At 40.9% G+C, this 70511-nt stretch overlaps 4 protein-coding genes across 5 annotated transcripts; 1 reads left to right on the top strand and 3 right to left on the bottom strand.

Annotated features, from left to right (window-relative positions):
- The first annotated feature begins 21563 nt into the window (after positions 1 to 21563).
- insb (preproinsulin b) lies at positions 21564 to 23599 on the top strand. The gene is made up of 2 exons (XM_015004320.2): positions 21564 to 21969; positions 23273 to 23599. Exons 1-2 carry the CDS (start codon positions 21780 to 21782, stop codon positions 23416 to 23418), a joined length of 336 nt encoding a protein of 111 aa, XP_014859806.1. The 5' UTR covers positions 21564 to 21779; the 3' UTR covers positions 23419 to 23599.
- Positions 23600 to 23713: 114 nt separating this feature from the next.
- hmmr (hyaluronan-mediated motility receptor (RHAMM)) lies at positions 23714 to 31724 on the bottom strand. The gene is made up of 20 exons (XM_015004317.2): positions 31117 to 31724; positions 30793 to 30891; positions 30613 to 30698; positions 30438 to 30515; positions 30104 to 30292; positions 29925 to 30011; positions 29697 to 29808; positions 29221 to 29286; positions 28992 to 29065; positions 28839 to 28909; positions 27997 to 28364; positions 27758 to 27906; positions 27436 to 27671; positions 26772 to 26885; positions 26442 to 26642; positions 25350 to 26054; positions 25185 to 25257; positions 24809 to 24985; positions 24069 to 24231; positions 23714 to 23982 (listed from the first exon to the last, which is right to left on the bottom strand). Exons 1-20 carry the CDS (start codon positions 31160 to 31162, stop codon positions 23966 to 23968), a joined length of 3111 nt encoding a protein of 1036 aa, XP_014859803.2. The 5' UTR covers positions 31163 to 31724; the 3' UTR covers positions 23714 to 23965.
- A 133-nt stretch (positions 31725 to 31857) lies between these two features.
- Positions 31858 to 58894, bottom strand: cyfip2 (cytoplasmic FMR1 interacting protein 2). Of its 2 annotated transcripts, none has more exons than XM_015004314.2 (30): positions 58177 to 58894; positions 51435 to 51584; positions 51260 to 51349; positions 49886 to 49963; positions 49295 to 49396; positions 48334 to 48515; positions 48108 to 48204; positions 46260 to 46388; positions 45562 to 45666; positions 45347 to 45435; positions 44950 to 45187; positions 44600 to 44752; positions 43750 to 43889; positions 43485 to 43632; positions 43070 to 43223; positions 42786 to 42942; positions 42602 to 42698; positions 42443 to 42519; positions 42257 to 42365; positions 42062 to 42181; positions 41783 to 41982; positions 41612 to 41699; positions 41370 to 41513; positions 41119 to 41209; positions 38586 to 38716; positions 36477 to 36549; positions 36262 to 36356; positions 35877 to 36115; positions 34495 to 34642; positions 31858 to 33587 (listed from the first exon to the last, which is right to left on the bottom strand). In XM_015004314.2, the coding sequence occupies exons 2-30, from the start codon at positions 51549 to 51551 to the stop codon at positions 33420 to 33422; spliced, it is 3759 nt and encodes a 1252-aa protein (XP_014859800.1). In that variant the 5' UTR covers positions 51552 to 51584; positions 58177 to 58894; the 3' UTR covers positions 31858 to 33419. The 2 variants fall into 2 exon arrangements, with proteins under 2 accessions (XP_014859800.1, XP_087865867.1); XM_088009741.1 differs by lacking the exon at positions 58177 to 58894 and adding an exon at positions 53127 to 54233.
- Positions 58895 to 59982: 1088 nt separating this feature from the next.
- Positions 59983 to 70096, bottom strand: itk (IL2 inducible T cell kinase). The gene is made up of 17 exons (XM_015004321.2): positions 69809 to 70096; positions 69557 to 69661; positions 69365 to 69446; positions 69119 to 69244; positions 67167 to 67204; positions 66556 to 66707; positions 66375 to 66440; positions 66203 to 66257; positions 65663 to 65742; positions 64994 to 65136; positions 64760 to 64834; positions 63129 to 63297; positions 62726 to 62942; positions 62570 to 62634; positions 62344 to 62462; positions 60355 to 60512; positions 59983 to 60267 (listed from the first exon to the last, which is right to left on the bottom strand). The coding sequence occupies exons 1-17, from the start codon at positions 69944 to 69946 to the stop codon at positions 60202 to 60204; spliced, it is 1854 nt and encodes a 617-aa protein (XP_014859807.2). The 5' UTR covers positions 69947 to 70096; the 3' UTR covers positions 59983 to 60201.
- Positions 70097 to 70511: the final 415 nt, after the last annotated feature.

Genomic DNA, 70511 nt, shown 5'->3' with positions numbered 1-70511 from the left:
ATTCAGTCATCCTAAATTCAAACTGATTGGCTTTTTTTTCTCCGTGAACAAGGTCTGAAAGTGTCCCGGACTTCGTTTTCATTGTGGCTCATTTCAAAGAACGGTCCGGGACTCGGAGCAGAAGGCCTTCTCTGTGTTGGAGAGATCGAAAGGTCCATTATAATTTGGGTCGATAGACTGCTGACCTTCTGTCGTCTCGAGTTTGAAAGACCTCAGACGTCTCGATCTGCAGAAAGGACATAAAGTGTAATGGCAGACGGATGAACAGACGGACAGATGGATTTGTGTCTAAAATATATCTACGCCTGTAAGTTTTGTTTTAGAAATTGCACGTTTTTATTAACTCTCCCCGCCAACACACACACACTCACACACACACACACACACACACACACACACACACACACACACACACACACACACACACACACACACACTCACACACACACGCACCCACACACACACACACACACATACAAAATAGTAGAAGCAAACCATGAACATTCAGTGTAGTCTGCGTTTGCTTATGTCTTGTTGCATGTCAGCTTGCATGTTACAAGCCTGTGAACTACAAACTAAGCCAGCTGAGTCATAAATTAAACTCAGGATTTGCCCAGTTACCACAACCTGCTGCTGTTTGTGTGTCTGAGTTTGTTTGTATGTTATTATCAGGACCACAAGCTGACAGGAAACTAACTTTTGAGGACCTCCTGTGCTTGTGTTGCCGTTATAGAAAAAAGTGTGTATGTGCTTCTCTGTTTTCCTCTTGTGCACTGAGGTGTAATGAATTGGATTCTGTTTTGAGACAGTCTGTTTATGAGTTTCTGGGCTGACACTGGGGAAATGTGGGAACTTATTTATTTATTTAAAGTCGGTTTATTTCAAACATTATTAAATAACGCAAAAGGACTATGGCCATACAAAAACATAATGAAATTAAAATGATAATGCGGAAAGCGTCAAAAAGTAATTCGCGGCGAGCAGGATCGACTCAGAACAGACCAGGATGATTTATTTTTCCTTTTTTTTTTCTTTCCCTACATTAAGTGATTAAAGTCTTACAGCACAATAATTGTAATAACATCAGAGCACAGGAAGAGCACCTGCACAATTTTATTTATGCGATTTGTTTTCATATCATTTTGCTTCATTCCTTTGTCGGTTCTGTTTCATGCATTGATTCCAGAGACAGAAATGAACCTAAGTTTGGTTCAAGCATGATGATGTTTCAGTTTCATCTCCTCTCTCCCTCTCATCCCTACATTATCCCTCTTTCTTTCTGTGAAAAGTCATTCAACATTTACAGCCACATTTGCTTTATTTGCTCTATGCATAATTAGTTCTGTCCTAAATTTGATTAAGTATATTCTGTTTCAATTTCAATGTTTGTAGTTTTAAGAATAGGCTTTTAAAGTTTTGTTCTGCAGCACATTAAGTTGGACATGGTTGGAGAAAAGTTTTTTTTTTTTTTAGAAATGGGATGTTATGATATAAATAACAAATGACGAGACGTAGGCCAGAAACTGGGATGTGATTTTGAAGGTACAACAAACTCACATGCGAATACATCGGCACTCGAAGCACCAGGAGATTCCTCAGTTTGTTAGTTTCCTTTATTTAGAATCACTTACAACCAAGGTTATCCAACAGGTAGTTTGGTTCAATGCAGTGTTTTCTATAAATGCTGTGTGCAATCGCACATTTTCAACTTTTTTATATTCTGCACCACATACAAACATTAGTGTTTTCTATTCGGAAGCCATGCAATATACTGAGGAAAAGTAGTGAAAAACCTCAATCAATGCTTTTACCATGGTAGTTTGTGCTTTAAGTGATGGGAAATTCTGCCTGGTTTTTGAATTTGTTTACATTTTTACAAAGATTCAAAATCTTAAAATGTCTTTTCTCTTTGTTTATATCCATTTTCTTTTTTCGCTGCAATCGCAGTTTGTTGCACGTGTTTCGGGGCACGTCATTTTAAGTTCAAAACAGAATCTGAGACATTTATTTATTTATTTTTTCATTCGTTTGTACAGTAAAGCTTTAGCTCAGATTGAACAAAGAGCATCCACGGACATTATAGTTTAAGCTTTGCCATAGATTCTCAATTGTCTCTAGTTTTGAATTTTGGTCAAATTGGTTTTAGTTAAGCTGGCATCCTACCAACTGAGGTAATGTCAGTAAGTAAATAGTAAATAATGACACTTTTAGTGCAAAGTTGACACTTTTATGCACTTTTAATGGAAGTTTAATACAACTTTGCATTAAAAGTGTTATTTACCGAATGACTCTCCACGACAACAGTCATAAACATTCATGAAGACCCCTTCATGTTCATAACTGGTGTTATGACTTGTTTATGATAGTATTATGCCAGTCTCATGCACACCTCCTTCAAATAAAGTGTTAATTAATTCAAACAAATCTCAAAAAGAAAAGTTTTTTTGAATAACACCAAATTTTAGTCACTTATATATTTCCTCAAATCTTGTGAAAGCATTCCAAATGTGATTCTCTCTATGACAAAGAAAATGTCAGTAAATATTTTCATACTTATCCTCATTTGCATCTGCTTTGGGTGTTTTTCTTTGTGATTCTTCTGCTTCTTCTTCTTCTTCTTTTCCTCTCCCAGCTGCCACGCTTAAAATTCCAAGCAGGTATTTTTCTTTTATAATTCATGCCCGCTGGATGTGAAAAGCCAAAAACAGCAAACAGAGATCAAGTTCCCCTGTGATTTATCGTTGACACACACCTTTATTTTACAATTGTAAGGAGACAATCAGATTTTACACCTTTTGCTCCCCCTTAACCGGCTCTGCATGATGATATATAAACGCAAGACCCTGATCCTCAGCTTGACGCAACCTGAGCAGGTTCTTGGCGTGTCTTTAACCCTTCGACGCGTTCTCGAGGTCTATAACTCAAATTGGTTCTCACTCAGGCAGGGGAGGGCAAAAAAACAATGTCATCTGAAACAGCAAGTGCCTCTTCATTGAATCATTGCTTTCAGACGGATAAACTCGCCGGGTTTCTGCCCTCCCCCCCCCACCACCCGCTGAGCGAGGTCAACGCTCTCGCAGTCTCCTCTTGGTGGCACACGTCTTTAATCAGAATAAATATTTCAAAGCTCTTGTCTGTGAATATTTTATTTCGTGGTAAATTCAGAGGGAAAGGCTCTTCATTAAGTATATATGTTTTGTCAAAACTGTCAGTCATTCTTTTAATTGCTTTTCATACTTTATGCTCAAACTGTTCGAGGCCCACATGCAGCGCCGCCCGCGGCGAAACGCTCATGCTGACAAAATGTCCCGAAACATCTGCTTCATGTTATGTTTGTCAGATCGCTGCGTTGATGGGGAAAAAAGTATTCTTACACAAAAACCATTCACCTTACGTTTATGATGTCTTACACACACACACACACACACACACAGAGGTTGTCACAGTTAAAACAATGGGAGTTAATGCTGGGTTTAATCTGGAGTTTGCTCCATTTGTCTTCCCGTCAACTGACAGGCTTCCTGTTTCCTGCTGGAGAAAAAAACATCCACAGTCTGATGCTGCCACCGCCATATTTAAATGTGAAGTGATCCCTGGAGATCATCGTGCAGAGGGGAAATTGCTTCAAAAGCTAAAGTCTGGTGAAAAGCTTTTTTTTTTTTTCGTATTTTCTTGATTATTAATACTTCTGCGCATGCTTTCTGTCAAATGAATTAAATAAACTAGAACTAGTTTTCTGCCGCATATCGTGTTTTGCATGTAAAGTTTTTTTTTTTCTTTATCGAGTTTTGATTGTAAGATCCTTTTTGCAACCTTCCAAGGAAGTTACAGAAGTCAGATCAACTTCTTCCTGGCGAAAAGCGAAAGGTTTCCACCTTGAACACCATGGGACATTTTTTGAAAAATTTCAACTATAATCATCCGTTTCCGTCTGAACTCGCGCTCGCTCCTCTTGATATGTTCATCATAAAAACCTGATGTATATTCATATGTTACATAAACATTTTATTAGCAGCCTCAAGCTGTGCGGAAAGATGTTAGGAGGCAGAAAAGACGACATATAGCGCGAGTGTGAATATCATTAAAAAAAGAGAAAACGGTATGAACTCTTCAGCATGCGGGTCAAAAGAAATGGAAAGACGAGGAGAGGAGCGAAATTTCGCCGGGATGACAGTGACAGATGAGAGCCAGAGCTGACAGAGCGCTCAGTGATGGTGCTTTATAAGCATCTGGTCTGCGGGGTCGGCCTCAGCTTCTGGCTTCCTTTTCTTTAACTGTCTCCATCTTACTGCCTCCCATATCTCCTGACCCCACTTCCTCTCTATTCCGCCCACTGTCAGAAAGTGACAGCTCTGACAGAGAACCAGAATGTGCTGAAAATGCCCTTCCCGTTTTCTTCCTTTTCATTCTCCCACGCAGTGTGGATTTGTTTTGACAAATCCACACTGCGACCCGTAGTTTGAATTAGAGTTCAAAACAACGAAAAGTTTTTCTCCTTTGAGTGACATTACATCAGCGCCAAAGACTTTGCGTAGATGTCATCAGAAAAGTGTTTGGAGTCTGATGTAACTACATACAGCCAAGTGCAGTTCGTACTTTTTACACAACGTCCTTCGTTCTGCTAGCCTTTGTGCTACGTTTTGCTCCATGTAGAGATGAGAATTGAGCAGAACTGCGTAGGAACACAATGGTCAGACTATCATTCAGAAATTCATTTTTGATGCAAAAATGAATTTTCTAGCTTCTTTGATGATTTTCTCTATAATTTGACTCACTTGGTCATTACGCTGTGCCTTTGGGAGGGGATTTTTTTTTTTTCCCTTTTCAAGAAGTCTGACTGCTGAATTAGTCTTTTTTTTTTCACTACAATTAAATCTCTGGACAAATATGAACTTGGTCACATACCTTTGGCGTATGTTCTCACTCCAAGTTTTTCTTTTACGGCAATCTTGATCTGAAATCGGACAGAAGCTAAATCCCATTTCCAGATATCTGAGAGAGGAATTTCTCTAGAGCCTCCCGAGTCTTCAGACCCGCCTTGTGCTCCTTTCTCGTTAGCTCTACTCCACGCGTTTTCCACAGGACTCAGATCTGAGAACTGTAACCACAGACGATCATTTTTTCTGGTCAACCAATTACGTGTTAACTTGGCAAAATGCTTCAGCTCAGTATCCTGCCAAAAGATTAAGCAACGACCGTTTATGTTCTGATGTTTTAAAGAGCTTATGATGCCATGCTTTCCAAAAAAAAAAGAAAAAACATTCAAATATTCATTCTTTTGGTTTTGTGCCAAACACATCTGACATCTTAGATCTGTTAGACCAAAGCACATGGCTCAGGTTAAAGTCAAAGTAGTTAGCAAACTCCACGTGTGTAAATTATGAAGGGACATGATAGCATATAATAGTTGTTTTCGGAAACTTGGTGACCCCCAAAGATGTTTCTGTGTGCTGCAGTTCAGTGAGCCGCAGTGACAAGATAAATACTGTTACTCTTCTGGCCTAATGGCCGGTAGATAAATACAAATGGGGGGATGTTACACTTGTGCACTCGTGTGCTCTGTTATGTGCAACACTTTATGAAATTCTACATCGTCCATAGAGTCATTCATGTAGCGTCAGTTCATGCTTTGTTACTCGTCTTTAAGATCCAGAGGATTTCAGTCAGTCCAGAACAGGAATCAAGAGAAAACCCTGATAGTTTAGAAATCATGAACTACTTATCTTTAAACATAGAGTTATACTTTTTTCTTTTCTTTTTTTCTTCTTTTGCTCTTTCGTTTGGTTTGTCGTTTTGTTGTATTCCCTTCTAATTCATGTGAAGCACTTTGAACTGCCTTGTTGCTGAAAATGTGCTACATAGATAAAATTACCTGACGTTACCTTAAGACTGCTGATTCTTAAGTATTTTTCTAATCGGTTTTAGCAACTACATTTGTACCCTAATATGTATAAATTTATAATTGGTGAACTATGAAAATAGTTTTTAAGGGGATATTCGGATACTTTGATATCCTCTATCAAGATGTTTGGGAGTTCCTGCTGCTGCACCGACTCCACAGCAAAGTCCTGATCCTACAGCCAGGCTTACAAATGGTTTGTCTGTAGGAGAGTTTCAGTCGGTACAGGCCTGGCTACAGCCTTAATTTGTTTGCATAGTTTTCGACTCCGCTCTTCACACCGCCTGCCTCAGCGTCACCCTTACCAGCCGCACTTATGCAACTCTGTGCTGTGTGAGCTCTGCTGCGCAGAAACTGACACTGAAACGCAGTTCCTGCAGAACCTTTGCCATTTGAACACTGGGTGTGTCGCACGGCGCTTGCAATATTGATGGGAGCCTGCTTAATTTGGCACTTTAATGTAGGATCCATTATATATTTAATTCCCCCCCCCCCCCCGCGTCATGTGTAGCCAACTCGGCCTGGACTTCGCTCACAGCCGTCGAGGACACAGCTAGTCACCGATACAGACACAGAAATGCCCCCAGCAGCCAGACAGCCATCAATAACCTCAACAATAGATCAACCAAAGACTGCATTGCTTTGGCCACCAACATATTTAACACGCCAGTCTCGATGTGCGAGGTTAGAGGGCGCGGGGAGGGATTGGTGGAAATAACTTCTCGCTGATTAAATGCGATCTGTTAAGGTAAGTTACAACTTTGCTGCAAAAGGAGAGGGAGAAGTCAGGGTTCACGCCGCATGTGTTCGACATCTTAATTGCGCCAGTGATTATTCCTCCACGTTGCGCTTTTCCGGCTCATATTTATCGTTGTGTCCGATTTTCATTATGTCCTTCATTAAGTAGCATAAATAACCTGTAGTAAATGTGGCGGCGCACCACAACACATCCCGTAACGCTGCCAAGACATATCCATCTTGTCCCCCAGGGGATTCTCCGATGCTACCTGGCTGAGTTATGTCTGTTAGCTTCAGGTTGGCCCCTCCTCCTCCATCAGGACAGCAGTCTGCAGACGGCAGCATTACCTTTTAAGCCTTTATGGCATCTTCTTTAACCAACACATACCATTAATCCACTTAATGGCCACCATGACCCCTTTCATCGTGTTTCATAAAATAAAAATATGAATAAAGCCCATTAAAATCGCTATTGTAGAGAGTCTCGGTGATAAATTAGAGTGGCTCTATTAGAAGAATTGCCTCTGTCACAAATCAGGTAAGCCGTGGTAAATCATCAGTGGTGTTTGCTACATAAAAGCTCCTTTTTTTAATGTTTGATGTGCGATATTGGAAAAGTTTCGCTTTCCACATGTTGAGAATCATTGGAGTTTTGTGATTTCAGTGTTTGTGTGCCGACATCTAACTAACAGATAACCTGGTCTTCAGGTTTTATTTGATTTATTCTGAGGATCTTTTCAAATAAAACACTTTAGCAGCAGAAGGATTTTTTCCAGTGTTCATGAAAATTAACTTTCCTCGTGCTCCCTTTCCCAAAGAATGCTCCCAAAAACAAAGATATGTGGCGTCACATGTAGCAAGGGGATGAAAATCAACACCCGGACGGCAACTTTCAAAAGCATTACATCTCTACCTTCCTATAAGAAAAAGAATAGATGATTTTCCAAAAATATATTATGCAAATATAAATATGGAAATCATGAAACATGATGGTATTGGTATCATGTGTGGTAATTCAGGGAAGATGATCAGAGTTGACGGTGAGATAAAATGGCCTAAAATCGGGACAATCACAGAAAAAAAAAAAGTTAAAAGCTGCAAAAAAACCCAAAAAACTTAAGTCTAAAGCAGAACAAGAACCTAATGTACTGATAACCTTTCAGCCTTGTTTTGTTTTTTTCCTTTGTATATGAAATACCATACCTACCGCACCGCATCATGCACCGATGCAATCGCAACCAAAGTGTACTTAAATCGAAAAATATTTTTGTTAAATTATTTCACCCCCGTTCCTTGCTCCAGCATTTTTGTTTGGGCAAGAAAACAGGCCAGTCTTTGCCGTAGTTTTTCATGTAGGGAGTTTTTCCCGTCAGCTGTCAATCAGAGCAACAGTGTGAAACCACCGACTGCGTCTTTATCGCTCTACACCCATATGTGAGGTAACAATATCCTGTATGCGAGTTTGAGACAAATTAAACATGAACTCATTCCAAAAGTACATGCCTCTCTTTACATAGGAGCAAGGTTTTGTTCTATTGTTTGCTCAAAAAGGAAAGTAAATGACATGACAATCTTTTTTTTTCTTTGGAAGCCAGTCCGAACTGTTTTATCTCTACAAAACTGTGAACTGTATGTTGCCTTGTTACCCAGAGACCCATCAACTGCGAGATAAAGGAGTAAAGGAAGCCCTTTTAACCTCATCGAGAGGCGAAAGTGCCAGACTGTATTAGCCGTCTCCACACTTTGTTACGTTTTCATGTTAAATAAAGATCAAGATGCACAATCGGCATTCAAGGCGCTTCACGTCTCGAGGCAGCTATCTTCCAAGCGGGGGCAAAGGCCAAGAACACAGTATCCAAGGTGATTGAGCATGTGCGCTTGTGTGTATAGGAGAGAAGTCGTGCGGAAGAGAAGCTCGGGTCCAGATACTGCTGAATTATGGAGCAACCCTTTGCCGGGAAAGAAAAATTACGTATTCCAGCACTGCTCCAACAAAAACCTCGGAGTCTCTCTGTTTTCACCTTCATCTTTTATCCCAAACTTCTGCTCCCCGAATTTCGTCTTTGTGGCCACTCAGAGGGAAATCTCTTCAAAGAATAGCGTGTCTCTAAGTTTCCACTCTGCCGTTCGTGACGTCCGATCGAGCATCATGCACGATTTGTTGTGAGCGGAAGGTAAACCGGTTTGTGAGAGAACAAAATAGTGAAATTTGGAGTTACGCACAACAAGAACAGCATTAAGCAGCTCCACTGCAAAAGACTTTCAATAAAGTCCCAACTACAAAAATACACCACTGCTTTTGAATATTAACGAGAAAGGAATTCATTTCTCTTACCAATTACAGTGACTTCCATAAATACTCATAACCCGTTAACTTTTTATCACAATGCTGCCACTCATTTTAACGTGGTTTATTGTGATTTTTGTTACATACTATGATGAAGTGGTGCGGTATTCAGAAAGGAAAAAAAAAAACTGAAAAAAGTGATTCTGACCCGACCTGCGATCTTGTCTTAATGACAAGCTGTGTCCCAAACTGAGACCAGTTTCCACATTCCAGTTTATTGAATGAAAAGTGAAACTGCATCACAGTAAGTCTGAACACAACAATTAACTGTTTAATGACAAACCAAAACAACAATCCCTAATCTCTACAATTAGCTGCCGTGTCCGACGTTCAATCAAGACGGTTCAACTACCTACAAGTAGTTTGAAAAGAAGTAAAGAAAGTTTGCTTACTTGGTGTGAGACCATGGATGCCATATTGCTTTGGAGGGCGTTATTTCACAAAATATGAAAAGACAACCTTCTGGTTGTTTTTACTTTCTTTTTTTATCGTTTTGCCCAAGAAAAAGGCCGTAAACCCACTGAAAATGGCTCTGGGACCCAGTTTTGGGTTCTGATCCCACCTGTCATGAAGAACTTGCTTAAATCAAATTATAAGACGGTGACATTTGCTCTCAAACCGGTCAGTTACGGAGATTTAGCTTTTTTTTTTTTGTAATGAACAGTAGGAAATTGATCTGGATGTGTAAAGACGGTAGACATATCAGCTAAAATACTGTTACAGCATCTTATGGTGGTTCCACAAAAGTTGACGATGTTTATTCGATTATGTACAACTTAGTGTTAATCTGAAATACTAATAAAAACTGTGGTTGTAATATGATAAAAATGCAACAAAACTGAATGGCACTAATGGAAACTTCGAAACTTTACAACGCTGCTGTTGGGGGGGAAAAGAAAAGTGCACAAAATGCACGTATTTTTGTGAGAACACCTGAAAGGTTCTCATCAACGCGTCAGAACTAATACTTCCTTGTTCAACATGCTTTCAGTGAACCAGGCGGCTTCCAGTTCAGGCGACATGCAGCCCGTTTCTGCAGCCACACGCTGAAGAAACACACTGGCACTCTGACAGCGCCCGCAGAAAGTGGACATTTAACGATCAAGATAACTTTCAGGTGTCAGATATACAAGCACACGCACGCACACACACACACACACACACACACACACACGCACACACACACCCCCACACACACACCCCCCCCCCCACACACACACACACACACATATATTCAAACCAGAGCACATTTGGCATTCTGCTCCATGAGCACAAGCACCTCTCTCTCTCTCTCTCTCGCCTCACATAAACACCCACACTACGGAGGAAGAAATAGAGCAGAGAGGAGAGAAATGAACAACTCTGGCTCAGTAACATCAACTCAGAGCTCTCTGAAAGCATATAGATACTCTAGCAAAATAGCTCCTCTCCAGCCTTAGACCCTTGTCAACATGCATCTAATCCACCAGTTTGGAGACTGTTACACGGAGTCAATATGCAATTTGAGGAAGGCAGATAGATAGCAGCGGATTGATTGATTTTGACCTTTTCGTCGACAGTACCTGCTGTACACCTACTCCGCAAAATAATGAAAAGTGTTGGGAATCCTTATATCTTTAGCTTCTGCCTCTTTTCTTCTCCCAAATAAGTGCTGGTTGTTAATCCCACTCATACGTCTGGCTGTAGGTCTGCTCCTCTGTGCTTTATCTCCCGGAGCAGGGGGAGGCAGACTCAGTGAGGTGATGCCGGTCACATCGATTTGTGCAAACACACTCACACAACATATTCGGTTGCAACTAAGCTGCAGCCCTCAAGTCTGAAGCCCAGTCATCCCACACCAAAGCTACTTGTTGATTTGTTGCAAATGAGGTTTGTTATAAATACAAAATGTTTTTTTTTTGTTTGTTTGTTTTTTTTCTGATTGGTGCTCTCCTTTCCTCCAGCCTTTTCACTTTAGATGGCTGGATACGTCAAACTTTTAGGTTCCTGCTTAGGCAATTTACAGTTGCATTAAACAAATGCTACAATGAAGGAACTTAAAAGGAAAAAAAAGAAGCAATTTTTACATAAGTAGAAGCACTCAAAGAAATATTGAAGACAGAACAATAAAAATAATTATGAAACGATTTCTATTGTTAAGCTCCAACCAAAACACAAAAGGAAAACAAAGCAACAGAACTCTGTCAGTTCAAAGCAGCTAATTGTCCTCAGGTGAAGAATACGAAATCTTCCAGCGCACAACAGCTCCGCATAAAGGCTAGACATGCCTGCAGCGTTAGCACTAAATGCATTAATGCATAAGTTTCATAAGACTTCATACAGCGTTATGTAACGACAATGATGAGAGAGTCTGGTGTACATCACATTGCCTTGTTCAAGAAAAACGCGTGAAAACTTCCGAAAAGTGCTTTTTATGAGATAAACCAACACAAAGAAAGGTAAAATTGTGTAGTGGAGGGAAAATGTTCTCCAAGTTTGGAGACAAAAAAGCTGCATTTGCTGTTAACGCCTAAATAAAATGCTGTGCAACAAATTATCTTTACATCTAATGAGTTTAATCTCAGACAAAATAATAATGAACAAACAGAATGATGAAAACCAAGGAGCACATTGAAGAAAAAGTTGGGGAAACATATCAAAGCAAAGCTGGGTGATAAAATAATATCCAATCCTGCAGGGCTCTGGAAATGATTTAAAATAGAAAGCCCACTAAGACGTGGTTGTCCACCGAGGCTGTCAGGGCAGGTAAGGAGGATTGTATTAGAGAAGCAGGATATTCCAACAGGAAAAGCTAAACTTCACCATCCTTGACGTGTTGATGCTACTTCAAATCAGCAACAAACAAACCAAGTACATTTTACAATAACACTTTACAAACCCCAAAAGTTTCCTTCTCTCTCTTCCTGTGACGTCATCAGTACGCTGAAGGCCATAAAAACACAGAACGTGAGACTTCACGTCCTTCTGTTGCAAAACATAAACAAACCTGGGACATGACCTGCTTGCTCACTACAGAATGAAGATGATGTTTGGCTGAACCAAGCGCACATGAATGCTAGCCGGAAAAAAAAAAAAAAAAAAAAAAAGACTCTCGTTCACTTTGTCATAGGAGGCACTTGAAAATGTATGTCCACAGCATTTTCCACATTTTAGCTTCCATGCATGAAAGGCCCTGCTTTGTTTTACACCTGAACATTAATAATGCCACACAGCCAGGATGTCTTCTATGAATCTGCTCACCAAATATCTCGTAGTTTTCAAAACACATTAACTGGCACCATTAATTACTTAAAAAAAATTTTTTTATTGAAATGCTGCTGCCGGAGTTGTCAACTGTATGACGAGGAAAAGCTGTCACTTGTGCACTTTGAGTTTATTATGATGAAAAGGAAACTAAGGAATTAAGATTGTATTATTTTCGTGAAACATGGACAGTCTGACGACGCAAGCATCTGTTGATTAGTTAGTAGTTGACCTGTAGTTGCAAATCAAATATATAAATTGAGTGTTTCATAGTGTGAAATCCACACTGCAGAGCTCCTTGGTGGAATGATTTAGGAGCTAAACTGACCTGCAAACATCTTTTGGCATGAAACAGATTTTGCTTTCGAAACTGCAGCAAACGGTTTTCCTCGGTTGCCAAACCCGGACATGGAGTCGTAACGTAACATAAGTGTAGGAACAAAAGTTGGGGGAGCGTTCAAGATTCAATTTAATTATCAATATGCAGCCCGAGATTCAGTCAGTAATTATAGATGTGGTTCCTTTATTCTCGTCAGATGGAAGTTATATATGAATTAGTAAAAGAACAAGTGTGAAAAATAGATATGTTGTCAAGGAAAAGGGTGGAAGATGGCGTCAGTCTCACTGCCTGGGGGGGAAAAGTTGCTCTGAAGTGTGGTGGCCAAAAAGATGGGGGAACATACTCTGGAGCATCAAAGATGTTTTTTTTTTTTTGGTTCTTTTTATTTATTTATTTATTTATTTATTTATTTATTTATTTGGAAAAATTTAACTGCTTTTCATTAATTTGAATCTCGTCTTTGTCGTTAATTCACCTCCGTTCGGTTTGGCAATTCATCTGTAGTCACAGAAACCTGAAAGTGGGGCACCAACGCTGGTCACCGTGCCTATATCTTAATAAAACACTGCGATGAATTAAAACAGCATTACAGTTGTAGTAACAATAGTAAAATTCTGTTATTTTAATACAGTGACACAATTGACACATTTACATTTCAACTCATGTCTTGTTTTGGGGTTTCAGACATAAAGGCGTAAGACTGAACAGCACACAAATAAAATAAAAAAATCAATACATTAAACTCTTATTATTTTGAGCTGGGTATTGATTTGAGCATGCACCTCTCCCAGTTTTTCAAAAAAACACTTAATAGTAACAGAAATAACTTGATGTGTGGCCACTGAGTGGAGGTGCTACTTGAATTTGGTGAGTCTGCGCCACATGATGTTTTTCTTATTGACGTACACTTATTCCAGACCTCCACTGTTTCTGTTCATCCAGCTTCACACAGATCCAGACACTTTGTCTTTGGACCGATAAAGCTTAAAAAAAAAGCAGATTTTAAACGCTGTCGCGTCGTCAACAAGATAAAGGTTTCATCCCATCAGTCCCAAAGCTGGGGGGTGAGGAACGGGAGAGCTCAACCGCATTTTAAGCTCGCACTACGTCTTATTGGTACGTTCAAGGTTAACAATTGAATTTAGTTTCCCTTTTTTTTCTGTCTCTTCAGATGAGAGGTGAGAAGAAGAAGAAGGAAAAAAAAACAAATCCCTTTAGAGAGAAAGCAAGATGCTCTTGGATCAATCAATCGCGCTAAAAACTAGAGAAATGGCACTTTTAAATGAAATTCTCTTGTCTTGGCCAGAGCTCAGCTTGAAAAGGCTGGTCGCATGAGGGTTTAAATGGAAATCTATTTTCCGGGCTGAAAATCAAACTGGCTATCATTCTGTCCTTCCTCACCTCTCTCTTGGGAACGTGTCAGATATATAACACTCAGTCATTTTCTCAGCTGTCAAATAATGCTCTCACCAAGCTCCGTCCCCGTACCCATGCAGTCAGCTTCAAATCCCAATCTGCTAAGACGGCCCTGTGTGTACAGTTTCAAAAAAGAAAAAAAAGGGGGAAAAAAAGACGTGTTTGGGACTCTACAGAGATTCCTTTCGTTTTATTTATTATTAATAAGTACATGCGCGCCATAAGGGTCGGGATTGAGGTAGCATAGCAAAGTAGGTCATGACAGAGGTTAGTACTGCATTAGCGACTGTCACTGGGTGGGACAGAGGAGAGCAGACAACAGGGCAGTCCACTCCTCCTCACTCACAGTCTCACACGCACACACACACATACACACACACACATATGCAGACCAACAAATTCTGAAAGTTCAAGGCGTGCTGTCACGGATATGAGCCAGCAGGCCGTGACACACATGGAGGGCAGCGTCTGGAACAGGAGGACACGTCCAGTCTGTCTTTTTGTGCTTATGCACACAGATGCATGGCAGAGTGTTTATATATGACAAGGGCGTTTGACCTGCCAGATTTCATATTGTTTGCCCTTGCCAAAGATTAACATAAAGAAATAAATCTCCAACTTGTTTTTTTTTTTTATATACTCTTTTATGATGATTTCTCTTCTTCTTTTAGGCCCAGCAATCATTTCGCATGCATAGATTTTTCCCAGTCTAAGGAACAGACGAATCCTCTCCGAGTCTTTGTATCAGCATCTGCTTCTCGGAGTTGGCTTATGGAAATCAGTCTCATTACTTCTGCCTTCCTACAGTTCAGACTCGCATGAAAACATAATGACCCGGGCTGTTTCTGTTGTATGCACTGTCAGTCAGTGATTTCTTTTTCTTTTTTGATGTTCTAAGTCTCTTCAGTTTCTAGCCTCGGAAAGTCTTGGATAATTACAAGGGTAAAAAGGCCCTCTATCAGTGCAGATTAACACCATCTCTGCAGACTGAACTCCGCACTCTCTTTTATCTCCTTGACTGCAGTTGGAAGAGGAGTTTCGTAACTCTCACCTTAGGGACCCATCCGACTTTCCACCCAACTCCTGTCTGTCTCGGCATGACTGCAGTGGCTGCGTGCTCTGCGCCGTTTGATGTGCGTGTCTGAAACGGCCACGTGAGCCAGCCTGAAAGGATGCGCCTGTTGTTCACATTTCTCGCCGCTTTGCCCCAATTCCCTGAGAAATGTGTTTAAAAGCACAGCAAAGTTGGGATTTTTTTTCTCTTTTTTTCTTTTCTGGTTCTACATTTAACACCTTCTGAAATCAGAGTGTCAAGATGGTGGTGGTGGTTAGCTTCCTCCTTCCCACCTACTTCTTTTATTTTTTCCTCAAAGGATGCTGTGTCATTAGCTGGTTCTGAAAGACCTCCCTGCCTCCCGCTGTCGTTTACCTGCAGGATAGAGAAACCGCTTCACCCGCCTCCTGCGGTGAGCTAAAGCGTCTTTATGGAGTCCGAACTTTAACATTCTGCTTTGCGAACCCACATTCTCACTTTCAGATGAATGTTTCACTTTGCCACGAACTTAAGCACTTCTTGCAGACATAGTCACACTCCCTATAACTGAGCTGCACCCACAGGACAGCAGTGGCCAACGTAAAAGGTTTTAGAGATTATGGCTTAAGGAATGCTAGAGAGTCTTAAATGTTCAAAATGACTTTTTCATCCTAATTCGAAGTCCAGTCTATAGAGGAAGCTCTAGTTTAGCCGCATTTATTCTTTTTCTAAAAATCACCAGACTTGTGGATGATAGCCTGGCAGCAAGAAGGTCCTGGGTTCAAATACTGGCTTGGACCTTTTGCATTTTGTCTTGACGCATGCTGAGGTTTCTTCAGGTACTCCAGCCTCCTTCTCACAGTACAAAACCTAATCATTAGGTCAATGACTGTATCATGCATGAACCATGTGTCTCCCTGTTGTCCAGTGGTGAACTGGTGATTGTAATGTAATCCTTTGTTGCTTCCAGGACATTCACTCTTCAGTTTTCAACGCCCACTTTGTGCATGTAGGGTTGAGTCAGCTGCAAGGTGTTCACCCCCGGACAGCTTACTATGGTTTGTGGTTAGTTTCTTTGTGGTAATTGGAATTATAGTGTTTCATAGGGGTTTTGTGCAATGGATGTTTGGTCTAACCCTTAGTTAGCCAAAAGCACTTGAAGACCATAGCGGCAGTACCTCTGGGAGTCAGCTGAGGTACTTCAGGGCGTTTGAGTAGGATGCCTTCCAGGCAATCTGAATGCCAAACCCTGAGGATGCCCCCAGTGAAGACCTGGATTTTTTTTTTTTCTTCTAGAGTGACCCTGAGAACAGCTGGACTATAAGTGTCTGGGGAAAGAGCGAGCTCTGTTTTTCCACCAACCTCCCCCACCCCGCATTTCTCAATGGAAAAAAATAAGACCAAAAGAATGTAAGAGAGACTATTTTATCGAGAGAAAATGAGATTCAAATGTCTCAACGGGAAAAATTTGCTTGGAGCATACTTATCCAGCTGAATAATAGCACAAGCAAATTCAAGAAAATCATGCAAGTCACATTTTTAATAAAAAAAAACCCAACAAAACAAGACAGGCAGACGGGAGCAGTTAGATTTCAGTACTGAAAATACAAGACGGGGCCTGACATAATTTTCCTATCGAGTCTGACAACATTTGTGTGGACTGAAGGGAATTGTTGTCACTCACTCCAGCCACCGTCATTGCTTAATCCACCAGATGGTCCAGCAGAGACTTCAGGGTCACTGTCAGCAAACTAAGCAGAATTTTCTATGAAGGAAAATCAACTCGGCCTTTAGCATAGCCTGTTGGACTGCTTGAAAAGGCTAAAGGATATAAAAGGAGGTGTATCATTTTTAGCTGCAGTTCAGCACCCCATGCCGGTCTATATAACAACAGAAGGAGTGTAACAAGATCTCGTGGCTCAAGATTTTCCGATATTAAGCACAATTTGTCTTGGAAAAGTACAGTCTGTCTCACGAAACACCATCTCTAGTTACTGCCAGCCTTTCACTTTGTCCGATGGAGTGTGAGCTATCATGATTTCCTGACATAAAAGTGTTTGAAGACCCTGCATTTGTCTCCTATACTCATATTTTTCAGCAGTTCTTAAGTGTTCCCATTGTGTTGACAGGTTAGGCCAGTAAAGGCTTCCTGTTTGGCAGTCGGGCAACGTTTACTTTTAGCCTCTACCACTCTTTTTCTGTACTACCCATTAGCAGCTAATGAGCTAAAGTTAGACAAAAATCGATAGTTGTTTCACAGGTTTTTAATGTACCTGGATTGTCTTTATTCACCTCTAGCTCCAGATCTGAAATACGTTGAGTCTTTAAAATGCTGTTTGAGATTTATTTACTGTTTTGTTTATGAAATCATAAAACGAGAGGGCTCCTTTGTGTTTTTGTTTTATGTTTTTTTTTCCCCCATTACAACCGACTTAGAATTACACAAGCATAAAACCTAAAATATATAGACTTGTCAAACCTGGGCTGGAATATTCCAGACTGACTGCATTTTCTTTAATAATATTGTCTTTATTTAGCCAATTATGCTTCGGTATAATATAACAGGAAACTGAGTAACAAAAGGCAACATGGCTAAACTAATGGGCATAGATAAAATCAAATAAAGCTAAGAACAATAAAACTAAGTGCATACAAACGGTTATTTTGCAATGTTACAGATTTAGTTGTTTCGGAGGGATTTGAGCTGTATGCCTTAGGCCACACAGCGCATCCCTGAGACAACTTGTCCATTTGTCTAATTGATTAAGAAAGTAGTTTCCTGCCGACTCGATTTAAAAGAAAAAGAAAAAAAAATACAAACTTTTTAATACTAACTGCTTTTTTTTAATTACACAAATAAACACAATTCTGTTTCCGGAGTGCCCTCCAGCCTCCAGTTCTCAAAAAAGTTCCACTAGAAGTCAAAGGCAAAGAAATATTGGTACAATGCAGTGCTGCGGCGCCTTACCTCAGGGATTGACTCATCATTTGCAAGAAATTATACAGTATGTCAACTTTCATCTAAATCTGGCTCACCCACCAGGAGATGCGCTGAAATTATCAAGAGCAGCTGCTGCCTGGAAGCTGAGTTAAAAAGATATGCAATTAAGAACTCCATTTTTTATTTTTTTTTTTTCCTGTAGTGTCCCTTGTCGCATGTTAAATCGAGGCTCTCTGTGGTCAGTGCTCGCAGCTCTGAGCGATGCATCGAGCATTATCTGAAGGGAAAATAGCTGATTATCATATAGCACATCATTACGGCCCACACTGACAATTATGTAATGCCTTCCTCAGAGCAGCCTGTTGCGCTGAAGAAACCATTTAGTCCCCCAGGTCTCTTGAAAATGTTGTCGCGTTCTAGCTTAAAAAAAATAAAAATAAAAAAAAAATTTAAATAAATAATAATAATAATAATAATAATAATAATAATACATAAATATGTCCTACTTTCTCTGGTGCCACCCTGGAATTTCTAAAACATTTTTTTTTTTTCATGAGGGGAAGTATTGTACTAAAATTCAAGTTTATTTTCTTAATGCCCAAAATTACTTATATGAATGGTCATATGTTGGTAATGTAGAAATCCTGAAAGCATTGAAAAATAAATAAATCTAAATTTTAGATATGGATTAATTAAAAAGAAAAAAAAAGCTATTACGGGCTAGTTTTTTCTATTCAACAGAATAATGTTTAAACTTTGAATGAGATAGCACACTGGCTACCGTAATAGTGTGTAATATAATTAATTTGACAAATCCCTCGCTTTACTCCAAGTCCACCTTAGTTTGTTTGACCAGCCAGTTGTCATGGCTCCTCGCATCGTATGCTATATCAATAAAAATTTTCTTTAAAGCTAGTGAAAGATTTTTTTTTTTTCTACAACCTGGGATTTGTGTGTGTGCGTGTGCGTGTGTGTGTGTGTGTGTCATTTGGAAACTTTCTGGTTTATGGTTAAAATGTCCCTGTTAGCAGAGCTCAGAGACGGCACTGTGAGAAACGAGCACATGAAAGACCCAGTTAGTTCAGTGAGCGGGAAAACTGACCTTGTGAGCCATTTTTTTATTTTTTTCGTTCCATGCAGTGGTTCTAGTGTCAAAAGTTAAAGGACCAAAGGTGGATGGAACTTTGAATTCTTCTCCTTTCTTAAACTTATCAAATTAACGCTTGAACAGACTCGCTGTGTTAAACCCTGTAATCTCCAGAGAAGCTAATAAACTTTTAATAAACATTAGATTTTGTTTTTTTAATTAGTATTTCAAGGGTTAAATTCACTAGTCATTAATTTTCTCCTTTTTAGCCTGTGGTTATACTTCCAGGTGGCATCTCTGCTTTTATCTTGCTTTATTCAAAAAGTGTTTTTCTACATGCAAGTAACTAAACTGCACTCATTTCAGCAGTGGTCCCTTTAACATGTTAATCATGATAATAAAAATGTAATGTTTGATAAACTGTGACTGATTTTTGACAGATTATAACACCGGTGAGATTAACAATGTTGAAATTGTTCACCACAGATTTCTCACCCCTGCGAAACACAAGGAAAACAAAATAAATCGACTAATTAAACACAACGCCGCCGATCAATGATAAGCTTCAAAGTCGTCTAATCTACTCTGTGTGATCGCAGTGTGACATATGGTGTTTGTGAGCTTTTGAACGGTGCCAGTGAGGCCACTACGCAGCGGGGGATGTGAGATGGGTATCATTCTGGGTGGCTGGGTTCTCGAGTTGATCCCCGGCGCAGTTGGTCCTGCAAGTCAATTAAATGACGTGGTGCCAGAGCAGAGCAGATCAGGAGTGCTTACAGGTCAAGGTGCTAATGAGACGACCTCTGACTCTTTGCTGTGGTTAGCAAAGGCCAGGTGGAGCGTTAAAAAGGGGGAAGGTGGCCAAGTAGAGATGTTCTCTGCACCTCGCAATCCAGGCCCTTTTCATCCGTGACCACCAGCTGCTCTGCCGCCTCCTGCAACACAGGTAAGAGAGCTTTCCCTCTGTTCCCTCAAGATTTTAGCTGTCAAGATTTATACTTATAATAACCAGGATGAACATAAAAGCGGAGCATGGACGGGATCTATAATTCAACCAATCTGCTGTGCCAAGGAGAATGGCGCGCAGCCAAAAGGAATAGAGGAGTGGCGGACCTGATAGAGTGCTCCGCCAATTTTCTAATGCCTGGCACAAGTACATTGTTAAAGACACTAAAATTGATTCATTTTACATCCAATAATCTGCAGCATACTACAAGATGTCCACAAAAGGTCTATATAGTTTCCAAATGACTGCTGGATACGGTTTTCACCTTGAAAAAGGAGCCGAACTTTAAACCTGTGAGAAAAATCAATCACACGTGGCATTTAACTGAGAACTTCAATTGCGTTTCTGTGGATTTTTTTTTTTTTGACAAACCATTTCAACTAATGACCACTAAAACAGCCAGACGGCACCGAGGGTACCAACCTTGAGAAACAAATGAGACATGGAGAATTTTCACAATTGGTGATTTTTTTTTTTTTTTTTTTTAGATGTTAATAAAAGTGATCTAAGGGAATCGAATGGAAAAGAAAGAAAAAGCAAGGAAGCAAAAGAAAGAAAAAAAGATTTAATTTTTATGTGACTTTAATACAGTCTCTTTTTGGCAATTTAATACATTTTTTCTTGATGAAACAAATTCCCAATTCAAAGACATTACATGGTTCTTATGCGTTTCCAGACTCAAATTTCTTGATTTTTTTATTTTTATTTCATTTTTTGTATTTTTTGTATCAATTCGACATCTCAACACATTTTTTTGACATTTGACTTAAAAACTCTCAAAGATCTACACCATCAATATGACGGGTTATGGACATTCACAAAATTGAGATTTATATATATATATATATATATATATATATATATATATATATATGTGTGTGTGTGTGTGTGTGGGGGTGTGTGTGTGTGTGTGTGTATTTTTTCGCAGTTTCAATATCTTTAGATGAAGTTTCAACTTTCCACATCTGGAAAATATTTGTCTTGACCTCCAAATCTCAAGAGGACTTCTCTAATTCATAGTCCTCTTTAGATGACTGCCCACATTTTCCTGTCATCCAAACATTAAGTCACTCTTTAGCTAAAACGTGCTCAGATTCACTGTGATGCTGGAAAATAAAACCACCCTCAATTTAAAAGTCTGGAGCCATTTAGAATAATTTATTTTCTCCTTTTTTATATATGGAAAGTGAACATCCCCCCCCACCCCCCCCCCCCAGGTGATTTATATTTATATTGTTTCCATTTACGACAATGCTCAAAAAAAGCAGGTGTGCCTAAAATGCTGCTTTTTCTCTCTGAACTTTTGAAGATCTTCCATTAGCATGCACGATAAGATTTTTGACTAATTTGATGCAATGACTGTTCTCTAAGATCTCATTAAAACATTCCTTTGATATCAGATAACAAAAAGCTATGCTTACATTGTTTGCCTGCCTGCTTTGAAGTGTGGTATTTGCATTGGCATGCCATTCTGAGCTTGTGTGCTATTATGCTCTACTAGAAGCCTGGTTAACCTGCAAGAATGTGACAGACTATTTGCAAAATATTTGTAAGTTTTACGAGAATAAAAAAATCTAATTAGGCTTTATCAACACTTTAGTTTTCTCTTCAGTCCATGAATTATAAGTGAATATGTGGATTCACTGGTGCACTGTTGAAACCTAACTTCTATTGTTTTATATGAATTATTTCCGTTTTGTTCTCTGTCCAAGCGGTGCCCCTCTCCTATATGGCCAGGGTACCATGGACATTCTCCATGCTGTTCCTGCTTGTGCTCCACTCTCCAGGGGCCTCGTTGGCCCCAAACCAGCACCTGTGTGGCTCTCACCTGGTCGACGCCCTCTACTTCATCTGTGGGGAGCGAGGATTTTACTACAGTCCGAGCCGAGTCCACAAGCGGGACCTGGAGAATCTGCTTGGTACGGATGCATATGAGAGGTGTTTTGGTTGTAGTGAGGGTCGGTTATGTAATAGTTAGTACCAATGTCAAGTTGACGGCATGTTGCTGTAAGTTTCTGGAGAATGTACTTCATTTAATCATTTAAACGATCATTTTTACTCCAAGAGCAGCTTTTGTATTTAACTTTACAATAGGCTTTCTATTTTAAGACACAAAATGAAACGCAAACAAAGATCAGCATTTTAAAAGAATGCAATTCTTGCATGCCAAGGTGTGGCATTCAAGGTCAGTACCTTCACCATGTTTGCACAGACAGAGGCTGTAATATTTAACCAGTTGTATTTGCAAAACAGCTGCTGTCTGGTTTAATGGACAGAAACTGTGAACGTTGGTTCATAGGTCTTTACTGCAGAAAGCAAATATGATTTAGGTATGGGCTTAAACTAGGCCATTTCAAAGTAAAGATGCTTTGATCTACATCATCCATTGTAGTTCTGGTTTGTTGGGGGGGTCAATAAACCAGAGCTTGTCTTATGTAATCTTATGATGCGACATCTTTCTACGACAGGTAAGGGAACTTACCTGTTCACAGAATCTCACTTGAAAACTACCCCTCAACTCTGGGAAGTTTTTTTTGCTTTTTTAAAGTATTACTTCTGATTTGCAGAAAGTAAGTTTGTCAGCTTCCTTTCGTGGCGGGAGTTCGAAAATTAACAGCATGACTTTGCCTGACGACCCCCCCCCCCAGTCTGGCTTTGTTCACCCACACTGTTTGCACACTGTATTGAAAAGTTCAAGCTTAATAGTAAGAAAGAGCCACATCTGATGGCTTTAGGAAAGTTGTTTCTCATTTTTGAAGGCGACACTGAACTGAATGCAACCATTGGTCCAGGCCATCATTAAGTCATTCTGCGGCTTATTTTATAAAGACATGCAATTGGTTTAGGATCGCTTTAAACTTCTGTTATGTGACAAATCCATTCATCACAAATCCTGTGAAATCCCAACATTCCTCATTAAGCTATTCCCTAAACACATTATTTAGATCTTCCACCTCAAACGTTCTGCTGATGCTTTGAAGCTAACATCAGGGTGCATCAGTTATGCTATGCTTCTGCTGGTGCGTCATCATTTTTATTCTTCCCCCTCTCACTGTTGAGGCAGAAACTAACAAGGCTAAATGGATTGCTGCAATCAATATTTTTCTACATGTCGACTTTCCATGAGAGCCTTAACAGTAATGGTGTTTTCAGCTTTTTTTTTTTGGCTGGAGAGCAGTAGGATTTTAACGCAGAGGTATGGGAACTTTCTCTACTTCAAAGGGTTCCTGGCGAAAAGGGCCAGAGCGGAGGAGCGGCTGTGGAGGGTTCTGGCTGCCCGTGACGAGCCCAAGGTGAAGAGAGGCATCGTGGAGCAGTGCTGCCATAAGCCGTGCAGCATTCACCACCTGGAGGACTACTGCAACTGACCACTCCGCGGTCAGCACTACTCATAGCTTGTAAAGAGGTCCGGAAGTCAATTTCTGTCCCCGACACTCGCTGGCTATGTCTTATCAAGTGAAGGAAATAAAGCTTCATGACCCATAACCCGAGGCTCCTCTCTGCAATGATGGAATTTGTGTTCTTTGTCAGCTGGTGTCGGTGAAAAGTGGGCTGCAGCCGGCGGCTGCGGTCCTGGAGTGCCCTCTACTGGCGGAGGGGCGACACGGCAAAGATGAAGCAAACAAAAACCCCTGAAGCGAATGAATCACAAATGCATTGGTGTGAAGGAATAAAAGGAAAAAAGAAAATCTTTATTTACAAAGTACGAATTTACATCCACCATATTTAAAGAAGACCCTTTAAACTACATATTTTAAAAAGATACATTTTATGTACATGTTTTGAGCTCAGTTATCCAATTCAGACGCATCTTGCAACCACTTGAGCAGAAACTATGATTAAACTTTAAGTACATTGCAGAGACACAAAACCAGTAACTTGTCTTTCCTTTTCGCTTTCCATTCTTCAACTCCCCTATTCTTTGTGGTTTCCTAAGACGAAACAAAAAACAATTAGGATCAGAAACCAGCAGTCACAGCAAACAAAAACCAAGCGAGTAGAGAAGCTCGGAGCTCACCTTCTCCAAGAGGATCATTTGTGTCAGCCTGAATGTTTTCCTTGTTGTTCTGGAAGGCCTTGCTGGGATCAAACCTGCGACGAGGAGCGCCGGGCAGCTTTGCTCTCAGCTGCTCCAAATCGCTCTTCTGGCGGCTCACAAGGGAGCGAAGCTTAGAAACTTCCTACAAAACAGGAGAGGACTGTAGGTGCCGCTCGATGTGTCAAAATACCATTGAAAAGTTGATTCCAATCATTTCAAATCAAAAAGAGAACCCTTTCAAAGCGACTCACTAAACAGAGTTTCTCAGAAATTTATATAGACACACAATTGGTGACAGGACGTTGTCACCAATAGGAGGGTAAGCCAGATATGGCAAGATTACAAAGTGCTGTATCCAAGAATATTAATGGAAAGTTGAGTGGAAGGAAAAGCTGACACACCAGCATATCTGCAGGGACAAGACGCATTAATTCTATGGGTCACAGCTGTTGAATTCACCAAATTAACAATTCCCGATTCAAAATTTGTGGTGCCGTCCAAACCGAAACTTGAGTGTATACAAAGTATCCTCTATTAAACAAATTTACAAATCAGGATAAATAAACAGATATACCCCAGATATACCTTTGTGGAAAGAATCAATGTAACAAGAGTTTAAGCTCTGAATGTTTAATAATGCACCTCTATGCTCAAAAACAGGCCAGAGGGAATAAAAAAATGCCCTTTGTAGGAGAGGCAGCGCCGTTCTAGCGTTTTACCTGTTTCAGAGAGATATTTTCATCTTTGAGCTTCATCACATGTTTGATCTTCTGCTTCTGGTTCTGGTGCCCCAGGAGGCGAGCGTAAGCGTCGGCTAATTTGTTTAATTCTTCCTGGTTCGCTCCGTTCTCATTAAGCAGCGCATCTCGCTCCGCTGCAAATGCGTTAAGCTGCTCCTGTGGGAACGCGCCAACACAAGTATTATTTAGTTTGACAAATTAACATCTGCAGATACAAAAACTGACAAGGAGTAACCTCCGTGCCATGAAAACGGCGAGGGTTGTTTTTTTTTTTTGTTTGCATTCTTCCGGAACGGTTCTTTTTGCTATATGAAAAAATAAAATAAAATACATAATAATAATAAAATCAGCTGACCTGGAAGGGCGTGACTTTGACGAACAGTTCCTCATATTGTTTCCTCCAGCGCTCCATCTCAGAGTGCGGGGAGCTTCAAAGACAGGCGTGATTAGCTACAAAACTGCAGATTTAAAAGAAAGAAAACGAGCTCCACATCAGAGAGAAATATTCATTACCGCTCACCTCTTCTCCTGCGCTTCGGCTAATTGTCTTTGGAGTTCCTGTCGCTGCTCCTCCATTTCCCACTGCAGAGTGACCTTCTCCTGAGTCAGTGCCTCCAGCTGCTCCCTCAGAGCGCCGCCGTGCTGCTTGTCCAACTCGTGCGCCAGAGCCGCCGCTTTCTCCCGCGAGCGCTCTAATTGGGCCCGCAGGCCGGCGTTTTCTTGCTCCACGCCGTCCAGGCGAGCCTGAAACTGATCTCTGTCCCGCTCGGCGGCGCTCAGCCGATTCTCGAGCGCGTGGCTGGAGTCCTTTTTAAGTTCCACCTCCAACAGCAGACTCCTCCTTTCCTGGTCTAGCGTCTCCAGGTCAGCTTGTAGTTTAAGCACCTCCGACCTGAGCTGCTCGTGGTTGTTCCGCTCAACCTCAAACGCTAGTTTTTCCTCCTGAAGGGCCACGTGGAGTTTTAATTTCGCTTCTCTTTCCTCTTGGAGTTGCTGAGATATTTCTTCTTTTTGCCAGCTAAGGTCTTCCAACATCTTCTGGGACTTCTCCCTCTCAGAAAAACCCCGTCTCTGTTCCTCTAAAAGTCTCAGCGCGTCTTCCTTCTCGCTCATCTGCGCCTGTAGCTCCTTCTGAAGCAGGTCGAGTTGAGCTGCATGGCTCGCCTGCGCGGCCTTCACCTCCTCTTCTTTTTGAGCAAGGCAAGTTTGAACCTCATGCAGCGCCCTAAAAGATGAACAAATCAAGTTAGAACAAAACAGGGTTGGGAATAGTCGGTTTAGCAGAACCATAAGTTTAAACCAAGGTTTAGTTCGGCTGAGCTATTTGCGTCACATTTTAATAATTCCAGAAGCTTTTTTTCCCTCCTAATCTAAACAAGTTTTTTTCTTGCAATTTTAAGATTCTTTTGGCATAACTGCATCTTTATTCTGTTAATATATATTCTCAAAATTACAAATTCTTGTAGTCTGGCCCCAAGACTGAGTCGTACAAATCACAGAAGGGATGCCTGAAAGAAAAGCCACTTTTTGAAAGTATTTGTCTTTTCTAACTGAAAAAAAATCTGAGATTTTATTTTTGCACAATGTTGCCAAGCCGTGGTTTTGAGTATACCTTAAACTCTCTTCCTTTGATTTTGCTTCAGCCTGCAGTCTCTCCTGTTGCTCGTCCGTCCACCCCCTCACTCTATTGATCTCTTCCTCTTTCTGTTCAACCATTTTGTCCATCGCCTCCTTCAGCTGGCAGGTCACTCTCCCCACCTCCGCTTCCAGTTCTCTCTGTCTTCCTTTAGCTTCCTTTAGAGCCTCTCTGGTGCTGAAAAGGAAGACAAGCCTTCTGTGAAGCCGGGATGCCGGCAGAACTTAAAGTTTAAAGGCAACATAAATCAAAGTGACTTTAAAGCAAAGGAACGCCAGGAAATGCCGACACTCATGAGGAGCTCACCTTTCCAGCTCTGTGACAAAATCCTCAATCTTTCTCTGCGAGTTGTTATATGCCTCTTGGAGTTCACTCACTGCTGCAAGATGCATCGCTTTCATCGCTGCCACATCACTGCTCCTAGCAAAGGCAGAGAGGAATAGATCGTTAAAGAGTACATTTTAATCAAGCCAGAGTACAGCAAAAAACCAAGAAAGTGTGAAAATAAATCACAACCAAAATTTTCAACGGCTTCAAAGCGGCAAAGCAGATAAAAACGCACTTTTATGATAAGACTTTTTAAGGCTCATGTCTCTAAAACAGAAATGAACGCCCACATATGGACTGCATGCTGTGTTGAACATCAAAAAGGATTGATGTCTTGGCACAAAAAGTAAACACCCTAGAATGGATATATGGATGGATAGTGGCAAAACAGAAAAGGGAAGTTAAAACATTTTCTTGATAAGCTGCCCATTTTTCATATTTTGTTTGATCTTGCGACTTACTTTTGTCTCTCCACGCGACTAATGCTCTGGAAAATATGAAGATGATCAGCTGCAGTTAGAGGAAACAGCCTCAGGTACCCTTTGCTCAACCCTACTTTTGATTTTCAATCTTTTTATGTCTAACCTGTGCCACAGATTGTTGGCTTATATCGTGGCATCGTCTCTGGCTGTTGTTCACCCACCTTTCCAAAAGGGCTTCTGCTTCCCTCAGCTGATTCGCCAGCTCCTCTTTGTCCCGCTGCAGGCTCTGAAGGGCCTCCTGGCTCTTCTGGGCCACCTCCAGCCGTATCTGCTCCTGCTCCTCCATCACGGCCAGCTCCCCCAGCACCTCCTCCATTTCCTCTTTTAGCCGTCTCATTTGCTCTTCGGTCTCTTCCCTTTCCGTCTCCACAAGCACAGTCAGAGAGTCCACCAGCGCCTGCAGATGTCAACAGGAACAGACATTTACTACAGCTAGCAGTCATTCGGTGTATGATCTATATAACAGGTTAATGTGTATATAACCTTTTCTTTGGCCAGCTCCTCTGCGAGTGCCGAGTGTTCTTGCTCAAGCTGGATCTGTCTCTTCCTTTCATCTCTTTTAGCTTGCTGCAAGACGATCAGCTCGTTCTTCAGCTGCTCTACTTTCCTGAACCCTTCCTCCTGAGCCTTACCTGAAACCAAATAAGATATTCCTCTCACACAAACTACGAATCTTTACATAACCCAACGAGACATTGGGCACCAGGAGGAGATGAACGTACCTCTCTCTTCATCAGAGAGCAGACACTTCTGTTCAAGATGCGCTACCCTCTCGTCGAGTTCCCTCTCCGTCCTCCTGAGCACCTCCCTCAGCCGGGTAAGCTCGGCCTCTTGCTGATGGACGGTCGTCTGAGAGTCCTCAACTTCTTGGCGGGCTGACTTCATTTGCTTCTCCATGTCAATGACTGACCTTTGTGCAGATTGGAGCTCCAGATTTTGGTACTCCAACATCTTTTCCACGTTCCACAAAGCATCCTTGGATGTCTGCAGCTCCTGCTGGAATTTGTTAGCCTCCGCCTCTTTTTGCTTCAGCAAATCTTGCGTGGTTTGAAGCGCTCCTGTTCTCTGCTCCAGTTCCGTCTCTAGACGCCTGTGGGGGGAAAAGTGCCATGAGGAGGCTTGTCAAGAGCCCAGGAATTACTGAGACAACGGTAATGGTATCATTTTAAATTTGCATTTAACACTGGAACTGTAAACCACTTTACATAACCAAAAGAAATAAAACGACAACAATTAAAATGGATTATGAAGTCTTCTTAACCAAAATGGCATTTCAGAAAACAACCAGTCGTCTTAGTGAAAACAAGTAAAAGTGACAGGCAGTGGAAGCTAACTGCTTTATATTAGGTGTCAAATGTTTGCGGTGTTTCTCAAAAAGCTGGCTTTTCAATGACATTAAAGGGGAGCATCGCTTCAACTACTGTTGTCCAACTGGAAATTATTGCGCTTTTAATTTATCATGCGATTAAATGATTTATTCTGACAGGACTAGTGATGAGTGTGCTGTAGATATCTCACAATGTAGATTTTAAAAAAGATAGAAATGAAAGGAATTCTTAATTACTTAAGTTTCTCTCCTTTAGAACCAACGACATCATCTTCTTGTGTCCTCTCTTGTATCTGCAAACGGAGGTCCTACAAACACAGCAACGTCTTTATGCCTTTTACAACACAGGTGGGATAAAGTCAGACTTCCTTTTGTAGCTATAGATCAAACCTGAATCTGCTCATTAGCTGCATCCAAGTACTCCTGGAGTACTCTGACCTCCTCTCTCAGCTCCTGTATCTCACCTGAAAAACAAAGTTAGTGTTTGCAGAGTTTGCACAGAAAACTCTGAACAAAACGGTGCATGCAGCTTATGTTATCTTCGCACCTAAAGCGTTAATATGCATCTTAAACAGCCTCGCTTGACTTTTTTTTTCCCTCCAGATGGAGGGACGCTTACCATTTAACCTCTCATTTTCATCCTCAAGCTCCACATTCCGGCTCTTTGTCACTTCATGCAGATCCTCTATTTAAAAAAAAAAAAAAAAAAAAGAAAAGAAAAAATTTAACCGAAAAATGTTGGAAATTTCAACAACGCTTAGGGATGTGCAAAGAACCTGAATATTAGCCTTGCTAACCGAAAAGATTGCTAATGCATGACGCTCAAGCTAAGTTAAGTTGTAAACTCCATAATCATATTATTCACACCATATGTCTCTCAGACATGACGAAATTCCTAATATGAATAATTAATATATGCTCAAAGCAGGAAAGCTAGAAAAAAAACAAACACATTTTTATATATTCTCATAATACTGCACTGAAAAGGAAAATAAGAGGCAAAAATGTTCATCAGCACGTCAAAGCTTTGCAAAAACCAGATATCAGAAAGTGGCATCTGATTGGTGCATCCGTCTCCATGGTAATAGATTTTACCCAGATCTTTATTCCTGTCCTGTAGAGTAGAGACTGTAGCCCTGGCAGCTTGGAAGTCAGTTTCCAACACCTTCAGCTGGCCTTCAGTGTTAACTTGTAGAAGACTTAACTCCTGGATGAAACCAAAATTTAAAAAATGTATCAGTGCACCTATATATGCAGTCAAAAAAAGAAAAATCATTCAGCAACTTTTACAGCCATTAAAACCAGTATAGAACGTAGCAATACTTGATTTTTAACATCCAGGTTGTTCCTAGCTTCCATCAGCTCCATCGTGAGGGAATTTATTCTCTTTTTAGTAGTATCAGCAGAAACCTAAATAAAGATGAGATGACGTCTTTAATGCAGCAGCGTTTAAAAATTTCTCACAACTTGAGGAGTTACATGGGTAGAGGCAAAAACCGCACCTTGTTTTTCAGGAACTCGTTGACTTTCTTGAGCTCGGCTCGTTGTCTTTCCAGCGTGATGACGCTGGCAGAGAGCCCCGTCTTCTCTCTAACCGCAGCAAGCAGCTTGGCCTCAGACTTCTTCAGGTCATCTTCCAGGGCCAGCAAACGGCGGTCCTGCTCTCCTCGCTGCTGAACCAAGGAGCGGATCTGCAAAAGGATTTGTCACAAAGTTTTGATTTGGACAGTACTGATGGTTTGCTAGAGGCCAAAAAAAAAAAAAAAAAAAAAAAAAAAGACAAACCACTGGAACACTTTTACATTCATTTAGAAATGTTTAGTCCATAAAGTGTACCTCTTTTTCCAACAGTTTCAGCTGCTTCTTCTCAAATGTCATGCCATTCCCCTCTCTCTTGCCACTTGATCCTGTAGTCTGTGTAGCAAATAAGAAAAGAGCACGAAATTATATCCTAAAGACAGTAAAAATCCCTATCAGTTTCAGTGGAAGAAATTCGAGTAATTAAACTTACAAGTCCATCGACTGACAAAGTCCTGCGGACAGGAGAGATGAAGGCGCTTCTGGAAGGCGATGGAGGCAGTAGATCAGCTCCAGCAGCTGGACACAAATGAAGAAAATAAGCGTCACAAAATAACCGTTCAGCTTCAGATACACTACCTACGGGCACAGTGTGTGCACGAGATCAACATACCTGCCTTGGTGGCTCTAAATCTGTCAGATTTGTTAAAGGAAGCAGCTCCTTTCACATCCCCCGACTTGATATCATAGGACCCCGGTGGAGGGGCGCAACCTTCAAACAACATTACAGTTAGCTGCTGTAAGCCTTGAGTCGGAGTTTCGTTTTAATCCAAATAATTAACTTAACAAGACAGCGCGCACACCCAGGGCATTTTAATGTTTGACTAACCGCTAGCTACGCATTTCAGCTAAGCTACTTAGCATTAAACAACCCTAGTGGATAATTCCCCCACAAGCCGTGTGTGTGTGTTTGTTTTTTTTTGTTTTTTTTACTTACCTATGTGCTCGTTGAATCTCTTCAAAGGGGCTCTTGAAAAGGACATTTTTTTATTCCACTTTGTGTTAATGCTTAGAAAATTCAAACAGCTCTCGAAAAGCGCTGCAGAGCAGCTCGGACAGCGACAAAATAAACAGCAGACGCTACAGTTCCGCCGCTGAATTTTCAAACCGACGTCGGACGTAAGCCTCCGCCTGCGTGTCCAATAGGAATTAAACTACTGGATGACGCACGTTCGTCAACAGCCAATCGGTCTCAAATCTCGGAAGAGCAGAGTATTTAACTCAAAACAAACTGGCATTTTAAACATATTTAATTTATTACAGTAATAGAAAACATTATAGATTCACCGAGTGGTTTTAGTACATCTGTCTTTTTAGAACTTTATTTGAAATCAGCTTCACTATGACATAAAATATATCATAGTAACATAAATAAGTCAAAATACAATATTCTAACACAGCAGTTGACTTTTCTACTAGAAAATGGTGCAAGAATTTTCAGCTAAAAGCAAACTTGCACAATTAAAAATGTTCTGATTTGTTCCTTTTTACTTTATCTACACAGTGTTAAAAAGCCAGAATGTCCAACTGCTAAATAAAATTGTTGATATACGTCCTTTATTTTTTTAACCACAAATTAAATTTGTCTCAACATTTTTCCAAAGCAAAGACAAATGTCAGTGTCATATTTTCTGACATGTAAAGCCATACAGAATAACAAAGCACACTTAAAGATAGCTTAAGTTAAACATTTTTATTTCATGGAAATACAACATAAGTTCAAATCCTTTGCAGGACCATTGTTGTACACTTTATATTCCTTTATCAATTTTTTTTTGTTGTCGTTTTACTTCAAAACATTTTCACTTGTACAACCATATCATAAACAAAGCCTCATGTCACAAATGGAGCCACCGATGACAATAAATTACATCTGCCATGCTGAAGTTTAGACATGATACATTGGTACCTTAATTTTTAACTAGATTAACCTTTAAATGAACAATAAGTTGAATAAATAGAATAAAAAGACACTGGCTTTTACAAAAGAAACTTTCTTCTGTCAAAACGGAGCAGAATCAGATCACATGGCTGTTTGAGAAGTGGTCGTTCTGAATCATTTGTCTTATTTCCTTTATATGAAACAAAAGTGGGAATTTGCATATTTTAATAACACTGCTAAGGTAAACCAAAAGTTCAACAATAGTAAATACTGACTCTATATAGAAGACTGCCCTTTAATTCAGTTTTAGTTAAGATTTTTTTTTTCCTTTAATGTAACAGAGTATTTAATGCGTCTGCTCATCCACTCACACTTAAAACAGGTTGATTTTCATACAGCCTCGAGGTATTTATCTGGTCTTGTTTCTTCAGTAATTTTTCATTAAAAAAACACAAACCTTTTTTTTTTTTTCAGATGAATATCTCTTTTCAAAATTGCAAATAATATCACCAAGTTCATTTACAGAATATAAAAAAATCTTTCCGACTAACAAAGGAAGGGGTTAAAATAACAATTGAGGTTTCCAGTCAATAGCAGATAGGCAAGTATTATACCAAGAATGTGTCAACTAAAAATATTAATAACAGTTTTAAAACAAGGACTATTACGACACTCAACACTTCACTTTTCTTTTTCTTTTTTTTCTCCAAACAGTGAAATTTTACAGTGAAACTTGCAGCAAACAAAGCTGGATTGTTAGGAGGCAAAGGTGAATACTGCAAATCAAAGAAGGCAGGCAAAGTGTGAAAGGAGTAATGATTGGGTCGATCAGAACAATCCCGGTAGACACCGTGAGACGGACGCAGACAGATGAGCGAATGGATAAAAACCGGTTTAGTTCAGCAATCTAGTTTTAATAAGCACTGCGTTTAAATTTCATTGCAGATTTTCTTTTTGTTTCAGATTCAGTTCATTTATTTATTTTTTTACTTTAATCCATCCAATACGTCGGTGGTCCAATGCAAAACTCAGCAGCTGAAATAACAGAAGGCATGCATGAATCCGAGAGCGAGAGCCACGCAAAAAAAATGAACCTAAAATTAAATAAAAAAATTAAAAAGATGCGAATGTACAGTTCAACCTCTGCTCTGGTCCACTTCACCTCAGCACGTAAAGACAGTCGCATTTTAACTTAAACAGATGGATTTGTCAGTGGATTCTTAAAGCTGCTGCGGCGAGGCAGAGATTAGCATCACAGCTAAAGGAGGGAATGTATGCGTGTGTGTCGGTGCGTATGCGAGAGAGTATGTTTTTAGAGTATGTCTGTGTGTGCACTATCTTTTCAAGGCTCTTCCTTTTCAACAGGTGGTAGCTAGGGACTGGTGTATAGGGGGCTGGAAACAGCGAACGTGTTCCACAGTGGAGCTGTCCGTCTCCACCGCCTTCATGTACTTGTTGAGGATGGCGAATATCTCATTGTTGAGGATCTGGTACTTTCTGATGCGGTCTGCCATCTTCTTCAGTGGCTGCAGAGGAAAACAATGAAGCACAAGTGGTGGTCTTGATTAATAAAGCATTTTTATATCCCTTGGAATTTTTTTTTTGCTTTTCGTCACTAATAATGGGGGAAAATTGGAGGATTTTCAAAAACTACATATCTTTTTTTTTTACAATCCAAGTTAAATGTTTTTGAGAATTCGCTAGGTGTTTAAATATGAAGTCAGAGGAAACGCAGAGATGAAATAAGTTTTTTAAAAGTAAAACTGGATTTCCTCAGACATATCAAGCTATAAGTCAGGCTTCAAGAGGGTGAGAGAGAGAGCAATACTTTGATCAAGTAACAGGAAGGCTGTAAAAGTTGCTCTTTTTATGTTCTGAGCGGTTCAGGCTAGATTTGGAAATTCTGGCAGCCTTGGAAATAAAATTAAGGTAAGTATCTGTAGACACGTGGAGACTGACGGCGATGTAATGCCAGCAGGGCTAATCGCTAATGTAAGATGCTAAAGCTAATGTGAAGGAAGTTAAGAACATTTGCCTACGTGTTACTAAGATGCTGATCTCTTGCACGTCTTCTCTGTTGTTATTATAAAAAAGCTGAAGGTTACCAACATTAAGACAAGAAAAAAAAAAAAAACATTCTCACTGTTTTTCTTTTATAATACAGCATAATTTATAACACAGCTATTAAGTAGGAATCCCAGGCAGCTAAAATTACTCTTTGGTGGTTTAATGATTTGCAAACCCCATTACAAGGCGGGGAATTTTATTTTATGTTTGCAATTTTACGTGATACATCACAACTACGAGGAGAATAATAGTGAAGAGAATTGTAAAGGACACATGAAATAAAAAAAAATTCCAACTAATAAAATCTGAAAAGTACAGTGTGCATTTCCATGCCCCCCTCCAACGCCGTGGACGGCGCGCACTCACCACATTCTTGATGATCTCGTCTTTGCCGTCCTGCCTCTGGACTTTGAGCAGGTGGTAGCAGAAGTCGAAGAGGTCGAAGCGGCGCTGCTGTCCGAGCAGCACAATGATGGCGCAGCCCGCCCAGTTCAGCCCGTCCCCGAAGCACTGCCTGCAAGGGAAAGGCGCACGCAAAACACAAGATGAGTTTTCCGCAAACCAGTGCGACCCCGAGTGGGTGCAAACCGTGTTAACAGTATCTCGCCTCTGAGCCTGACAGTGGCCTATGAATAAAAATATTTCGCCGGCATTTCTGCATTGACCGGTCTGAACGGATTTTCGAAGGCCTGTTTGAACACATCCGCTCGCCTCGGGCTGATCCGCTCTCTGATGCGCATCAGTCAGTACTTTACTTTCTCTATCTGACAAAACAGACCAAAGAAAGCACATAACTGAAGGAAAGAAGGAGGAAAAATGCATCAAAAACAAAAGTGGCTCTAAAAACACTCATTCTCAGCACAGCCTGAGACCCGTCTTCCTAACCTGGCACGCCAGATGGTTTGTTATAGTAGTTCACCATCTGGGGAGCTGGAGCTCTTTGTACAAGGACAGACATTTTAATCGCAGTAGTTAAGGATGTCTGGTATCATTTAGATTACAGAGCAACATACCAGTGCTTAGACTATTAGTCTGAGTTAATGAGTGCCATGCAAAAAGCTTCTTCGGACCACCTCGGTTTTATAAAGCTAAGCAAAAAAGTGTTACATTCTTAATCGTATAGCAGAAGCATGTTCTCTCAACATACAGCAACACACTGCTTCACAGCTAACATAGTTGGGTTTAAAAGTTCCAGGTTAACTTATTATAAATTTAAGCTGTTTTTTTTTTTTTTTTTTTACATCTTCAAAAAAATACAAGTGTGCTTTCTTTTTTTAGAGACAAGATGTTGTTGTAACCGTCACAGGATTTGGCGGAGCAAGAAGACAGCTTGTTAAAACGAAATCCCACTTCTGGAGCAATGAAGATATCCAGCTAAAATCTAACTGAAGAATTATATCAAGACATATCATGAAAAAGAAAAACAAATGTAATTAAATGTAATTAAAAAAAAATGTAATAAAAAAAAAGTAATATAGATTTTAAACAATTTATGTAGACACTATTATCAGAGCCTTTTCTTCCAAACAGAAGATGTTGTCTGGACCTCTGCTCCTGCTTTGTGTACAAACAGCAGGCCGACTGCCATGTCAGCGTGAAAAACCAGGCCCTTACTCTTTATTGCAACAACTTCTACCGTTAAAAGTTCCTTCACATTATCACAATTAGCAGCTTGCGCTCCTGACAGCTCCCACCTGGAAGCAAAACTCTTCAAAGTGCCGCGCAGATGTCGGCCAGATGCTACTCACTCCGCTGTGAACTCGTGCGTGCCGACGGGGATGCAGTAGACGAACTGCATGGCGCTCCACAGGCGATGGAACTCCATGCACTCGTCCACGTGCATCACGCCGTTGGTGGGCGGGGGCCCGCGCCACACGGCGTCCTGCAGGAAGCTGCGAATGCGCGTCAGGATGACCTCGAACATGGAGAGGCCGCAGCAGAGGCGCTCTTTGGTCAGCAGGTCCCCCTCCCTCGCGATGGCTATTTGCTGGAGTTTAAAAAGCGAAGAACACGTTTTTTGTTTTGGGTTTTTTATTTCTAAAAAATGGATGGAAATTCACATATTTGTAGAAAAAAAAATAGATAGATAAAACTTATTTAGTTTCAGCGCAGCCATAAAGGGATTACACTGACCTGAGGAGTTCCCAGCCTCTCGATGAGAGGCACAAGGTGGAGAGGCGCGTACTTCGCTTCCAGCCTCTTCATCCTCACCTCCAGTCGCTCTCCCTCTGCGTGTCACAGAGAACCGGACAGTTACAGAACCAGCAGAGCTCCGAGTGGGCAGCCACACACTGCAGGAGTAATCTCCCAAAATTTGGAAACCGTGAGCCATCCGAAGTTCAGTCTACCTTTGATGTAGACTCTGGGAAGAATGTTCTGGAAGGGGGCGGCATGAAGCAGGTCACACACTTCCTCCTGGGACTAAGGGTCAAGCAAAATGTAACGGGAAACTTTTAAGCCACAAATTAAACTCACTTTGCTTTACTGACAGCCTTACCCTGCATCCAGACAGCCAACTTTTTTTTTAATGTATTTTAGTTTAACTAAATTATTAATATATACTACATGTGGACATTTTTTTTTCAATAACTCATGTCTCTGCAGTCAGGCTATTTGATAATGTATATGCTTTATTTTTAGAGAATTACGAGTTTGTATCTCTGTGCAGTGACCGATGTAATGCCAAAATGACTGATTATTTTCTTGAAATACTTTTTATTGAAAACACACAGACAGAATTGCAAGTCCAAATTGCTCTTCTCTAGTTTTATCTTTGTGAAAGGCCATAAGAGACTAAGGGCGTTTTCATGAGGGCAGACTCGTTTTGATTGGGGACCAACATTGAAACATTTACTATACGTTCAACTGGCGCAATTTGCTTTCGACCTCCATCTCGCCTGCGGTGGCGCTACAAGAGGAACTGCTGACAAAAATGACATGAAAACCTCTAAAGACGACATGAGCGCAACTTCCCTCTTCACAAGATGGAAACAAAAATGTGGCGGCGTCATATTTTAGAGGTATTAGGATTTCTTTACGGTCTTTAGCAAAAGACCACAGCCTATGATTCCAGCTAGCGCCAGGCTCTCGCGTTTATTTTGGTTGTATTTACCCGTAAACGCCCTGTGCTATTGTCCACTTTCTGCTTATTGTTCGTTTCCGGTTTTGGCAAAAGTAGACTCGTACACATTTGATAGCAGGGGTGCCAATATTTGTGGCACAGGTCATTTTGTAAAAAAAAATAAATAAATACTTTTTGGTGTTGTACTCAGTGTCTTGCTCAGAGGTTTTTATGTTGTTGTTTTTTGTTTGTTTTTTTTATAGTGGTTCTTGGGACAGCGCCACCACAGGCGAGAGGGTGAACAGGGTTTTTCAGTTGGTTCAGCTCATTTGACACAGTGCGGTGCGAAACCGAACCCCACCAGCTGAAAATTTAACACCCGTTGCAATTTTGTTCCTCGGTCAAACCGAGTCTATACTGAAAACACCCTAAAAAGCTGCAATTTTTAACCACTAAATGAATATAGAATGATTTATCGTGATACTCGATGTGAGGTTATGCGACAACACTAAAGTGAAGGTGATTGTTAGTGACGGCAATTAAACTAAATGCGACAAAGTGACATCTTGTAGCGGATGAGACGAGAGTCATGCAACGATGAGAATCAGACACCCACACAAACAAACCGACTCGCTCGGATGTGATCCAAAGCAACACACACACACACACACACACTGAGTCAGTGCAGTCACACAGAAATGGTGAAATCATACTGAGAAAAACATGAGTAACAAGGCATGAAAGGAGTCAAACTTAAGGTAATTCGGAAATAAAACCAAAGAATTAAAACACAAGTCTGAGTCAACAACCAACCAGAAGAATGGAGTCACCTCCTCCATGGAAGACAAAGACATTGAGATTTTAAGTTTTGTGATTATAAGCCCGTTTGCAAGGACAAACAAGGTCGTGATGCATGCCCTAAACATTTTCACTTTGTCGTAGATTATGAAAATCTCAGTCCTTTTTTTTTTCCATGGCTGATTGGAGATGGAAGTTGTATATGTGCAATAAAATGAATCAAATTAATTAATTAATATGTTAAAAAAATAATAAGTGATTAAAAAAAAAATTAAACAAAAATGGTCTCTATGTTATTTTAATATCAACAAAATCTAAATCCTTACCACCTGCAGTAGTTGCCAGCGTGTAATGAAAAATAGAGTTGTGTTTAAGACAAAAAAAAAAAACATCATCAAAGATCAAACACTAAACACACCCACAAGCCTGACAGTTTTCGATCGCATCGTTTGATTTACACGGAGACAGTCGAGGCTATAAACTGAGCAGAAACCTCCAGGCGCCCGGCGCAGGTAATCACAAGAAGGGTCGGGGAGAGAAGGCGAGGAAGTCGTTACAGCAGATTAGCTAGAGGGAGACGGCGGCGGAAAGGCCTCACCAGAGCTTGCTCGATGAGCAGGCAGAAGAGGATGGCATTCCCGACCTCCCTCAAGCTCTGGAAGACGTCCGTCTTCAGCTCGGCGTATTCAATGATGTCCTTGAGCTGGTGGTGGAAGAACTCCAGGATGCCTTGAAATGGCAGGAGAGAGAAAATAAATTCACGAAACCTTTAGGAAATCAGAATTAACAGAGGTATTACATTTCTTTTTTTTGGTTTGTTTTTTTGCCTTACTGTCACACCGACATTTTTTTTTAGATAAGTTTATCAAATATGTCAATAGACAGAAAACTGCAAAATCAAAAAAACAAAACAAAAAAACAATCTCTATACTTATTACAAACGAGCGAAAAAGAAATTACCTCAAAAACCCCCATACCCGGTCGTGCCACACTCGGCGGTAACAACTGACATGAAGGATTTGCGACACCTTAGAAAAGAGTCTTTCATATCGTTGTGAAAGATTTCTAGTCAGCTCTTTAAATTGTCTCTGATTCCATCCCACATATGGCCAGTTTGTTCATTTCTTTTTCCTAATGTCAAATCATGAACTCTGATCTGAACAGAGACATTGTTCTGGGTTCCTTCGGGACATCCTGGATGAGTTACCAGACTGAGACGGCTCTTCACTCATCTATGCTTTTGTCCAACTTGTGGCACTTTTGGTGTGTTGTACACCCAAAGCCTTACAAATCGCTTCAAAACTTCTTCCAAAATTATATATACTTCAATTACTTTGTTATTCATCTCTTGCTGAATTTTTATTTTTTATGCATCAAGTTGTAGCGAATTGATTTTCTTTTCAAGTCTTTTAACCTACTTATGTTATAGGCTGGCTCTATTTAACAGACGTGTTGATCCTGCAGATCCAAATCAAAACCTATGACTAATTAAAGATAATTTCAGGTTTTGTTTGAAAACTTTTTTTTTCTCTCTTAACTGAAATCACCACTGAAAAACTGCATTTTGAATTTGGTCCATTTATCTTTGTCTCCGTTATTTATTTTCGTCTGAAATATTGAAGTGGGACTAAAAGAGAAAAATAGAAGAAATATCTAAGGGGCAAAATATGTTTTTGGGATTTTTTTTGCAGCGCCATATATTACTCGACACTGTACGGTTTCTAATCATGATGTGTGTAATGTAACCTCACCAGCCGGCTGTTAATCAGGTATTTCTGGGTTAAATCGGGGTGATGTCAACCGGTTCGTATGGCTGTTCTGACCCACATTTAGAGAGGTAAGTTCAAGTTCAGAAGCTCAAGGTAAGGAACATCAGTAATCTACAGATTACTAAATCCTTGTACGGATAATCCCATCTGACTGACATCTGCACTATAAGTCTGGATAAAGACATGGAAGCAGGTCAGGAATAATACTGAGAGGTAACACCAGGAGATGTTGAGTAACACATTCTTAGTGAGCATATGCATATGGTTTTGTGCTGAACAAATAAGACTAAATTCATTTTTACTCCAATGGATGTTATGTTTTGTCAAAGTTGCGACCAAGTCTCACGAGAGTATCACCTGAACAGCAAATTCTGTCATACTTTGGGGCCAAATCCTTATATTTAGATTAGATCACAATCAACCTTTTCTGTCTGTAAAAGCAGGTTTCAAAGTGAATTCATCTGACACTTTGAACTTCAGAGGCAGGCCTTGGGTCTTTACAAAATCAGAGTATCACAGAGACATTGTTCTGGGTTTTGTCGGGACATCCTGGATGATGTCCGCATGTGTGGTGATGACGTATCACAATCCAGTCACTGGGAGGGGCGGCTAGCTCTCGAGACGTCAGCAGCCAAACCGTCAAGGTAGCTGTGGATGTTGGTTACGCAAAAGTAGGTGGCCGAGACAATGAGACACCATGAGTGAACAAGAGAGCGTCTGACGGCAGCAGGAGTGTTTTACCTATCATCATCTGCTATATGTGTAGCGTTAGCTGCAGTGGCGTCTAACAGCTAAACAAGTTGGAGTGAGACGACAATACAGCCTTATAGGGTTCAAGTAGCATGTGCCTTTGGAATAAACGTTTGACAACTACGCTACTACATTTATACAATTTAACTCTCAACAGTAAACCACCTTATTATATATGTAGAAAATTAAGACTTTCAGCTGCTTCCATTCACTGGCCGCACGTTTCACAAGAAAACCATGCATTAGATTTATAAAGCTTTAAAGCGTCCCGTTTTCATTGCTTATTTGAAGTTTGTTTACCTCTGACACTTGGGAATACTTGCGGGTGTGCAAAGTTGTAGTTATGCAACAAATTATTCAATTTTGCTGTGGAAAGAAACTAAGGATAAAACTTTCTTTTTCTTTTTTTTAAATTTTTGTAATTGTCCGCCGCAAACAATCTGTTTAAGAAAGTTTTCATAAAACTGAAGTTGTGTCTGTGACGACACAGAGTCCCACTCCCTGTTGACAAGCAAGCGCACACGCCTCCCCCTGATGGGGTGGTGCCCTGGACGGCGAGCCACATCGCCCTCATCAAAAACCGCCCCACTGGCTGCAGCTAATTCAGCTCACCTGGGGAGCCGTACTCATGGCGTGGCAGACGGCAGATCTTGGGCATGACTTCTATCAAAGTTTTTACATATTGCAGGATGGTGCCCTGTAACTGCAAAGTGACAAGAGGAGATTTATAGACGACGTCAGGCAAACGAATGGAGAGAGTGCACAGAAAGAAGAGAGAGTAATAAGTTTTAGAACCCAGAACATTGAGGGGGAAGAGATGTGTTTGTAAGTGTGGAGAAAAAAAAACAATTAAGATAAAATACCAGGCTTTTGACAATCTTGAGTAGCTCCTCCATCACCACAGCGATGCCTTGGTAACCAAGGAGGCGGCAGATGGTCTTAAAATGAGGCGGGCCGACAAAGTTTCTATAGGAGCTGTATATGTGGGAGTAGGCAATGTTCAGAGGCTGAGGAAAAAAGCAAAGAAAGAGAGAGACAAAAGACAATGTAAGTCTCAGCTAGTTTCTTCTAAACGCAGCCAAAACAAAACGGAACGTCAACCTACCTTGGACCCATACAGGTAATAAGGCTGCACATTGGCTGGCTTGTCTCTTTGAGGCTCCTGGGTGAAGGGAATAGCTGTGCGTACAAAGCTGAGAGGAGAGGGGGAAAAAAAGTTAAACACCGAGAGGTGGAAGCCAATAAGAAATCTGAAGAGATCTACGAGTAAACCGACCGGTTCGTGGATCCGTTGTAGCAGTAGTTCGGGAGGAAATCAAAGTTGAGCTCCCAGAAGACGTGGAGCGTGATTCGTCCGTAGGGGGCCGAAACGTTGTGGTTGGCCTCGCGGAACATGGCGTCGAAGCTGTCCAGGGTCATGTGCTTGGACAGCAGCCGGTGGGTCAGCCTGTTGATCTCCAGCAGCCACTCCAACTCCTGGCCAGGTGTTACGGGAGCGGCGTGAGAAGGCATGATGCAAGAGGAGCAACGAGCAAACTTCTCTCAGCGTTCTTACCACTATGGATGTGAGGTCCTCACTCTCAAAGCGGCTGATGGCATGGTCTAGCGACTTGTACATGGCGGCTGAGATCCTCTGGGTGATCAGGCGGTTCAGATCAATCGATCGACCCAAAAGCTGAAAGATGCACAGTCAAACCGGTAAATCGGGTCCACCGACGTGAGAGCAAAGCATCTTTGGTTTTCCGTGTACCTGCACGTGTCTCTGCTTGAGCAGTGTCTCGTAGCGGTTCGACGGCGGGTACGGAATGATGACGCCGTAGTTTTTACACTCCGCCCTGAAGCGCTTGTCTAGGAGGACACTGTGGAGAAGACCTAAATGTATTTAGGGGAAGCCTACAAAGATTGTCGGATCTTTAGGAAGTGCTGTTGATAATACCTTCCGGCCATTGCTTTGTAGTAGGCAAATATCTGGTCTGCCAACTTGTACACAAACTGATCAAAGCAGAGGTTTACCTAAGAAGAGGCAACAGTCAGTGAACGTTTGGAGTCTTGACCGACTTGTCTGGATTTAGCTCTTTTTGCCGTTGTCCCTTACCTCAGCTTCGATTTCGTCGTACAGGAACTGCTTCTTGAACTTGGTCAGAGCGTAGTAGCCACTGTCGTTGTACAAGTCCAGAGGATACAGAACGTATCTAGAAGAGGAAGGAGTTGAAGTTGTTATTACCGGCTCACTTCCAAAGGACAGGCTGAGGCTGAGTGCAACAGTGAGCTCGTCTTACTCCATCATGGAGGGCTCCTTGGTCTCCAGGATGTGGTCGGTCAGGATCCAGGGCATGGACATCTCGATGGGGAACTGGATTCTGCGGCCCATGGTGAGCTCCAGGAAGAACTCCCTGAACCACAGCTGGGAGAGGTCGCAGCACTGCTGCAGGGCCTCTGACGACAGAACAGAGAGGGGTTACTAAATGCTGGCCGAAAAAAAAAAAACTTTTGGCGGGAACTTTGTCAAAAATATAAAAGAATATATGACCTGAAATAATGTCCATACTGTGCTTTAACTCACCGCTGAAGTTCAGCAAGTGTGTGAAGAAGAAGGAATGCTTGTGGAAGTCCTCTATGGCCACCACGATGGGTCCGTCAAGGCTGCTGCGAAGAGTTTTCTTAGATCCACTCTTGTCAGCTATTAATGACTCCAGCATGGTGCGTACCATGTAGAGCTGCAAAAAATTAAAATAAATAAACACACATTTTTTAAAAATATGTCCAACTATGTTTTTTTTCCCTCTTGATTTAGAGAAAAAGCTCGTTTTGTCTTCTGCCATGCAGTTCTTTGAGGAATTCCCAAATTGGGCCAAGAATAATCTAGCAAGTGACATCCTACATCCTACTGATCTTTTGAGAATACTTTGTCTCATCGTAGGGTAGAGCCAGCAGATAAAGACGTTCCAAATAAATTAATAGGGACGAATCTTCTTTACCTGTGTACTGGAGGGTCCCACTGCTCGACGAGGCACCTTGATGTCAAAACCTCCCTTTGGGTCTTTCTCTCCCCTCAGGCAGGGGTCGTTTGGAGGCTCTCTTCCTCCCTCCCAGTCACAGACAGTCTTTCGAATGGCCTGCAGGACACTACGGAGAAGAGGAAAAAATAAAAAAAAAGGAATTGGTGCAGGTAGAACGGTTTCTTTGCTGAATTATTGTTCGGCGACATTAGAAGAGGTATTGATTTTGTCGTTTTTCAGGAACCTGATGAGAACATTCTTCTTCTTGCGTACGGCCTGGCGCAGAGGCTCCCTGAGGGTGACCTGAGCGAAGTCCTGCAGAGCCGCGTAGATTGTGTTCCTGATGGCCTGGTTGAAGACGGACTCCATGCGACCCATCAGAACCTGCACAGTACAAGACACAGAGTAATGCTTTGATTTTAATTAAGAATTAAACTGAAACATGCAGAATACCAGCTGTTTGTGTGTGAAATTAGCTTGTATGTGACAGCTGGTTTTTACGAAAGATCTACTCAGAGAGGACAAACAAAAATGTTTTTTTCGTAATATTTTTGTTTGTATGCCTTGAAAGACAGCGCATCGCAAAAAAGCTCCCAGCAAAACCGGTTGCTTTGTGGTTGCAACTCAACAAATTGTAAAAACATTCAATGGAGATGAATGGTTTCGCAAGGCACTTTTTATAGCAGGGATCTGGTTTAAAAAGGGCCAGATCCCTTTATACGTTTTTTCCTTACGTATAAAGAAAAACTTAAAACTTTCTCAAAAAGATGATGGCTACATTTTCTTATTTTTGATGGCTACATTTTTCTTGTGTTGTTGATAGTTGCATAGTTTCCAGCAAGACAAATAGGTCTAAAGAAAAATGACTGGTGCTTATAGTGTTGGTCTGTTATAGAAATTAAATGCATTCATTCCACGGGGGGAAAAAATAGCAAAAACATGCATGTGTTATGAGATCTATTTTTAAATCTTTTCTTCATCATTTTTAGTTTTTCAGTTCTAAGCTGCAGAAGGTCCAAAGAGCCAGTTGTGTCTCCTGAACTGCAGGTTGCAGACCCCTGACTGGCTTACAGATATGATTTCCAAACATTTACCTGCAGCCCTTTGATCATGGCGATAACCTCGACCAGGGCAAACTTCTCCTCGCTGGTGTAGTTGTAGCGCGTGGCTCGCTCGTACTCCTCCGCCGTGCCGGGACAGTCCTTGTTGCAGAACTTGTCCGTGGGATGCACCAGCTTCCAGGAGTACTGCGGGAGACAAAACCGTGTTTTTGTCAAAGCTGGAAAGATCAATGGTAAAAAAAAAAAAAACACCAAAACGAAGCTAAAGTCTCAAAATCCACACATATCGACATTTGGGTAAAAAAAAAAAAAAAAAAAAAAGCGATTCTCTCTGCCTGCAGCGGAACACGCCATCGATCCCCCTCCCCTGGTTCTTCACTCACGACTTCCATGACGTGCGTGCTCCACTTGGACAGCAGCTGCAGGCCCCTCAGAGCCAGGTCGAACAGCTCCCTGTACTCCTCGTCCGACTTCTGGCTGTCCAGGCCCGAGCCCGTCACCACCTCGCTGTTGCTGTAGCGTGCCAACTCCGAGATGAAGCGGATGTGGTCGTCCCTGATCTGCACCATCTGCTCGCACAGGTTGTACTGCGGCGAGATGCTGCTCTGGGTGCACGTCCACCTGGGCACGGGGCGCGCAAGTGTGTGTGTGTGTGTGTGTGTGTGTGTGTAGGGGGTCGGGGGGGGAAGGTTCAGGAAAAGCGAGAGCAGATGGGATTTTTGAACGAGGCCGACGGGAAGCTGCAACTTTTGCCTCGTTTGGTCGGCGGTGCGGTCTTACCTGGACTTGTTTTCTTCGTAGTGAGCGCTCGTCTCTATGTAGCGTGACAACTCGATCTGCATGTCTCCAAACAGAGGCACGACTTGAAGCTGAGTAAACACATCAAGTGAACATCTTACCCTCTGCCACACAGACATTTGGACATGTTTCTGCATCTCAGACGAGCTAAGCAAAAAAAAAAAAAAAAAAAGAAAAAAAACACCAAGCATTCTTACTTTGAAGAACTTGTCGATCTTGCTCAGGTTGATCCTCTTTTTGGCATCTAATTTGTAGATATTACTGACGTTCCCGTCCATCAAGTAGAGGCCAAAACCCATGACCTGGCAAACATTAGGAAGAGATGTGTTGAAAATGCAAAAAAAAAAAATCCTCAGAAGGCTTGAGATTAGATGGTTTCATTATGTTTGTTACAGGTTCGAAACAGGGCTGAAATAATTAATTGGATCAATCAATTATTGAAATAATTGTCAACTAATTTAGTAATAGATAAATTATTTACTGGAGTCTGTAGACTGAAAAACAGGCTGCAATTAAGAGCAGTAATTAAGTCAAAACTGCACAAGACACATATATCTTGCATTTAGAATAATAAAAAAATCCCCACATGGCAGTTTTAGCTCCAACTGATTCAAATCCAGTAAAACAAAGAAAAAAATCTCCTATTAAGCATCTTTTGATATCCAATTATTTAAAAAAATGGCAATAATCAAAAAAATAATCAGATTAGCCGTATGCTTGTTAAGTCGAGCAGAAAGGGCTGAGCTGGAAAATGTGGGAAAACGTGCAAAATGTGCCGCGTTTTCTTTTCATCCGATTAACCGTCAAAACAATTGAAAGAATAATCGATAATAATAGTCAATGAACTACAATAGCGGTGAGTTGCAGCCCCAGTTGGAAGCAGATGAAGAAGTACCTTTAGCAGCATGTGTTTCTCACTGGGCGTCAAATACATTTTGTTTTCGTAATAGTCCACGCAGATGTTGACGATGTCGGCCAGAAGCTCCTCGTAACCTGGAATCACCTCCAGCTGTTGGTGCAGGCACTATGGGGGGGAAAAAATAAATTAAAAAAAAAACAGCAGAAAAGGCTTCAGATGCTAAAACAACGGCTAATTCCCAGAACAGGTATTTATTTTTCTTATGCAGAAGAATTTTATTGAACTCAAAGGGGAACGGAAAAAAAAAAAAAGCACAAAAAGTTGATGCGTTTCTCATTTCGAGGAGCCTGTAAACGACCTCTGTGACATCACTGCATCGTTTTGCAAGTCCTGCTGTCTTAGAGGTCAGTCCACAGTCAAATATGTCCATAATGGCACCAGTGGACAGAATGAAAAGTAACTCATAAATATGAACCTCTTAGCGAATTATATCATTTTTTTTTTTGTTTCAGGCGAAGTTGAGATCTAAAATACATTTTGTGTTTCCTTACAGAAGGTGGCTGTTTTTAAACTTTTAGATATCCATCTGTTCTTCCCTCACCTAGTCAAAGATTTCCCCTTTCCCAGAGTGGCAACACAACCCTAAGCCTTCTTTTGCCATTTTGACATTTATCAAACCCCGAACGTTTTTAGGGACCCGTGTTTGTTCACGTGTCGATACCTGGGGGCCCCATGTACCACTTTGTCATGGCTTCTCGAATGATTTTGAAGTTTCTGAATCTGCATTTCCAGCAAACTATAAATTACCTGCCCTTGTCCTACTTGCATTCAACCTCGTTCATCCCATCATTGACCTCAAAGATGAGCCGACGCGGTCATGGATGTTCTATAGCACTTCACCCAAATTTCTACGCATGCCTCCAAGTTTTATTCGATGCTTAAGTTTATTGAATTCAGATATTATTATTCCAAATCCCAAATATTGTTCAACAGACACTATTTATTTCCACTCTTGTACGGCTGAGCGTGGCTGGAGGGAAAGTAAAAACTAATTTAACATAGATTTATTTTTCCAGGCCTGAACTTTTCGAATTAAATAATAAACTTCAGGAGCGAGGACCTGAAGGTTCGCCAGACCTTTTTTCTGCTTCCTTCTAGTTTCGAGGCAGAGGATAACTTGGTTTGCGGAGCGCTGTTTAATTTTCAGACCTGTTACCGTGCAGAGCACAAATATGAGGTCCTCCTTTATCTGCTTTCTATCGCCAGTGGGTTTCGACATTATTAAGTTTAAGTTTTAGCAGGACAGACAGACGGTTTATTATTATGACAGATTTAAATAAAGATAGTTTATTTCCCCCCCCCTCATTCGGAGTACGCTGTAGGCCCAAAGTTTCTGCAAAAACACAAAATGTTACCGAGTATTTTTTGTCCAAAAGGTTAGCATACTGGAAATAAGACAAAATTAACTTGCAAGTAAATTTTCAGCAAGCTACAGCAGCTTGTTTTGAATCAGTAATTGCTTAATATTGATTTTTTTTTTTTAAGTACTAGTTCCACTGAGAGATTATTTCACTTATTACATGGCAAAAATATTGTTAAAAGAGAAAAATACCTGCCAGTGGATCCAATACTTTGTTTATTGATATTAAATAATTCTGGACTTAAAACAAGCTCCAATATTTTGTTGAAAAATGTCTTGTAAGTTAAGTTTTTTGTTTGTTTGTTTGTTTTATAAAGTGTAGTGATATATTTCCACTAGAAATTAGGCCAAAAATACTTGGTGAGATGTTATGTTCTTGTTGAACAACAAAATTTCTTTTGCACCAAAACCACAGTTGTTTTTTTTTTTTAAAGCAACATCCAGAAGATGATGAATAAACTAACCTGAGTGATCCTGTTGTGGTTGGCTAAAAACATGGAGAGGTTCTGGGACTCCTGGATGGACTGAGGGTCGGCCATCTTCCTCAAGAACTGAGCTGCCCTTAAGTCACAGCAAGAGAGAACAACATCGTGTTTTTGTTTTTTTTTTGTTTGTTTTTTTGGGGGGGGGGGGGTTTAACCGAAAGGAAAACCACGGCTGACATAAAGACAGCTACACGTCAGACGGTACCGTTTGTAGGCAGAGTGATCGTTCTTCACGCTACACTTCATGTTCTTGAGTTCGTCCAGCACCGCGAACATGTTGATAAATTTCCCCAGCGTGAGCAGGTAGGCCTCCGACACGAAGTCTTTCCTCCGCTCGGCGTGGCACAGACGCTTCACCTCGCTGCAGAAGCGCTCTATGGCTTTCCGCTGCGAAAACACAAGACACCAATCAGCCTGCGTCCCGAAGGGGAGTTTGAACTTCAACATGCATTCGGTTTGAATTCTGCACACCATCCCAAAAATAACGCTTTTATTTTGAAACGGCAGCGGCGGCTGCGGTAGCTCCGTTAGTGCTGTGTTCAGTACTGCAGGCTGATGCTAAAAAGAGCCACTGACGGAGTCTATTGACTTTTAAGAATATATCAAGCTCTAAATAAGGACTGCACAATGCAACATAATCACAATATCAGTCTGCGGAACAATTATACTGCCAAGGACAGTTTGGAAAGCAATATTTTCCATTTATTGACAACGCTGCTGAATGCACACTTTAAATGCTAATAACTGCAGCAGAGTCCAACACAGACGATCATCCCCGAGAGGCTAAAAAGTCACAGAGAGCGTGGAATGCAATATTATGACAATCTAGTTTTCATTACTGTGCTCTGTTTGTCTAGAACAGATTGCATTTCTGGCATGCCGCGTTTTATTGTTCGGTGGCAACGACGGATGCTACCAGCAGTTGATAAAAACCCTATTTGGGTGTGGAACTGCTTACACTTGTGTGCTGTTTTTTTTTTTTTTTTTAAATCTGCAAAAAGGTGAGGCCACCCCTGATCTGGATCAATCTGTAAAAGTATCCGTTCAAAAGAACTCTCTTTAATTACTATTTTGATACATTTGGGAGACACTTTCCCTTTAAATCATTAGCGACGCCAACTCCACTGTCCTTTATTGGTTCATGTGAACATCAGCCTCTAACTCACCTGGAAGTACATGAACTTCATGAGCTTGGTCACTTCCGGCTCCAGCACCTCCACCGTTTTCTCATAGATCTCCACTCTGTTGGGCTGCTCGTTGCATTTCACCTAACACACACAAGATGGCGCCATTATTCAAGCTGGGCTTCAGAGTTCAGGTAAGCAGCTAGCTTTAAATCTAAAAACTGAACAAAACTATACTCTAATGAACATTATTTAAACATTTACATTTGTTTTTTTTATTCCCTGTGATTAAAATACAATCATATTCAAATTTAATAATGTCTTTCATCTTTTAAGTATCCGTAAACCGTGTTGAGGTGTTTTCTTAACAGAAGATAATACACCGGTTTTCAAAACCTCGGTTTCCAAAATATGTTAAGATTAGTCCAGGGATCATAGCTGGCAACTAAGTTTCTGATTCAGCCACCAAATGGTGTAAAGTGTGAAAGGTGAACGCCCATGTTGCATGTTCTCCGACATGATTTCATAATGTTTTGAGCACAGCAATATGTGCTTTGTTTTTTTATTTTTGCAGACAGTTGTGGTTCTGGTGATTCATCGTGTGAAGTGAGCTCACTTTCTTTCTTTTCTTACCTGGGGAATGGCTCTGGAACAGCTTCTCCAGGTGTAAAGCATCACTGCGTATTCATGTCCTTCCTCCAGCATCTCGTTCTGCACAAACAGAGGAAAAAGAAAAAGAAAGAGCAAATATAATTTAATACAAAGCAACTACACAGTCACTTCTGATGAAATAAAATCGTTAAGTCTCTGTTTACACTGCCTTGCAAAAATATCCATACTCTTATTTATTTATTTAAATAGAAATCTGAAGTTTTCCCATTTGCTGTGCGATCATAAACCACATCCCGTTGGCGTATCACATAAAATCCAGACTAAATGCGTTGTTTTTTGTGATTCTACGTTTAACTGTTTGTCTGCAAAGCTACCAAGCAACTTGGCATTATGTCAAACCCATCAGCTGAGTCACTTGTTCCCATTCGTAATGAATATTTTAACAGGGTTAGATCGCTTCCTCTCTTAAAAATACGTGGGTTTTCCCGTCCTGACAGTCTTCAACCTCATTTCCACTTCCTGATCAAGCAAGTAAAGTTAAATAAAGCTCCACTTCTCTCCTCGTTGCTAGTCAAATCACGTTCCCCACTCTTTCGGCAATTGGGAAGGGAGGGGAGAGAGCCTTAGCGGTCCGTTGCACTACTGATTCACCAACTTGTGAGTGGGAAGTGCGTCTCTGTGAGCGTCTGTGTGTTTTTGTGCATGTGTGTTCTGCCACAGGATGAGGCAAAGGAGGCCAAACGTCCCAAATGATGGTCGGTTCACGTAAAACAAGGCTCCCTTTACGAGCGTGAGGCCGTTTTTACACAGAGGGCTTTGTGAACAGGAACAGAAACTACTAAATGTGGAGCACAGTTATTTTAATATTTGTAAAGAAATAAGGCTACCAGCAGGTCAGGACCTGTTTTTGTTATTACAGGGTCTCTGTAGGTTTCAACAAATAAAATTTAAGACTTTTTAATGCCACTTTAAATGAAATTTAAGTCAGAAAAAAACTGTCAATTTGAGGAATAGTTGGGGGAACTTCCTGCATTACAATCAAGCATAACAAAAACTGTGAATGCAGCTTTGTGCCCACGATTGAGGGAAAAAAGCTAGCTAGCTGGGGTATATTAGCAGCTGGTTGCCGTTAGCCTCAACCGCTTCGAGTCACAGAAAGATGTTTGCGTGCAACTCAAACTTTTACCTAACAGAAAAGTCCCACAAAAAAAAAAAAAAAAGTCATACCAGAACAAAATTTAGGACCTGTGACTAACAAATTTAAGGCCAACATACATTTTCTTAATGAATTTAAGACGTTTTAAGGCCTAAACATTAGACACATAAATCTCAGACTTCTTAAGGCTGCGTGGACACCCTATGTTATTCTCTTTGAAGCAGAACACTTAAACTCACCATGCTGGAGTGGACTGTGGCTTGCTCTATGTAACGGGCGATGCCGGTCACAAAGGCATTCCTGTCTTCGAAGTTGGTGTCAAAGTTAGCCTGCAGAAAAGGAGACAACAGAGTCGAGTTAGACACGGTATGAAGCAGCAGGAGGATCAGGGTGAGAACTAGTCGAGGGGAGTACCTGGTACATGATGGAGGAGGGGGGAGGTTCGATGCATGGCTGCTGGTCCGGCAGAGGCAGCTCCTCCAGCAGGTCCACGTTGGACAGAGCATCCTCCAACGTCACGTGGGTTGTCATGGTAACAAGGCGTCACTCAAACAACACCTAGGTCTGAGAGGGAAACACTGCAGTAGGTATATGAGCGGACTGCATTGGGGAAGCAGATGTACTTTAAAGCAAGTGCGTAAAGTCAAGGTGGACTTCAGGTGGAGCATCGCGTCGCAGTCGGGATTTTTTTACTCGTCCAATTTTTGTTGTAAATTGTAATTCAACCTGGATAAAATCCACCCACCAGAAAGCAAACTTCCACACTCTGAAACCTCTGGTGACTTTATTGTCAAAAAGTAAGAGTCTGCCTTTGCTAGGAAAAACACAGAGAGAGGTGATTTTGTAATGCTACCCGCACCAATCAGTTTCCAATACAAGATTCTCCGGCCAATTTGACATGCCATTTCTCATCTGCTGGTCTTCAATTTAAAATCTGAGTAAAACAGTGTTGAACAGCAACTACTCTCTCACACATGACATGCAGTGCGCTCCTAATATGGAAAAAAAAAATAATGATGGCTCATGGGAAAAAGGGTAGGAAAGTAGATTTTGATTAATAAATCAAGTTGAATCAATTTTTTTTTAATATTTGCCCACAAATCTACAAAAAACATATACATTTTATATTCAAGACAGAAAAAGAAACTTGATGTTTCATCAAGAGCTTCACAAGTGGAATAGTTTTAGCTTCAAACGGTTCAAATTCATCACCTTTCGCAATTTGGTTATTAGTTGGTTAATAGAAAAAACAGTCAAAGGATTAAACTGACTAACTGCACTGATGTTAAGTCAAGCAAAAAGGGTTGAGGTGTGCACATAGCTCCATACGCTGCTACAAATCTAAAGAAATGCTATGCTGTTGCAATTTAGACAGTAGAATGTTAATTTTCTTATTTAAAAGTTTAACTGAGTTGCTTATTTGCATCATTTAATGTCTTTCTAATATCATATAAAGGAGGATTATGTGGCTTAATGAAAATTCAGCAGAACGTGCCAATTTTTTTTTTTATCAGATTAATCAATTAATCATCAAACTTAAACTTAATTTATTGTAATTGCACAAAGACATAAGGGAAATTGGCATCACATGACCTCCGGAGCGCACACACACACACACACAGACACACACACACACACACACAAATAAATAAATAAAAAATGCTGATTGGTTGATTGCTAAGACAATTGTTAGGTCTAGTAAACAGTGGAGATCAGAAACTACTGGCCAATCTGATCAGCCTGTCTCTATTTAGAATCCATATCAAAATTAGTCAAAAGTCTCTCATCCACCACAATGTTTACTGATTAGTTCACTTCCTGCGTCTCATCCTCCTTCTGATAAGGAAGGGGAAAATTGTAGGTTATATTTGGAAGACTATCAAAAGCGCAAATGATTAAAAATCTAAATCAAGAGCAAGAAACCTCAGGGGTTTGGTTACGAAATAAAATAAGCAAAACAAATAAGAGGTGCTCGCTGGCACGTTGTACAAAAAGAAGGAAAAGCTCTACTGACACCAAGCGCTTCTGAAATAAACCAACTTAACAGCAGTTCTAAGTATTGCTTTATAAACACACAAAGATAAAAACGCACATCCGCTGCTCAACCTGTTTAAAACGAGACGGGAGGCATTTGATTGACGGATCAAAAGGACAACAATATCCCCGTTCTGAAGATATGCAGAGACGACGCTTCTCAGTCACACAAGATTTCCCCCTGACATGTCTAGACGGCTTCATTTCCTTTCTGTGAGACGTTCACGCTCTGCACAGACCTGCAGCTCTGTCTGTTCATCCTGCACCTGCGCCCCTTCCTCCCTGACTCTACGGCAACACCAGGCAAACACGCAGGGGCAGCGAGAAAAGGGGAAGAGGCCCCTCGCCGTTTCCTTTTTTTGCCTGCCCGTTGGGCTCGCGCGCTCAAAGAAAGTCCTTCTTAAAATGCCAGGAACTGGAAATGTCAATAATCTGACAGAGGCGAGGGAGGCTCTGACAGTGAATGACATTTGAACGCACCCATCGCACAAAGCTCGTCAGAGCCGCTGACAAATGTGGGGGGTTTTTTCTTCTTTATTTTTGAAACCCTTAGCAAGCTGCGTTTCTGTCACCTAAAGTAAATATTGAGTATTATATAAATATGGAAATATAACCATGTCTTCACACAGCTATACTTAACTCTTAGCATCTACAAAACCAAAGTACAACAACAAAAATTGTCATACTGGCAATCATCCCACATTTATCACATGTTACTGTGTTTTTTTTTTTTTTTGCCTGACTGAGCAGACAGTGCTGATAATCAGCTTAATATTCAAGGCCGGGGACGGCACAAAGAGAGCCACAGGGTCAGGAGGTAAACCACAAAGAAACAAAAAAAAAAAAAAGCGGAAGAGAAAAAAAAAAGAAAAAAAAAAGATCAAAGTCAGCCGACAAGCAACTTTTACAGTACCCGAAAAATATTCAAGAATGTCTTTTGATGAGTTTCTTAACGAGAATATTACATCACACTGTGGCCCACGTTGTTGTCGGTCGCGCCCTTATTGTGCACGCCTGCGAATGATCGGCAAGCGAAGCTAATGGGAGGTAGGTGGAGTTTCCTGTCAAGTCAAACTGTCAGACCTCACAAACACAAAGGGTAAAACGCCAAAGTAAACCACGTGGTTCAGAGCCAAAAAACCAGATGACTGAGTCACTCAAGTACCAGTGGGACAGAGGCGCTCATCTGCATCAAGATTAGGCCCAGCATTATAGGGATGTGAGCAAACTTCTATGTCTTCATTTTATCTTTTTTATCACACAAAAACAAGATAAATGTCTGTGTGTGAATGTGACTTCATAGTTTAAAGGAGCACAGTTGATGTCGAGGTTATCACCATCGAGCTTATTCTGCTTGGTCCTATTGGTCTATTGATTATTGGTTTGGACGACTAAAGTCTGAGCAAATTGACAGTTTATCCATTTCACAAACGAATGCCTTTGCGGTCTGTTGGAGATCTACACAGACCGTCAACAGCTTGGGATGATCTTCTCCTCATGCTGGTCACCAGCTTGGTCGCACACTGCTGCGGGACGACATCCAGATCAATCAACACTTGTTCAGTGGGGTTGAGGGCAAGAGCGGGGGCAGGCCATTCCACCCTCCCACATTTTGAAGGTAGTCTCTAATCTCACTGTAGGAGTGAGAATTGACATCCTAGAGGATGGTGCGACTATCAAATATCAATTAAGAGACATTTAGATTTGTGATTTAACGCCTTGAAATTGGGCCTCCGTCTCTTTAAAAACTCCACCTTCAGGACATTGCTCCTCCATGAGCCCTTTGACAGCCCGTCTTATCGGCGTTGCACTGAGAAGTAGATTGTGTGATGAGCTCAGCTGATGCACAGCTCCACCGGGTGTTTGCTAATTGCTGCTGGCTAGTCTGTAGGAGCCGAGCGTGGGAGTCACGGGGGAGGGCTGCTCTGTAGCGTGAAAACTGCAGCTCCGAGGAGGAGCTTTGTCCTCGAAGACGGCGCTTGCCCCCACCCAGGCGTTTTTACACAGCTGAGTGGTTGCGACGGGAGATTAATGGATTTCTCACACATGCATGAAAGAATCAAGGCAAGACTCCAGGCGTATTTTTGAGGATATAACGTGAAGTCCAAAAAGGTTGTTTTTACAAAATACTCCCCCTTTAGCGCAAACAAAAAGAGACTGTCAGTGTCTTTTTAAGACTTTACAAGGTTATATTTAACTATCCACAGATTACACTAATTAAAGCATGTATCATGCAGCCAGCTAGCTCCAGGCACTATCTGTCCAGCTGACAAACAGCCTCGGTGATACCAAAGTCCCATCTGTGCTTGGGGATACAGACACAGCCTAAGACCCTGGCTTGGCTGAATAAACTTTCCCACCCTATACCAGACTGTGCTCAATAGTTAGAGTGTCTGTGAATCTCAGTGTGCATGTACATCCCTATAAAAGAAGAAGGGCCCCTTCATTCCCCTCCTGGCTCTTGGTAACAAAACTCAGCCTGCATCACGCAGGAAGGGCTAAAGCAGGCAAAGGGAAGAGCGAGTTTCTAACCAGAAATCTCACCGTCTAGATGGATGTTTAAAATGGTGTTGTAAAAGTAACACCATTTCTTCAACCGCAGACAAGCTGACACGGTTATATCAAGATATTGTGTAAGGAAATAGTAACACACACACAAAAAAAAAGACTGAATACGAGTCGGGGTGGGAAAGGAACTCCACTGTATCTTCTGGTTGGCTATTTGACAGTCATCTGCTTTGCTGGGAGAAAGTGTGTCAGTGCCAGTAGTGTCACTCCCCTTAATGGGATACCCCGCTTCGCCTCCAGGCTAGCTCTGCATATGCACACACAGTCATGTGCCAAGCAGACCGTGATCCCATCGTCTTGAAAGGAAGTGAGTATTTAAGAAAAAACCAGCAAACGATTCCTCACATCACATCAACATCTGAGTGGTGTGCAGAGTGGAAGCAGGTACAGGACTCTGGTCTGGTGTTTCACATGCCCCACTGTCACGGGAAAAACGAGCTGCGTCCCCAGGTCGTCGTGATCTGCCGTTTTCCGATCATCACTTGAGCAACGGAAATAAGCTTACCTTCCGTCACGGTCCACTTAGTAAAACTGGTATGGTGACATTAAAACACCTGATCCTCACAGTCATTTTTGCAGAAGTTTTTTTTTTTTTTTGTTCCACTTGCTATATTTACAGTAGCAGCAATAGGAACAGGAACGACTACAACCGATGATATATACACACATGTCCCCTTCCCTTTTATTTGGATTGTTTTCATATCAGTGGCATATCACTTATCCGTTTTGCTTCTCAGGTTACCTAAAATCACTAATACTAATCGTTATCAGTCATGCATGATGACTTTGAGTACAGAAATACGATGATTTGACGGCAGTCTTACATTAGATTAAAGACAAAAAAATATGTAAGTCACGCTGATTTTGATTTTAGTCAAAACGCAAAAATTAGCCCCGTTTCTGCTGAAATAACATATGGACTCAGGGGCAAATTTATTTTATAAATGCATGGACTTGGAATGGAGATCAGGTGACTCGAGGACAGATATATGTCCAGCATAAGCACTCAGGTAGATTGTGATGTTTAAACAATGTTGAATGGGTACAAAGTGTCCTAAATTATGCCAGAAAAAAATGTCCTTTGCACCATTACGCCGCCAGCATGGACACAAAGAAGGAGGAATCTATGCGTTCATGTTTTGTTTTTTTTACACCAAATTCTGGTATACCAACTATACAGAATCGTAGGGTGACGGGTTAACAATCATCACACGTTTAAAGTCACTTAAATCTCCATTCTTTGACATTCCTAAGCTCAGTTTGAGCCTCATCAAGTTTAACACCAACGCATCTGTACAGCTGAATTGAATGAGTCGCTGCAATCTAATTGGTTGTTTGACCAGCTATTATACATTTTGTTTTTTTATTCTTACAATCACTAGAGTTTTTATTATCATTAATACGATTAATACAGTTAGTCATTTTACGTGCAATGTCAATTATACTGAGCTGTTCTCAATATTATGGTTTACTATTTTCCTTGTTATTTTTTTTACCCGTTTGTGTTGCCATGACGCCCAAATATTTCCCCACTGGAATCAATAAGAAAAGCTCATGAGTGTCAGCAACATTCTTAGTATTGTTTGTTTCTAGCCATGTTTAGACATGGCTTTTTTTTTGTTTAAACAGAGCTCAAAAATACCCTTCTTGTTCTAGATAAACAGTTATATTTTTTCCATGCACCAGAATAAGCCTAGAAGTATTTGCAGCCCCTTTCTTTTTACACCAGAGCTTGTTTACAGCTCGGAGGGTTTGCATAAGAGGCAGATTCACAGTCAGACGGATGAAAAAACAAAAAAAGAAAAAGTAAAGCAGCAGCCTAGTTCACGTACGCGTTTATATGAAACGGAAGTAGGCTAGGTGAACCTTGTCTGCTCACAGGCCTGAACGTCTATCCACCGGGTGTGATGGCCCTGAAAGCATCTGCATTGTACGGCCTGGTGGTTGAAGAGATCAACCCGAGGAAGAGGAGGAGGAGGAGGAGGGTGGAGGGAACAAGCCAGAGGGACAACTGCATGCAATATTCATGAAACGATATCAAATTTAAAACGTGATCGGGAGTAGAAAATGTGCAATCGAGACATCCGGGGGACTCCGTTCGCTCGGTCTTAACGCTTCGAGCCGTTTCCAGCCCTGGAGGGTGTCGTTTTAGCCTTTACGTGCTCCATCATTCATGAGTGCACTTGCTGCACGGGATCCCTCTCCTCACCCCACCCATCTCAGTGTGAGAGCTACGATGCCGATGTAGGCTAACGGAGAGAGAGGAGAGTGGGAGGATGAGGAGGGGTCCCGTTCATGTAACCGTAAAAATCCGCGTCTCTATCTCCGCTCCGCCTGCGGGATCCGTCTAATGTTTTCCCTCCGTGCACGGAGCGGTAAGCGGCGAGAAAGAAGCAGAAAGCAAATACGAACTGAGAGGGGTTTGGAGGTGGTGGTGGAGGGGGGGTGTTGAAAAACAGCCACTCCAGTCTCCAGCCATCATCACTACCCAGCGCACATCCCCAGCAACCCCCGTTCATCTTCCTCTGCATCCATCGCTCCGTTTCTCACGTACCTGAAAATTGCATGTCCGTCTGGGCGACGAGCAGGCGGGCGGGCGGTGTCGCGGTCTGCGACGGCAAGCCGACGATTCCTGGGTTTGTGATTCTGTTCCTGCTCCTCCGTTTTCTGTGCCGATTGATGCTCTAGTTTCGCTCAGTACCAGCCCCGCTGCTAATCCACCCCACACAAAGAGCAGAAAATGGCTGCAAGTGCATATTCTTAAAGGGACAGTCACAGTGGGGTGATGGATGATGAGGGGGCCCTCAGACACGCTGATCTCGCGTTCTCGCTCTCGTTTGTGGGAACATTTTGTTTTCAACGCGTTAAAAAAAAAAAAAATTAAGTTTGACTGTTTGAACATTTGTTAAAGAGGAAATTAAGACACGTTTCCCTCCCCGCAGCCCCCCTTACTGGTTCACACTCTCCTCTAGTTGGTTTTGGCTTGTGGTTACCTACTTCAATTTAGAAGTAGATTTAACACTAAAGGTTTTACGGTGTTACTGATGTCCGAAGTTGAATCAACATTGTATGGAACCTGGAGCAGAAGTGACATTTGTTTCTGACTGTTAACTCATACCTAACGCCCTCTGATCGTCTTCTGTTAGATGCAATTAAAATGGGGATAACTTTCACCTTCTGCCGGCTACGAAAATTAGAAAGAAAATTAGAAAATAAAAATAAACATGTAAATCCAAAAAAAGTGCCCAAACAAACCAGGCATCTCCTCTTTCAAAGAGAAATTGGGATTAAGACAGCGCTTTAGATCCAAAGTGCATTTTTCTCACACATAAAGTTAATATATGACATATTTATTGTAATGTTGATTATGTACATAGTATTATTATATACAATGTATATTGCTGCAGTTTGGTGATTGTGTGTCAATAAACATTGTATATTAAGATTTTATTTATACAGAAACATAATGCACAGATGATTTATAGGGTAACTTTAAACTTCTTTCCTGCTCCTTTTTGAAGCAGAAAGAAACATCTTGTTTTATCTTTTACTTGTTTTTATTTCTTATTCCTTTTATTTTATTTCATTGTCCAAAATTTTGTTAGAAGTAAACAGAAACCCTTCGACAGATTTTGTTTTTGTCTCTAATGTGCCGCAATATCACTTCAGTCCTTCGTGTTTCTTTGCTTACTCCTGTGTTTTGTTCCTTGCACGTTTCAGTTTCCAACTTTTACCCCTTAGCCTCAGCTGTTCCACATTTCCTCTTATTACTTCATCTGGTTCATTTGTCATTTTTGTTTCGCTCCTGCTTCAGTCTTTAAGCTCTGAGCGTTTCTTTCTTTCACTGAATGCCAGGGCCACATTGTCGCTGTGTGCAACTCACAGAACCGAACCAGCTACGACCACGAACGCTGTAGAGAGGTGAATGGGTTAAGTGAGTAATTTCCTGCCTGACATGACGAATGAAACTGAATATTCAGTTGCAATCTATGTTCTCTTTTCTTGCTGTTTATTTAGGCTTGTCACTGTTCTCCATACAGGAACAAACAGAGCTGAACTGAACTGGCCTTTTGTGGTTACAGACACAGAACTGATGTATAAAGGTCATGTGGTGAAGAAATAGCGCAAAAGGCTCCTTTAATGGAGTCATCTGATCGGGACGGCAGAAAAATGTCCATTTCTGGACACGTCCCGTTGGGAGGAGATGCCCTGGAGGGCTTTCTGTAAGGATCATGTATTCCTTCTGGCCGTAGAGCGCCTTATGTAAAATTCACCCACAAAATAACGGAAACAAAGGTAATGTTAGGCACTGAACTCACAAATGTTTCATCAAAAATAATCCTGCTCGGTAACCACAGAGTAAATGTTATATTCATCTTTATCGGTCAACGTTATTCGACTTCTCAGAGTGGCTTACAAAGTTAAAAATGAAAATAAAGTGCAAAATCTACAAAAGTACATTTTTGACTCATAATTACATTTACGTCACAAATACTTGGGAAACCTTTTTGCAACGCATGACAAAATAAATAAATAAATAAAATAACATTGTTTAGACATTCTCAAATCTTCACTTGGCTCAGAGGTCAGATAAGGCGGCCAGTTCATGCAGCAGAACAGCGAAGGACGGACGATCTTCTGGTTTCTGAGGAACACAAACGATTACCGATGAGAGTCCTGAACTTGTACGGTTGGTGTGGTTTAGCAGCTGTTTTACTGGACTCATTCCTACCTCCTTCCAGCACCACTCCATCAGCGAATAGACCGCGTTTGGGGCCAGGCGGGGCTTCAGGAGCCTCAAGCCTGCATTCAGGGACTCCACGACCTCTGCGTTAGTCCGGTTCTCGTAGGGAAGACGCCCTTCGTTGTAAATCTCCCACATGAGTACACCTGTTAATGGGTTAACAGCCACGGTCAGGTTGTCTTCTGACACGAAAACCTGCCGATCAGTTTGATTCAAAGCAACAACAAAAACCCAGCTCCATCATCAAGTCATAAAATACTGTAATCTTATTGCTGCAGTCTAACAGTATCTCCACAAACATTTGGGTTTTCCAGTAACTCTCGAATGATCTTTTTTTCACAAACTAAAGTTACCCGTATTTGCAACATTTCCCCCAACTAATACAATTATAACACAAAGTTGGTGTACAGTTGGGACATTTGGTTCACAAGATATCCTTATCCGCCGATGATGTGGTTGTCTTGCAAAACAAATATCTTCCAAATATTGTCCATCCCAATTATTTTTTTTTTTTTTATAATTTTCAATCAATTCTATTAGGGAAGTTGTCAGTTCTTGTTTATATAAAAGAGAAATCCAAAATCCTAAGAGGACGGTGGAAAGGAGAGATTGCACTCTGTGTTGTCTTGGAAACGCTACATCTGTCTCTGCTTTCAACACACCTAAGTCATTAATGATGTCATTAATAGGAGTCTGGAAAACTTGACTGCACATGAGGTAATTCAACCATTTGATTTAAGTGCGATGAATGAGGGACACGCTTAAATCAAATGGCCAAAGTTTGAAGACCCCTGTTTTAGAACATCTTTGTTCTTTTTGTGAGGCATCAGAAAAAGAACGAAGGACATTTGTAGGATATGTCGTATAGTAGCTCCTGACAAACACCATAACAAGAACAATAACAGGCACTCATATTTGTCTTTGCAAAAACCGTAAAAATATAATTAAAAAAAAACTTCCCCCAGAAGCACTATATTTTCCCTACTTGCGTTCTGCCAAATACTAGTTGTGATTCTCTTTTAAGATTGGGGACATCTTATGCTTTCTATTTTGAAACAAACTTTCATTAATAAATAATAATAATAATAATAATTTAAAAAAACAACAACTTGCTGTTCCAAACAAATATTTTGAACAATGATCCTGAAAGATCGCACACGTCTGTGTGAACATTGGTCCAATAATCCTTGTTATGCCGGAGTCAGGCTGGCTTAATAGGAGCTATTGCATATTCTTTTTTTTTATTTATTTATTTATTTTTTAAATCAGAGTTGTCTTGATCTGCACGACAAGTAAAATCCTAATAGTTCTATCACTGAGTCCATAAAACCTGCTGACACTGCACAAAACGTTCACCTTTGTAATTTGCATGTTAGAAAATGTGAGTTCATACGAAATACTTCCATTTTTTTAAAGTTAGGGGGCCAGAGAATATAACTGTTTACCACAAATAACTCCAAGCTTTGACTAAACGAACGACCAGAAAGTTTTCCACATCATTTAGTCAGACCTGGACAAAGAGTCTGAATTAATCTGTTTTCCTTCAGTCAAGTTTCAGTTAAATTGAAATCGATTAATGGCTTATAGGATTGGTAAAAATGCTCTCATGTTCCCAAGGTGACTCTATGATTTCTTAACTTTTTTTGTTCCAGGATAAAAGCCACATTGCTAACAATATTAAGACTATTTGTATTTCAGAAATAAATGTACTTTCTATTGTTTTATTGACTCACTTTTTCTTATGGACCTTTGAAGGAAACATATCTTGTGTCCTACTTAACTTGCAGCTTGGTTTTACATTGAATTCAAAAGATATCCAACCAATAAAAAAATCTATTTTAATTTGGTCTACAGTCAAATAACCTGCAAAAACTGTTTTGAAGGCTGCAAAAAGTGGTAGAAGAGAAGTTCTGACGCTTAAAAATTAGTCAGCCTAAAAAAAAAACAAACTGAAAGGTTGAGCAATAGATCACACACCAAATGCCCAGATGTCAGACTTGCTGCTGAACTTTGAGTATTTGATGACCTCTGGAGCTGACCACTTGACAGGGAACTTGGAGCCTTGGGAGCTTGTGTACTGATCATCGAGAACAAACCTTCAACGCACAATAGGTGGACAAAAAAAAAAAAAAAAGACAGCATTATACACACACTGTACAATGATACAGCAAAGGAGTTTTAGCAACTATGATGGGCAGCCCACCTGGTCATGCCAAAATCAGACACTTTCACCTCATTGTTTTTCGTGACAAGACAGTTCCTTGCAGCCTGTAAAAGCAAAGACGTGGGAAATTCTTGAAACGCCAATGGGATGCTAAACGAAGCGGCAGAAAACTCGATTTTTGCCCCCTTGGTGTACCAGATCTCTGTGGATGAAGTTGGAGCTCTCCAGGTAAGCCATCCCCTCGCTGACATCCAGGCACATTCCCAGCATCAGATCCTGAGACAAACGGCCTTTCTTCTCCCGCAGGTAGGCCGACAAACAGCCGCTCTCCATGTATTCGAACACCAGACACATGGGGGAGCGTTGGGTGCACACGCCGTACAGCTGCACGAGCTTACAGTGAGACAACCTCCTGTTGAAGCGCACACACACACACACGCGCGCACACACACACGCACACACACACACACACACACACACACACACACACACACACACACACACACACACACACACACACACACACACACACACACACACACACGAGTCAGATGACTGCTTTCATGGCACACCCAAGCCAAGCACAGTTCACACTTACATCATAACCATTGCCTCTTCTTTAAAGTCCTCGTCAGTCATGCAGTCCTCTCTAACCATCTTCACCGCCACCTTCCTGTCATTCCATTTCCCCTCCAACACCAGTCCGAACTGGCCACTGCCGATCTCCTGACCCAGGTCCAGCTCCTCCGGGTCTATCTCCCACTTGTCTGTCGAGATCACCAAACAAGTGATGAAGAACTGCACTGACGATGCTGTTCACGTACGTAATGCATAACTCCATGTATGTTTACAAAAATCTTGTTTCTAGTCATTAAAGGACAATTCAATTTAAGCTTTTTTTGGAGGTGGGGGGTTGGGGGGATTCCGCTTTCCTACCAGTGTGATCTTGTAAAGTGATTAAAGGTCTTTGGGGTTATTATTTTTTTTTCTAATTTTATAAAGTCAAGCAGGGGAAATACATAGGACTTAGTGTCCTTTACGAGGACAGAAATTACAAAGCCGTTGAAAGAATATGTCAGTGTATTAAGTACACCTACTCTAAAACACATTTGTGGAACATGTCACAAGAAGAAATGTTTTGAACCAGAGAATTTTTCAAGAGCAAGTTGCATGGTGCTCCTTAGCCAAGGCTGGACAGATTGTGTTTTTATCTGAGTTTGTCTTTATGTGTAAAAGCCGATCTTCAAAATAATAGCAAATGACTAAACTATGCAAAATTTATATAGGTGAGACATTATGAAGCCTGCTCACAAGTAAAAAAGAGAAAAAAAGTCATGAGTTAGCCAGCTGTCTAATTAAATGGTAACATAGTTTTACAAAAACATTATGAAGAAAATGTGTTTTGGTCATTTCAGTCCTTCACCTTTCTGCAAAAAAAAATGTTTTAACTGCACTTTTTTTTTTTTTTTACATATATAAGGTAAAAAAAAAAAGATATTATAGAATAACATATTATTCCAATCAATATGTTGTAATAATATGATAAATAAACTGTGACAAAATTGTGTTTTTATAGTCAGGAAATGGTGGTACAAAGATGACAAAATGGCCAGAAAAGCAAATGGCTGAATTAAGCTCTAAATAAGATTTGATTCTAGTGATTTAAACCTTAAATTTAGTAGAACATGTAAGAAAAAAAAAACATGTAAAAAATTATTGCTATTTAGAAGTCACAATAAAGTCAAACTTGTAGAGTTGAATCTTTTTCAACTCTGGTTCCAAAGGCTCACAGCCCTGCATGTTTTAGACGTCTCCCTGCTTCAACAAACCCGGCTCAGATGAATGCAGCTCAGCAAAATCCTGTTGAATTTTATTTCCATTCGGCTCTTGAGTTGAACATTTTGGAAATCTCCACAGTTTTTGACACGTTCCCTCCACGAGCACCTCACTGGTTTACACGTGTTCACGCATATTTTACGTGAACAGGCTTTCATTTGGTCAGAATGAAAGAATAGGAAAGTGCAGACAAATAAAAGCTGGTAGAGACCACGAAAGACTACTTTGCTCCAGCATGACTGGGCAAATCTAGCAGAACCCAAACACAGATCAAACTGTTGGGAGTGCCATCCTTTGAATAAACCACAAGAGGTCAGCAAAATCCACACTTTTGGACAGCAGAGGACGGTCACTGAGTTCGGGTTAAGTTTATACAACGGTACACCAACCAACCTGTTAGGTGGCCGGCAGTTTCCTGCGAGCTGCGCTCCCCTTTAGAGACGGCGTGTCTCAGTCTCGTTATCAGACCTGCCAGGGGAAACCAATTGCACACATCAGAGTTACGCAACAGCAATTTTGAGAAGCACGTTCATTTTACCTGAGTCATAAAATTTCGCCCCACTAATTTATGTAATGACACATTCCTCCTTGCATGTCGGCGATGAATATCACAGAGCAGGCGCTTACCAGCAGCGTTGTGTTGGTGGTAATTGATGAGCTCAGGAATGGTGCTGAACAGGTACTTCTCTGCCAAGTAAAACGCTTTCTTCTCCGTGTCGGTCCGTCTTATTTGGTAATGTTTCACTCTGGGGTTCTTCTCTCCATTAGACCTAAACATGACAAAAGTTTCAACTGTTTCAACACAAGCGACATTTACCGTGCTTTCTGTAAAGTATTTGCCCCTTCACAAATTTCTTGCATTATTGGATTTTTTTTTTTTTTTTTTTTTTGGTTTTGCCACACTTAAATTATTTTAGATCATCAAACAAATCTTATTGTCATACAGCGACAACTTGAGTACAAAAAGCAGTGCTTAAATTATGACTTCATTCATTTCCTCCTCTCGACACTGGAACATCCTAAATTACAAGAGAAGGACTTTAAGTCCACCTCTGACTGGTTTAAAAATAGGAAGGTTTTAGACTGGCCTAATCAAAGTCTAGACTTACATCTAATAGAGGTTTCGCCCTTCAACAACAACAAAACAATGTTTAATGATCTGAAACATTTGAGCAAGACAAAAAAAACAACAACTGACAACTAAGGAGGCAAATATATTTTAAAGCACTTCAATGATCAAATTGTCATTTTTGGAAATTACAGTGAAATGAATAAATAACAAGAGAGTTAGCATACCCAGGAGCTTTTGTGAAAACTGACACCGTGTAGACCCCCATCTGTCTTGAGTCACGCACCATGAACGCACCTTCTTTTCCCTGAGCACAAAACATCAGAATCACATGAAGGTTCACACCATACCCAACACAAAACGGTCCAGATCGTGCTTATTTTAAATTCTATCTCCTGCTCGGATGACACTTCCAGTTCTTCAGTTCTTTTAGAAGCAGATGTTGAAGATGGCGATGGACAGTTTTTTTTTTTTGTTGCTGTTGTTCCCCCCCTTCGGCTTGCAAAACACAGCGAAGCAATCGGCGGCAGGAAATTCAACATTGGAGGAAACACTGTGGTTGTGAGAATTTTTTCATGTCCCACTGTCATGTCAGACTGTCAGTTTGCAGGTGCATTAATTTTGCAAAAGCAAAATTGCTGTAGGTGGCACAGTCACAACAAAAGTGCATTTTTTCCCCCCCAACACCCCAAACCGAGCAGGAGCAACACGCTGCTTATCGAGATTGGGTATTATTTATTCTGACGTCAAATTTGTCAACTTTTCACCTCTTTCAACAGCAATTCCTCTGCCTCCCATCTGCTGATGTGCTTATTGTACCATCTGCAGAAAAGGACAGGATAATAATGACCCCAAACTGGCTGTACAAAGAGCAAACAAAGACTTACACAGACGTATTTTGCGGTCAAAGTGGGCAGAGAAGAAGAAAAGTAAACTCACGCAAATCGCTCAAAGTTCTTGCCGTTTTTCTCAGCTACGAACGTGCTGGGCACAAACCCCGTGTTTCTGTTTCGGGGGTCAAGGAAACAAAAAGCAGCAGTTGAAGTACACGAAAACTGAGCTTAAAGAACAAAAGAACACACACGCACAAGACGGCCGTGGCCTCAAGATTAAGCCCTACCCCCTGTCATCCTGCACAGTCCACCAGTCCGAGTGGGAGCTGTTGATCAGCCGATACTCCTGGTCTTTCTGAAGAGGCAAATCGTCGTCTCTCTGTGGTGTGTAGTCTTGCAGAGCAATGACCATCTGATCTCCTGAGTCACTCAGCCCCACCTGCCCAAGATAAGACGAGCTAAGCATCAGCGCGGTGCCTTCCAATCAGAAGAAAGTTCTGGTAAAATGAGCGAGAATTGATCAAACAGTTCGAAGTGAAAGAAGTTTTTTTTTTTTTTTAGCTACTGATACGCTACTGCTGAGGTGAACTTTAGCTCTGTACATACGGGCAAAGCCTGGCAATCACATAACGCGAGCAATAAAAGATAACTAACTGAGTAACATGCACATGAATCATGGGCCCTCCGACCATGGGCTTAGTGGGTGAAAGTCACTGCAGACTTGCCCTCCGATCGTTGATTAGATGAGATGTGAAAATAGCTGGTTTGTAAACAACTATAATGTGAACTGACAAACTAGAGTAAGCAGAAAAAAAAAAAAAACTTCAACAAGTTCTGCACTATTATATGACTCTTTTCAACAATAATTAGAGCACAGATAAGCTTTAGAGAGTGATACCTCTGGATCCGGCAGCTGAGGAAGAGGCTTCTTAGAAGCTGTGGGGACACAAGACAACCTTAACATGAGCTGAAAATTCAAGACAGGTCTTTCTGGAAAGGAAATATGTAAGTAAGAAAGTTAAAATGAATGGAGTTTTTTTTTTTTTTGTAGAAGTTTTCATAATTACTTTGTCACATTTTAACCACAAACTTCTGCTAATTTTAATTTACTTTTTTTTCCATGACAGAGGAACATAAAGTGGCAGATAATTAATTTTTTATTTATTTTTTCTTTTAAAAACATCACAGACCAAATTCTAAACCCCAGTGCGTCGACGCTACATTCAGGCTCCCACAGCTGCTCTTCTGCTGTTGCTTGGTAGCTCTATTGTTATGTTTTAGTGCCAAAAACGTGGGTAGAGTACCCCAAAAACATATGCAAGTAAGAGTAACAGAGCAACACAAAATATGCAATTAGACGTCATTTGTGATGGGAAAAATGAAAAGATTACATTTCAAAGGTTGAAAATATATACAGGTGGCTCACAAACTCATCAGTGCAAAAAAAATACTAGCAAAAAACATTTTGCCTGGTCATTCGTTTGTTTTACGACCTTGGCCATTTTGGTGAGAAATCTGGTTTAATTAAAGACAGAGAAAAGAATTGCAAAGTCTGCCCTGGCATTGCAATAAGTGTATTCCAAATTGCACCATGCAGCACGTGTTTTAGCTGAGCCGTCCTAAAATCTGAACACGCTTTGATCTAAATCAGTCCGTTGCCGCTTTGATTACATGCTTGGCTATATTGTTCTGTATGAAGATCAACTTTCATCTGAGTTGCAGTCGTTCTTCCTCCTCTAATAGGTCTTCTTCTAGAACCAACCTGGTTTTAGTTTCACCAATCTACTGATAAACTGACCGGCTATCCAGTCTGTGCTGGAACAAACAGACAAAACAGATTTGAAAGGATCTGTTTCGCTTATAATTCTTGGCTGATTGCTGATCTCCCAAAATTAAATAAAATCGGGCCTGATTTATTGGCGAGCCCTTATATATGAGTCACACTGAAGAGGAAGATCCCTGACACTCACAACTGATTCCTCGCTGCTGCGGAGTTGTGTCAGAAAAAATGCAGCAGACAGTAAGCGAAAACAATGAATGCAGATTTGGACTCTGAAAAGCAGGACGATTCAAGAACTCATGCCTGGGCAAAAGAACACAAAAACCAGATCTTGGCTACAGCAGCCGCTGTGATGCAAAAGTTTGACACTGCTTTTACATTTGCCATAAGTCACCTTTGATTGGAGAGAGAGATAAATCAGCGGTTGATAAATTCGTCACAGAGTGACCACAGACCACCGATTCAAGTTCATGACTAGATATTTTCCTTCACGATGAGGGATAATGTCTAAGATGGGACATAATCAGACATTGTGAACCAGCTTAAGTTTTCCGACATCCATTACGTTTTGCATGTCAACCAAAAAAAAAAAAAAAAAAAGTATTTCTGATCTCGTGGGACCAAATGTTTTGCTGATTCACCTACATGACCTGAGGCAAACTGCAAACGTGACTTCCCATGGCCTTCTTTCAACAGCGACATTCTACTTTCCTCATTTCTATAAAGGCTATACATACAGTGTAGCCATAAATGTCCTGGAGACAGAATGTCCCAACCCCAGACGTAGCATTACTTCTTTTTTTTTTTTTTTTTTTTGATCTTCAGATAAATTTCACGCACAGCCAAATCTTCTACGTTGAGGTTTCTTGTTGTGATGTGACAAAATGTAGAGAACAGCTCAAGCCACTGCATTTAATCACCCGTTCAAAAGCTCACAGAAAATGTTTTTTTTTTCTTTTCTGAAGCTTATTATTTATTATCCGTTTGTGTGTTCATGTTTAGAATAGTCATGTAACGCCTTGCCGAAAACGTGCATTCAACAAGGAGGCGAAATAGAAACGAAAACGAACCGTAACCCTCGGGGTCGTAGAGTTGACAGCCTGACGCCAGTTTCTCATTTTGTTGGCAGCACCTCCATTTTCCTTCCATCCAGAAGTTTGGGTGGAACTTTGGAACCAAGCTGTTGTGTTTCGTCTCTGCGTTCAGTAGGGGTCAAAAAAAAAAAAAAACCATTGCAAGCAACTGTCAAATACAAAATTTGAACGAATTTGTACCACTCTAAGTTGTGATTATTTGCCAGTGAAGAAATAAATTACCCTCTTTAAGAGCTCGGACCCATCTCTGACGGCAGTCGTTGTCTGGCGCAAATATGTAGAGGTAATAATTGTCATGAAAAACCTGCAAAGACATCAGGGTGTTTCTTTTTTTTCTTTTTTACTTTTGCATATAACACACGCAGTGTATGTTTTTGCAGTTTAGTATATTTTGGGTGAAATTACAGCGTTTACCTGAAAGGGGTACTTGTAGTTGCATGGTATAGGGGCGTCACTCAACACGACCTCCACACACTTAATCCTGGACAGTTCGATGCAGCCTTTCAGCATGGGTTTTTTCTGAAAGGAACATTGCTCCTCGCATTATGGGGGGGCACAAATCCTCTGATGCAAGCCATTGAAATCGAGACTGGCATTCGAAATGCTACATTTCCCCACCAAGCCCCCTTGATGTCAATTTGAAAATGAAGTCGAGTGAGGACTTACCCCGGGACGACGCTCAGAATACTTCAGCTCTTGAGTGTCTAACACAAAGAACCTCTCTTTGTAGTTACTCGGTGACGTTCTTTTCTTTTGTTGAGATTTTTTAATCATAGTCCCCTTCAAAATCACCCTGGGGAACATTTTAACAGCTTCGAAGAACGCAGCGCGCAGCACTGGATGGTTTTGTCATGGGTTCGAGTTTCAGTGTGCCTCGCAGCGACAGGAAAAAAAAAAAAAGTTGTGGATGATAACTCTCGAGATGCGTGGAGCTTCCGGCATGAAGCTGCAGCACACAGTCAACCACATCCTTGCGGCAACAAATAGATTGTACAAAATGACACACAACACACACATGCACTTTTACTTACATCTGTTGAAAGGAAATATTTTCTGAAATGCTAAACAGAAATTTGTTTAGCATACGCTCTTTAAATGTACTTAGGGAATATTTACCACTGAAAAACAAGCGTGTTAATGGTGATATTTCTTAAGCAGAGCAGAAATGTTTGTTTGCGTAAATTACATGTTACACAACTATGTGTGTGTGTTTGTGTCTGTGTTTGTCAGGGTGTAAAAATGATAATTGGACGTAAAGATTTTAATATCAGTCTCAACAATAATAGTTGTAAATAAATCATTTTAAAACTAAAAAAAATTTATATAAACCAATAACACTTTCTGCAAAATAGGAAAAAGGAGGCACATC

This window comes from Poecilia mexicana, unplaced genomic scaffold (assembly GCF_051168715.1).
Source record: "Poecilia mexicana isolate PSO_F unplaced genomic scaffold, ASM5116871v1 scaffold_10, whole genome shotgun sequence".
Lineage (NCBI taxonomy): Eukaryota > Metazoa > Chordata > Actinopteri > Cyprinodontiformes > Poeciliidae > Poecilia > Poecilia mexicana.
This window is presented reverse-complemented; position numbering and strand designations above follow the sequence as displayed.

Bases quoted from the DNA above. Each gene is read 5' to 3' on its own strand.
- itk (XM_015004321.2), bottom strand. From the start codon at position 69,946: ATGTTCCCCAGGGTGATTTTGAAGGGGACTATGATTAAAAAATCTCAA. The intron at 66,258-66,374 runs GTGAGTTTACTT...CCTTTTCTGCAG, and splicing joins AAGAACTTTGAGCGATTTGC to ATGGTACAATAAGCACATCA. The intron at 60,513-62,343 runs GTGTGTGATCTA...ACCCATTAACAG, and splicing joins GTCTGACATCTGGGCATTTG to GTGTACTCATGTGGGAGATT.
- insb (XM_015004320.2), top strand. From the start codon at position 21,780: ATGGCCAGGGTACCATGGACATTCTCCATGCTGTTCCTGCTTGTGCTC. The intron at 21,970-23,272 runs GTACGGATGCAT...TCTACTTCAAAG, and splicing joins GGACCTGGAGAATCTGCTTG to GGTTCCTGGCGAAAAGGGCC.
- hmmr (XM_015004317.2), bottom strand. From the start codon at position 31,162: ATGTCCTTTTCAAGAGCCCCTTTGAAGAGATTCAACGAGCACATAG. The intron at 30,892-31,116 runs GTAAGTAAAAAA...TGTTGTTTGAAG, and splicing joins GAGATTCAACGAGCACATAG to GTTGCGCCCCTCCACCGGGG. The intron at 26,886-27,435 runs GTGGGTGAACAA...TGCCTTTGCTAG, and splicing joins GCAGAAGCCCTTTTGGAAAG to GAGCAGTGATGTGGCAGCGA.
- cyfip2 (XM_015004314.2), bottom strand. From the start codon at position 51,551: ATGACAACCCACGTGACGTTGGAGGATGCTCTGTCCAACGTGGACCTG. The intron at 42,520-42,601 runs GTAAGGGACAAC...GCCTCTTCTTAG, and splicing joins ACGACGAAATCGAAGCTGAG to GTAAACCTCTGCTTTGATCA. The intron at 36,116-36,261 runs GTCAGTGTAATC...TTTAAACTCCAG, and splicing joins AGAGGCTGGGAACTCCTCAG to CAAATAGCCATCGCGAGGGA.